This window comes from Botryllus schlosseri, chromosome 7, assembly GCF_051294905.1.
Source record: "Botryllus schlosseri isolate E-star chromosome 7, Bs_hap1, whole genome shotgun sequence".
Classification (NCBI taxonomy): Eukaryota; Metazoa; Chordata; class Ascidiacea; order Stolidobranchia; family Styelidae; genus Botryllus; species Botryllus schlosseri.
The window spans coordinates 15433032-15493979 of record NC_137242.1 but is presented as its reverse complement, the minus strand read 5'-3'; the positions used below and the strand labels follow the sequence as shown (position 1 = coordinate 15493979).

The window sequence follows — 60948 nt, the reverse complement described above, 5'->3', positions numbered from 1 at the left end:
TACACGAAAATGGCGCCACCCATGGTATGATTTCAAAAAGCTGCGTTCTAGTGTCCGACATGGGCCGAGGAATCTTGTCTGTCCCGAATTTCATCTGCAATGCTAACGAACAAAGTCTGTCGAATGATATTGTTCAATTCGGACAACTAGCCGCATCACTGACCGAAGATAGTAGAGATCACGGCAAATTTCAGAAAATTGTAATCACTTGCTTGGAGAGATCGACAGAGATCACGATGAAGAATGCCTTGGCTTTATTTTAATACTGTCATTATCGCGTGACTTCTGTCTACGCTTGCCTTAATTCTACTTTTAACCTCATGCATTCGTGCAATCATGCAGCACACTGCACCCAAGCTTGCCACTGCATTTTGTATGTAACTGTGCTTACAGGCCACGGTAACGGTTCCAAGCCTTTTTCCCCCAGTTTCTTTGTTTCATGACACTTTTGTTCTTTATACTGTGACCGCAAGTTGCTTACACTGTATTAGTAAACAAGTTGACCTGATCTGTGCTTGTCCTTCAAATAGGGTTCAAAAATCAGTAATTTTCACAGTGTTGCTTTGTTTCAATACACATTTTCGTTTTATTCTGTAGACTATCTGCACGTCGCTAACACTGTAACTGTTAAACTAGTTGAAGAGCTTTGTGCCTTCCCACATTTTGGGTTTAAAGAGACAGTTTCACTGTGTTCCTATATTTCGGTACACGTTTTTGGTTTATTCTGTATTTTCAAGTCTCCAACACAGTATCGGCAAACTACTTGAGCTGCTCTATGTTTGTCCTACAATTAGAGTTAACAAATACAGCTTTTTCACTGTTGCTTCATTTCACATGGGGATTTTGTAACTCACACGCTCACACTGTAAAGTTAACCTAGCAGGTAGCCCATCTGCCAGTAACTGTTTCTGTCTCATTATTTACGAGTTCTTTTGCCGCTGTGTTGCTTTTGCTCTCTTCGTTCCAATACAATATTTCATTTGGTTCTGTCAGAGTTGTGAATTTTCATTCGATTCTCTCGAAGTTTCAGCCGGCGATAGGTATATTTCGGATAGGATGGTGTTATACTTGTGATTCGTTGCATAGACGGAACAGTGTTGAGGATAATGAGTAGAATGCAATGTTTGTCCACGTCTGACACTTTGCGGAAGATTCAGGAAGAACTGAAGGTTTTGTTGCAAGATCGTGACTCGCCGCTGACATTGCAGGTAATAATCGATGGTTAGGGATTTGTGTAGATTTTGCCCACTTTCAGTTGCTTACTCACAAAAGCTGTTGCGGGTAGGTTAAAGATGACTTCCATGCCTACTCGACAGGGTTGTAACCAAGTCACAAGTGTATCTCACTTTTATAGTTTTGTCTCGAGTCATTTTAAATTCACCACGAGTCAAGTCAGCTAGTAGACGCTCGAGTCCAATTCATGTGTTTTGACTGAAGTCCGAGTCATTTATGTTAAGACCAATCCGGTTCAACCCAATTTTTTCAACTGTGCTCGAGTGATATAAAATGATTTAGATTCATGATAAGGTAAATTTCCTCAGTCTATTTTCCAAGTATCGGGACTGATAGTCAGAATACCAATAGTGTGACACCTAACTTAAGTTTGCAATGAAATGTCTGTCTTAGCTGTCCCTGTCTCGAGTCATATGGCTGGGTTAGAGTCATGTTCAATGACTCGAGTACAGGTCTAGTCAATACAAAAATTGACTCGTAGAGTCTTTTTAAGCATTTGAAAAAATGACTCAAGTCGAGTCGCCTAAAATCACGAGTCGAATCACCTAAAAATCATGAGTTGAGTCATTACATCCCTGCTACTGGAAGAGTTTTGTAGACAAATCTCCATGCTTTTACTCCCTGGAGTTTGAAAAGTAGAAAGCAGTTTCGGGACTAGTTGGCATTACCTACATGCAGCAGACTTGTACAACTAGAAAATTTTCAGCTTTTTCAAATTATATTAGAATTAGATTACTGGCATTTCAATCAAATTTAGTGAAATTAGACATTTAGAATTACCTAGTTGTCCAGTCCAAGTATATACTTGGATAGTAGGTAGACATCGAAAATGTTCACCATGATCAGCAATAAATGTTTCTCATGACCACGTTAAAATTTCTTAACGTCAAAATAAATTTTTTTTTTTTCGGATTAGGGTTGGGGCAAAGGGATATTAGGGTTGAAGGTGCTGATTGATTGACTCGTCCCATTTTTCATACTTCAAGAAAATGGATTAAGTCAATTTGTGCATTGAGTCGACTTCTAATCTATTCGGGATTCGAGTCATTGTGCAAGACTCGGATGGCCAATGACAGACCGTCCATTATATCGCGGAATGATATCAATCTTGGTAAAATATTGGTATATATTTCGTCTATCAGTAGGCCAACCGTACTTGGAAAATGGGGCCAGAAACTGTTGAGAGCATGGAGGGTTTTAGCAAGTGGATTGAACAAGACTTGAACTCAAAACTGAACAGTAAACACAATGGCTTGGACTCGACCCTCTGCTCACCAACTTGGACTCACACTTGATGGTGTTTTGAAAATGACTCAACTTGACTCGAGTCAAAACAAAACTATAAAAGTAAGATTGGCTTGTGACTTGGTTACAACCCTGATTCTAGCCTAGTGGACGGTAGCCTGTGGGTGGGGGTCGTATTTCTCAACTACCCGTCTGATAGACAAAATACCAATCATGTGATAACTACTATTCTTCGAAGTTACAATGGAATGCCTCTCTTAGCCGTCCTAGCCCCGACTCAAGTTCATTGACTAGATTTCAAGTTGTGTCAAGTTGCTAGAATTCAAAATCATGATCCTGTACGTTTCTACTAACCGCCCGACAAATGTATTTGTTTTTATTGTTGTTATTAATATTTTTATTATTATTGGTCACAGAGTGGTCAATGTCACAGATCCAAGAGTGAGCTCATTTCAATATTTCCTAGGATTTTCAACGTGCGTGCTTGCTTTCGCCAAAATTGCTCTGGTCATTCCTAATACTCAGTCTCACGTGTTCATTCATACTTATCGCCTCTCCAACCACGTTCGGGTAAGTCCAATTTATGATCATCCCCGCCGACGTGTATTATACTCGGTATCATTTCCAGAAACACCCAAGTCTGCGGAATTCTCCTGCTCTTCATCATAATAATCAACTTGACATTTGCGTTGCTGGAAGCGCGTAAGAAAAAGCGGGAGGTCATCACAAGATTGCAAAGTTGTGTTTCTGATTTGTCAGGTGATATGTGATCATTAATTAGCCGGCTATGACGCAGAGGTAGTGAGTAAGGCTGTTTAAAAACACCCCTTTTTTTCGAATTCTACTGGCTGCTTGATAAAATGCTTGGGTTGCCTGAAAAAAAAAAAATTCTGCACAATAAATTTGACTCAATTCCAACCTGTAGAAACATTGTTGCTATTAGAAAGAGTTTTGGATTTATTAAATGAAAATGAATATAATTTTTTTCAAATTTTACTGGCTATCCCATGGAGTTGTTAGGTTGTCTACAAAAATGATCTATAACAAATTTGGCTCAATTCTAACCGGTAGAAGCGAATTTATTGGAGTAAAAAATTTTGGATTTAGAAAAAATAGTATTTAGGGTTGGTAGTTGACTCGAGATGACTTGACTCTCGAGTCATTTTCATAAAAACCGGTTATGAAAATGACTAGTAGCCTACTTAAGTCAATTTATGTAGTGACCCGACTTGTAATCCAGTTTGTTTGTTTGTTTGTTTTATATTCATGGTCTTTGTCGACTACTATGGTAATTTACACCAGGCCGATATTCTTCATTTTTATTCCGTGACCGTAACTGCCGACTTATAGCACGGCCCACTTCTAGGCTTTTTGTAAGGCACCGCTTCCGCGGATAATATGGCGAGGAGGTGCCTTGATAAACCTCCAACACTTAGGTAGGAATTCTGAATTCGTTGTGCATGGCTGGACCAAGTCATATGACTCGAGACTTGAGTCAGGTATTTGTAACATCAAAGAATGGCAAAGTTCCACATTTTTGGTATTTCCTTCAACAGTGCTCGTAAACTTACGGCGAGAAACTATTAAGAATGAGGAAAATTAACATATTATGAATGCGATATCAACAAGCAGCGTTGTAATAAGATGACTTGAACATTACTTGAACTACTCAAGTCTTAATACTATGACTCGGAGTCGACTCGGGACCTTGTAACTTGGTCAAAACGCCGCCTCCGACCATACCCCTCACTTATTATTGTAGGTAAAGTATGCGAATGAAAAACATCCTATTTGCAATCTGTCTCCATTTCTTTCAGATGTGCAGGAGAGTTCCTTTAACCGTGACTGTCTCGCCTTGAACAGTTTCGAAAAATTGCTGAAAACTTGCGATACTGCGGCGCTATTGAGAAGTCCCTCTCATAGCGTATCCAAAGTGATAAAGTCAGAGGATGGTGGGGAAGTTGTCAGGTATATTCCGACATCGTTGCTTGTAGCTGGCGACCAGATTTTACTCTACCCGGGACAATCCGCACCCGCAAGTGCCATTTTAGCAGAGGTGAGATGGTCGGTTTTACTCTGCACTTCTTCTGGTATATCCTCATAAATGAGAGTGAGAAAGAGTCGGGGGCTGTAATGGCTCAATCCTTTGCGCCCTGACTCGGACGTGACTTGATTTTTAATAGAAAATCACTCAACTTGAATTTAGTCGAAACTACAAAAGTGAGATTGACTTGTGACTCGGAACCTTGTGACTTGGTTACAACTCTGGCCCTACCAACTCTGCCAAATGCAGCACCTAAAACTGGCTCTGGATCAGATACATGCCGGTTGTCGACTTATTCATGTTGTTCTTTACTTAGGCTACATCTATTTCTTTTATATCCTAAATCAACTAAATTCAAGACCTGAATGATTTCAGTGTGTTTGTATAGTTGATATGGTCATTAAACTATATTATTGAATGAAATCGGTTTAACACTTGTACGGACCAATATTAGGATATTAAAATCATCATTCATTTATGTAATCACTGTTTTTACGGTTTCAATGGCAATGTTTTGCTTGACACACAGGATAAAAGCTGGAGTATCAATAGAGGTAGTGTTTTCGACCCAAGCAATCTACAAATGACAGATTCGGACGAAACAGTTCAGCCAGTGGGCAGGTGATCGAAATGTTTTTATTCATGAATTATGTCACCACTGCTAGCACTATATAAAGGAATAGGTCTACATCAGTGGTTCTTAACCTTTTTCATATCGTTACCGCCAAGAAGAAAATGACGGGATGCAAAAATAATAAATTACAGCTTGCACTCAATTTATTGTGAAATAGCACAAAACGACGTCATAGTGTACACTGAAATGCCTGTTAATAAGATCAAGTCAATGGGAAGGCTGATGCTGTTTTCGTGTTATTCGGTGGTCAAATTTATACAACGGGTAGAATAATAGACGGCATCTCATGTAATTATCAATCGCAAACTTATTTCGTTTTGATGGATAGCATTGCAGAAAATCCTACTTCACATCATTGAAGAAAATTCAGTCAGAAAGTTAAATGACATCAACAAAGATTGGTTATTCATTTTGTAGGCGAGACCAAAAGGCATTTTGATGATTTCAGACTTAATTTTACAGACTAGACTAGATCACTACGCTTTTGAATACTAGCAACTATATTTCTATGATATTGTTACTACATTATAAGTGTAAAGCTAAACTTAGACGCCCGTTGTTGTCTTTCAATTGGCCAGCATGAACAACAATATATGTTCCGCACTACTGCAAAACAAATTGGACACGATACTTAGGGTTACCATATTTTGGAATTGGGAAAGGAGGACACTTTTTCAAAATTTTCAAACTTAGAATACCATAGGAATATCTTGCAAAAATGGTAATTTTTCCCCACTTTGTGGTTGGTTGACTAAAAAAGGCCAACGTTGCGGCTCAGCTCCCGAAATAGCCGCCGCAACGTTACTAGAGTGCTCATTTACTGTATCTCAGTCGAATTTTGTCCTATTTGTAACCAAAATTCTCAAAAAAGAGGACAAAATCTCAAAAATGAGGACATTTAGGCGTCCTCGGATGACATTTTCAAAAACCTCCTAAAGGAGGACGTATGGTATGGTAACCCCAACTATACTAAACTACAATAGACCCTGTTATTCATAGTCAATAATGGTTACTCTTACTACGATATCACAACAGGGATGGTGTGTTAAGTGAAACGAAATATATACAAGCACGCAAAGATATATCTTAGCCTACATTCATATTTTGGTTTGAAAATACTTCAGTGCAGCGTTATAAGTATATAGCACAGACTGTTGCACAGTACGTTGTAACAATTGAGGTTACAGGTCACTGTTTTCATATTCAATTTCATACCGTATCTTCTTTGTTACATTAGGAATTGACAACGTCTGTGCTTTAGACTGTCGTACGTTTCCAAATCCTAATTAGTGAAATAATTCGATCAGTGCATGTGATTAGCGGCCATACTCACTCATAAACGATGTTATGTCCAAAAATGAAAGATGCAGGCTGAAGGCCGACACCAAGATTTTGCGTACGGTACTAAATATTTATTTATGGAAGTCAAGGTGTGTGTAGTTTATGATATGCACAGAGCACGTTTCTAAGAATTTGAGAAAAATGATGCAGTGAAATGCATTCACTGGGTGGAGCCGGAAGAATCGCTAGTAAAATAGCAAGGCTATTTTACCAGACCACACATAGCTTGGGTTACAGCCTAATATTAACACATCCACCTCACAACATATGATAGCGATGTAATTCACTGCTTTCAATTTCGAAATAAAACTTGCGTGCCGCAGAATATACTCCTAACTTTTGTCTCGGCCCGCCAACGTATCTTTTGCTTCATATTTGACCCGCCCGGAAAAATAATTGCCCACCCCTGGGTTAGTCCATTGCCTTGGTTAGTCCCAACTTTGAATATAGCGTTTCTGTATTTTTCCTAGCTGTCAAAATTTTCATCCCAGATTTCAAGTCACAAGCACCCCAATTATTGAGGATATCAAGAATTACGTCAACGCCCAGAAAGTCAAGGAAGCGACAATTTTCGAAAGGCAAAGAGAATATATTTTGCGGTTTCTTCTGAATTTTGTAATCCCAACGGTGTTGGTGAGCCCAGATTGTCATATTGGTCATAAAATCAATTCCGTTGAATGATTTTTTGTTTAGATTTTGTCATGTATCGTAGGCGTCCTCAGAATTATGTTCGTACATGGAGGCACTGACGACAGCAACAAGTCTACTGCGAATTTCACTGTTTTCATTAATAACATTTCCATCAGATTCCCTACTATTGACCACGATACTCCGTCGTGGTACACCTACTTTCTTCAGCTACCTGCTCTTCTATGCTTTCCTTCATTTCCGTTTTATTTCCACATGCTATGCACTGTTCTTGTTACTATCGGAGAAGCAAAAACGATGGCTGTGTATCGTTCTAGAGATTTTGAGGTGGGTGTATGTTTAGGGCTGAGCAAAATTGAATACCTGAGTGATTTGACACTAAATCGAGTATTAGGCTTCGAGTTGAGTACATGATGATGTCATAACAGTATGAAAGGTATGTTAAGTTGAAATATCCTTGTTTTTATGCTACCATACCGAATATAATACCACCCCAGGGTTGTAACCAAGTCACAAGGTTCCGATTCACAAGTCAATCTCGATTTTATAGTTTTGAATCGGGTCAAATCGAGTCATTTTCAATTCACCACCGAGTCAAGTCCAAGGCAGCTAGTAGAGGGTCGAGTCCGAGTCAGCTTTCAGCTCAATACGGTCCAATCCACATTTTTCACCTCCGCTCAAGTGATATAGAATGGCTCGCATTATTAATATTGTAATTTTCGTCAGTCCTAACAGTTTCTGGGCCTATTTTCCAAATATCAGGACTGGCAGACGAAATACCAATAACGTGGTAACTACCATTCTTCGAAGTTACAATGAAATGTCTGTCTTGGCCATCCTAGTCTCGAGTCGTATGAAGTGGTTCGAGTCATACACAAGTCGAGTCAACACAAAAATTCACTCGAGTCGAGTCATTTTACGCATTTGAAAAAATGACTCGAGTCAAGTCGAGTCACCAAAAAATTGCGAGTCATTACAACACTGCTAACTAGCAATCCGACCGATTTTTTCTTATGAACTGACTGCTGGAGGTACAGAACTTCAGTATACAATTGAATACTCTATTTATATTACATAAACACGAAAGAATGGGACTGCTCGCCTTGATTATTCCAAATTTCATCCATTCGATGTCATAATTCGTGATGCGATTGTTGATATACAAAGTTCTTTTGAATACTCTACAAGTTGCGGACGAGTCCATCACGAGTGTCAGCCTAAAATATTTGGGTTCGAGTCAATTTGAATGTATTTTTCAATCCATCATGATTTTCATGCTTGTGCCATTAGTAGACTGCGTGACAGTAACATTCATCTATTTTTTTAAAGAATGCAAAGTATGTTGCTGTGCCCAACACATTGACCATGAGCTCGCAAGCCATAGCGATGGGAACAGACAACATCCAAGGGTGGAACTGGTGGAATATATTTCGAAAGTTACTGTGCGGCAGCGACGGGACGCATTTTCATCGGAATGCAGGACTGTTTTTGCCCATGGGCTCCTTAACGGTGAATATTGAACTCGGTGGTCTAGGTCTTAGAAACCTAAATAATTAGAGTGAAATGCATATTATCTAATTCTAATCAAATCTGTGAAATGTTTCAATGCTTCAATTATAGCTCTAATCTACTTTGTGAGATGTCATGGTGTTCACTTTACAGTTCACAGTTCAATCTAGTTCAACCCACTTTTTGCAACTCTGCTCTAGTGATATAGAATGGCTTGCATTCACAATGTCGTAATTTTCCTCACTATTGACAGTTTCAGGCCGCATTTTCCAAGTATCAGGACTGATAGACGAAATACCAATAATGTGGTAGTGGTAACATTACTATTCTTCCAAGTTACAATGAAATGTCTGTCTTGGTCGTCTTAGCCTCGAATCATTTCACACATTTGAAAAATAACTGGGGTCAAGTCGAGTCACCGAAAAATCGCGACTTGTGTCATTACAACCCTGGAAAAACTCTTATGCTACCGTGTATAATTCTAATTCTAGTCTAATTTGGATATATTAAATTTTTATACTTTTATGTTCATTTTCAGGTATTGTGCTGCTTAGATAAAGAAGGCATTCTATCGTGGCTGAATCCAATTACCGAAAAGGTGTTCTTTTTCAAGCACGCCAGCAGCTTGGATGCCAAGGAAAGTAAGCTGTTTGTATTGATGTTTTTCCCGTGCCATTCACAGAGGTGGTCATGTCGGTCTGTTCAAAAATAAATTTTTTCTTCAAATTTTACTGGCTACTTGATAAAATTGATAGGTTGCCTAAAAAACGATGCACACCAATCTTAGCTCAATTCCAAAGACGCGAAGTTATTGGATTGCAAAATTTTGGATTTATTTAATTAAAATTTTACTGGCTACCCACCCTATGAAATTGTTAAGGTTGTCTGAAAAAAAAATGTACGGCTCAATTCCAACCCTTAGTAGCGAAGTTATTGATGTTCAAAATTTAGGATTTCAAATCATAGTATGTATAGTGGATTAGTGGGTAGATTTGCCGCCGTAAATACTATATTTTTCAAATCGAAAATCTAGTACTCCAATAACTTCGCTTCTAGTAATTGGAAGTGAACCAACCATCGACTCCAACTCTGGCTCCGACTCCGCGGATTTTTAATTTCACCGACTCTCATTCCCAATATTTTCTTGGCAGAACTGCGACTCCAACCTCCTGCTCCGACATTCGTGTAAATCTACTCAGAAAAATTATACCTCTATCACATTTTTTAGACAGGCATGGTTCGCAGAAATTATGAAAACTGTACTCACAGAAAGATATGAAGTTTTTGATGGTTTGAAAACGTAAAAATTTGATGACTACTGCCACTGCAACGACAAACACTTTTTTGTGACATTTGGTTCTATTTTAAAGAACGTGGAGTCGGAGTCCGATCTGAGCATTTTAACAAACTCCGAGTCGGGGTCTCCACTAGTATGTGCTTCTCCAACTCCAAGGAGTGCTACAAATGTTCTGTGACTCTGAGCACATCTGATTTTAATAAATCCTTTCAAGTACAGAACGTACCGGAGCCTTCGAAGCACACATGCCAGTAGTGTTGGAAGACTCTGTGGCGGAGAAGGATGTCTCGGATTTGGAGCTGGATGAAACCCTAGTAAACATTCTATATAATAATATATATTTAATACATATTACATCATTATAGAAACATGGTAAACTCTATGCTAAAGCTGATATGAGCACTGCTCTCATTACAGGACTCAACATTGCTGCACGAAGATCAAGGATTAGTTCCAGAAACCCTGTCGCTATCGCAGGATTCTTACGATCCATCCTATGTAAGGATCTTGAAACGTTCTGTTTTATTGCTGCAACTGAATTTATGTATGATTTAGCAGGGCTGGAACCTAGTCACAAGGTTCCGAGTCACGAGTTAATCTCACTTTTATAGTTTTGACTCGAGTCAAGAGTCACCAAAAATTGTGTCTAGGGTCATTACAACCCTGCGTTTGCGTTAGTCACGAAAATGCATTTGCAATTTCTGATGTAGTCACCTCAGATACGACCATACGACCACTCCAACGAATCTAATTTTGGTACCGTAAACCGGGGTAACTTTGAACAATTTCTAACAATTCCGCTTTGTGTCTCGGAAATGCTGGGGTGTAGGGGAGGCAAGTTTTGTGTTTTTAGGGGTCATGGAGCATAGATTAGAATTACCTAATCCAAAATCTTCATGGTCATAAATAAGTAACTTATTTTTGTAAATTATCCGTGTCCAAAGTTATCACTGCATGTTGGGTAACTTCGGACTATGTAGTTTTGTGTATGCCTTTACACTCAATTGTTTATGAAACCTCGTAAATGAGGCTTATTTGGTAAGAGTTGATGAAAGCAGTGGCTAAAACTGAAACAAAATAGTATATGTCCGGCCTATTGCATGATTTTTACCTAATCCCCCCCCCCAAAAAAAAATATATATAGGTAGTTTATGAAGGCTAATGGGCCTTTATTCATCTCTTATCTCAATTTTCCCTCATGCCTTCGCCAATTAGGACTTATAAATAACGTATGGTGATAAGGGATATCCCACTGGCAGTGTCAGCAATCGACAGCAAACGTTAAACATGTTAACGTGATTTATTACCGATTTCAAATATACTACTGCTCTTTAAAAGATACACTTTCCCTTTCCTATCTCCTCTGATGGATATATTTGTCATAATTTACGATATGCCGTATTCAGCAGGCGCATCTTTAGGAGTATGTGATAAGTTTTTGAAGTAGCCTACATCCGATTATAATCTCTCAGCTCATTGCCTACCAATTTTTTCATATTTTGGCAAACTCTAATTTATTAACCTTCTCATTCCATTTTAAAAGCCATCAGGCCGGTAATAAGGAATATAGTTGACCATACACTATGACACAAATGAAGCAGCCACTTTCCAGAGCTCTAAATATCACATTTTCCACTGTCCAAAGTTACCCCGTTCTGATAAAATTTGACGGGGTAACTTTGGACATCACATTTTCTTGTATTGATCTAAGGGTGAGCCCACTGAGATTTTTGCCCTGGATTAAGACTGCTTAGAGGTATCTGCTGCCAAGTTTTCAATCTATGAATCACATGCTATCTATGTTTGGTTGTAAGAAGTTTAATGGCCATTAATTTTGATGAAATTGACCCCCGCCATTAATTTATCAATGTTGGGTCAAGTTTATATGGTAGTGAAATGAATCCACCTTCTATTGAGACTACTTGTGGTACTGTTGCCACATGGAAAAGAATTGGACATCCAGCAGCAACCCTTTTCCATCAATAACCATTTAAATCTTTTCCTGCTTAGTGTCCAAAGTTACCCTAAGTCCAAAGTTACCCCGGTTTACGGTAACTACTAACTTGAGTAGTTTCAATTCTACTACTTCCATTTGAAATAGTTTTGACATGTCTACGAAACAGCTGCTTCTACCTGTAATTGAGCAGAATTTGTAATTGTTCTAATTCCAATTAGTATCGATGCTCACTAGTTTGACAACCTCAAATCTTATTGTTGTTCTCTTCCAGGTTAGATTTGATGACGTGAATTGGAAAAATCATCACTCTTCGTTAAAAGCAATTGGGCTGAACATCCTGTTGAATCTATGCTCGTGCACGTCCGATCAGCAGTCTGGTCTGTTGGAGGCGGTCAAATCTGTGAGATCTATCGAGAGTGCTTTTCTCAATAGGGTCCAGGTAAGATAATACTCTTCTAAAGTTACATGAGCCATGTGTTTGACCACTGTAGTATTCTAAATGTGACCACCGAGAAAATATTTATGTACTCATTTCCATAGTCGGTCAATAACGAAGCACTTCTACTTTTTTGAAATACTCTGTTACAGCCCTGGGCATTGTACGGCCTGTGACATGATTCTGACGATTCTTGGAATTTGGAACATAAAACCTACTTTTGAACTTAATGTGTAGACTAAAACCAGAGGCTGTATAAACTGTGTCTGTTTATTTATGTAGGCCTACCGTGATTACGTAGCCTACATACGTTAACTGCGAAATCCAGATTCAAATAAAAGCCAATATAGCAAAGTTTTACGCTACTAGTAAAGTCAGAAGTCACTGTTTCCATATAGTTTGGATCAGTGGTTCTCAAAAATTTTCTGATTCATAGGCCCCCAGACTGTAGCTCTAAATGTTTGTGGCTTCCTGATCGAGTATTTAGGTGTTATGATATCTTATGATATCATAAGAGTATGGAGGATATGGAAAGTTCAACTAAGTAGCTTTTATGGGAGATTTATTCAGCAGGAACAAGATGAAGATCACGACAAAAGTGCCAATGAAGAAATCCTTCATTTTGTCGCCACCGATGCTAACTGCTTACCCACAGGTAGTAGTATGGGACCTGCAATTGCGATAATTCATCTACCGGTACCATTAATTGCGTAGGAATGCGGATGGCCAGGAAAGGACTGTGCGACTTAGCAGAGATTATCGGGATTTCTCAATCGGTTAAAAGGGCATATTCCACACAGGTAAGTAATGGTGCGCTGCAGGTCTGTAACCAAGTCACAGGGTTCCGAGTCACAAGTCAATCTCACTTTTATCGTTTTGACTCAAGTCAAGTCAATTCATTTTCAGCTCACCAGCGTTTTGACTCAAGTCAAGTCGAGTCATTTTCAGCTCACCAGCGAGTCAAGTCCAAGTCATTATATCCACTGTTCAAATTTCAGTTCAATCCAGTTCAACCCACTTTTTTCCACTCTGCCACTCCGCTCGAGTGATATAGAATGGCTCGCATTCATAATATAGTAATTTTGCTTAGTCTTGGGAACAGTTTCTGGCCTATTTTCCAAGTATCAGGATTTCAGGACTTATAGACGAAATACCAATCATATTGTGATTTTACTATTCTTCGAAGTTACAATAAAATGTCTGCCTCAGTCGTCCTAGTCTCGAGTCATGACTTGGTCCGAGTGATGCGCAATGACTCGAATACATGTCACGTGAATACAAATATTGACTCGAGTCATGTGTTGGCGTTCTTGGTGTTCTTGTGTTGACTCAACAAAACTACTATTTTTTTTCAGAAAATATTCACAGCTTATCGGAAGCTAATGTGCAAATCACCGCCAATAATATCACAGCATTGCTCATCGCAATCTCCAGATCCAATGAGTGTTATGAGCAGAAGAAATAAGTGGCGACATGCATTGCCTCATTTTCATGGAGTTATTTGCGAAGATTTAATTGGTTAGTTAAACGCATTTTCGTTCTCTTAGACTTGACGTCCTTTGATTTTGGGGCTTATAATTAAGCATTCCATTGTAGGGGAATTTGTTATTTTGAGACTGAAGTGCTACCTTGATCACATGAATGTCAAATTCGTTTCTATGGTTCGTCAGAGGCAATCGTCAGCCACTAATTGAGAATTGAAAAGAGCGTTGTATATTAACAATCGTATTGCCAAATATGTCACTATCAGCAATATTCAAGTCATATTTGGTGATACGGTTGTTGATGTGCAATGTTCTTTTCCATTCTGAACTAGTTGCTGACAATTTCACCTGACGAGTGTCAGGTGAAAATATCCGGGTCTGTTTCAATATGGATGTATTCAATTGTATACTGACGTTCTGTTCCTACAAGATTCTGTTTGACTTCAACTTGGAAAAGTGCACCAATGTGTAGTGACATTAGTTGCTAATTTTGTCGCTTGCCTTTTATATTATCTGCTTTACTTCTGGTTCAGTGTGTACTTCGCCTAGGCCAGTAGTTCTCAAACATGGGGGCGTGGAAGCATCTGAAGGATGGCGCGAAGCAGCGGTTAACAGAAAAAATTTCCACGTTCCATGCAATTTACCTTCTACTTTGTATATTGTCCGAATTTACAACAGCCATAACCTTTAATGCCATCAAACTATCAGTTGGGATTGCTAGCATTCTGATTTCTCTTTTTAATATTTTGTGATATCACAATAAGGGTGGCGGGAAATTTTTCACTATCAAAATGAGGGCGTGTCTAAAAAAGTTAGAGAACCACTGGCCTAGGACAATGTGGGTGTCTGATTTCAAAGACTACTCCAAGTCGTTTCGACACCTTCCTATCTTTTCAATGTATAGCAGTTTTGTGGTGTTTTGAAATGATGAAAATATTAATTAACTGAAACTGATAGTGCTTGCTTTGACCCCTCTGCTTCATTGGTAGGGGACAAGCAGCTGCTCGTATATGGAACTGGGGATATGATTATCGAACATTGCAAAGAAGTTTGGGACGGTCAACAAGTACACGTTATGACATCGGAGAACAGACGTAGAGCGTTGGACTTTTACCAACGCAGCTCTGTCGCTGGCCAATGCATCGCTTTCGCGTATTCACCCGTTATTTCCAACCACTTGATCAAGAAGAAGATTGCTTTCGTGAATCTCAGCAATATGAGCGAAAGGTACCTATTGCATACGTGTAATAATGTAGCAATGTTCTGATTGTAATTGAAATTTCTAAAGTCTTGGAGGTACAGGACTTCAACATACGATTGTTAAGTTTCTTCATATTGTCAGCCGGGGTAATCGTCGCAAACTAGTAGACAGTTGAGAAGAACATTGTACAATGTACATCAACAATCATATCGCGAAATATGACATCACCAGTATGAAATCTATTATTTATTGATTTTATTGATGAAATTGTCTTGATAATAAAGCAAAATAGCCCTGTATCCCAGTCATTAACTGAATTATATTGTTGTAATTAACACTATCAGCAGTGTCATAATTCATGTTACGATGTCACAGCAATGCATCTTGCAATTTTGAATGTAGCCTCTTCCGATTAAGATTGAAATGTATCCGGTAACTCAGGCGATACTACTTGAGTACTTTACAGACCATGCATTTTCAGTTTCAATTTCAACTTGAATAGCAATCCTGACTAATTTTACCGCCTAGAACTGATACACACAATTATATAGCTGTGAAGTGAGAGAAATATTGTAATGTACGACCAAGTTATGGTAGCGTAGGCCTACTGGTGTGCTATATTGTTGGAAAAACTACAATTTTCAATCAATTGTAAAACCATTGCATTCGTGATTTAGAAAGTCGCTGTACGAAGACTTGGGTGATGAAGATGTTCTCGATAATTTGATATTTCTGGGCATGAGCACATTGCAGCACCAAGCCAAGTACGCCGTATGCCACATGGTAGATGCGTTGGACCATGCGTGCATTAGGTTTGTCCATTTTTCGGCCGAGAATGAAGTCAGATCACGGGTAAGTCAAAAAGCTGATGTGGCAATGGGGTTTGCTACGTGTGGTAGCAGATAACTTTTGGCATTCTCTTTGACATCAGAACTGCTTTTTGTCCTTAACATGATTTGATGCGGCAACGAAATAGACCGTACTAATATCAAATGATGCAAAAGAAATTCTTTTTCGTATCAAATCTGAAATTTTGACTTGATTCAAGTCTAGTATGTTACCAAACTACCAATAATGTAGTTCCGAGTGCAATATCGTTGTAATGAAATGATAGCACTTTTGGATTTTTGGTCGGCATTCCATTTCAGGTATTCGCCGAAAAAATGGGCCTTGAAACGGGTTGGAATTGTCACATTTCATTGTCACCAACCGCCAACGAACAGTCGTCGATTGAGGCCAAGACCAGCCAGTCCCGGACCAGAAGTGGCTCCTTCAAGAGCAGGACAAGTTCGGAGACGGCCGGCCAGAATACGTCGAAACTAACAGGTTCATGTGATCTAATATAAAAATCAACAATTATTTTATCACAGTGTCAGTTTACAAGACATATCAAAGCTTCTTCAGGTGGAAGTATCAAATGAAAGTCTGAGAGGCTCTCACTACTTGAACATAATGTCCTACAGTGGTGTGGAGTGTGAACACATTTAAATCTCACAGCTCACTGCGATTGGATTACGTCATTCTTTCAATTTGACCAAAGCCAATTTACGGTACTATTTAGGCCAGTGGTTCTCAAACTTTTTCAGACACGCCCCCCTTTATGGTAGTGATAAATTTCGCGCCACCCTTATCGTCATATCACAGAATTCAACCAGAATGCTAGCATTCCAAAAGGATAGTTTGATGGCATGGAGGGTTATGCCTGTATATGAGAGAATTCTCAAATATGAAGTTCGGACTATACACAGCGTAATACCATGACTCGGACTCGACCCTCTGCTTGCTGACTTGACTCGGACTTGGCCCAGTGGTCAATTGAAAATGACTCGACTTGACTCGAGTCAAAACTATAAAGGAGAGATTGACTTGTGACTCGGAGCCTTGTAACTTGGTTACAACCCTGTTGGTATCAATGGAAAGCTACCGTCTTACTGATCACGAAAATAGAAATTTCTTTTCTGTTGATGGTCCAGGAAACCCCCGAAATCAGCCACGAACTTTGCATTGTAAGAGAGTTTTGCATTATGGTGCAACAATGCCGTCTGGAATAAGATGTCGTTGCTACGGAGTAAATGCGAAGCAGCCAGAGGGAGAGTGAACGGTCAATCGCTTGCTCAACAATGGCCCACACGCTTTTAGTTTGCGCTGTTGCTGAGCTTCGGAATCTTATTCCAGACAGCATTTTTGCTTTACAATGCCACACTCTGTTACAATGCAAGATTCGAGGTTGATTGCATTTTCGTAATCAGTACCTACCCTGGTACTTCTCGTTTGATACCAATTTTATCGAATTTCGCGCTCGGCAAACCAGTCTAAATTGTTTTGGTCATATGGAACGAATGACGTAGCCCAATCACACTGAGCCGTGAGATTTGCTTGTGTCTACACCACTGTAAGACACTATGACGCAAGTACGTAGTTTCCAATGGTAGATGCAGTCGAGGGGTAACCCTTTTAGCAGTTAATTGGAGACGACTATTTTCAAAATTGTAAGATTTATCCTTGCGAGTAACGCTAAATGACTAACTTGCAATAGGTTGAATTTTTGGAAATATATTCAGGTAACATGACACAGGGATTATTTCATGTAGTTTTTAGTACGGCACTTTGTAAAATCCAAAGTGTAAAGAGGGAGTAGTTTGCTTTGAAAACTGTTGAAGCCTAAAAACAGCTTGAGTAAGTAGTTGAAGTCGGCAAAACCTTCTTCAAAATTGCAAAAAAGTAGACGTACTTCGTTACTGAGCACCTTTGCTGTAGTTTTTTTTGCTGCAGTGTAATTGTTACGTACATTTTTTGACATATAGACCTATTTCGCAGACGGTAACGAAGATGCAAAGATTTCGTCGGCAGCCCTAATGTCTAGAACTTCTCCGAGAACGCAAAGCGAGTCTAGTACTACGGATTCGTTGTTCAACGTTCCAAACAGGGTAGGTGCAAGTTCTTATTAGTGGATTTTGCAGCCAATATACATATATTTGCTTGTTTATGCCGAGTTTGTTCTTTGTAATGCTTACAGCAACTCAGAAATGCAAATTTATCTTAGCTTTTACATTCTATTCTATCCCATTTACTGACACTTATGCCTACTGAGTTGGTTGAAGGCTCAGTAATTGCGATATTTCGCAAAGCCATTCTCGGTAGATTGTGTAGCTTCATTTTGTCCAATACGGAACATACCTTTACTCCTAAATAGTGTGACTCTTATATAAACAATGTTGACTCAACACTTCTGATTTTCAAGTTGGGTGGTAACCCCGTTCGCAACTATGAGATACGGAATTTTGGCATGGAATGGTGTATTTGTGACCCGCATGTTCAAATAAGACTTGATTCCAACCGGTAAATACATGTCTAAATGGATAAATATAGCTTCAGATTTTCCACTATACCACTAAACCACCATGGTATACCACTTTTCACCTCCAACACCTAATCACCACTAATTAAAGGATTTTAGTATTCAGCTGTTGCCAAGCATATTATATTAGGAGTTTATTGGTATTAGTCATATATTACTTATGGTCAGTTGTCTTGGTGGGATCAACTAGAACTCATTCAATACCTAATCTTGAGGTATCAAGCTTTGTAACGAAGCCAACCGCAGCATTCTGCAGTTCATAACTGAGTTATTGTTCGTTATACGTGAGTGGGCCACAATGCCCCACTTTTTTATCTTCTCTAATACCGTTGCCCGGGCACCAGTGGCAGGTTGAAGAGCTATATCTAGTGTATAAAATAGTCCTGCCCAGCTCAGTGTTGCCAACTCCGGATGGAAGAAAATCGCTAAAACTGGTATCAAAAATCGCTAGATGTCGCTAAATATTGAGAAAAAAGCGCTAAAAAATAGCGCTAAATCTACATTAATTGCTGATGGTGTTAAATTGAACCAGTATTTCAATACATTCTTCTCAGCTATATTTCACTCGTCTGGGGCCAAAGTCACTTACCTTATTTCTAGTTCATAATACGTAATAGTCATCTCTAAGTGGAACAAAACGTGCAGTGCATTTCGATAAAGCAGATCGCTTTGCGCAATGATCGCTATACGTGACCACTGACCAGGTTTGCAGGCATAACCGCTCACTATATAAGCGTGCCTTGCTCGATTTGTCCATAAATACGTGATGCGATGTACCGTGAAAATGCACTTGACTTCTTTAAACTGTGTTGGAGTACTTGAACACGACATGCGACTTGTCACACGTGTTCGTACACGACATGCGACTTGACCCGACACAACACGACTTGAACCGGGTTTGCCAGCCACTATAAGTAGAGACATTAAGAAAATAATCCGAGGACCAAACCGGGGTATGAAATGTAATTAATCTGGTGTTAAACGAAAGCTAGTGTCACACTGATTCCGAAAATACGAATTAAATTCTTCTCAAGACAATGGAACGACCTCAAAACAGCCCCAAAGTCTGAAAATCGGCATTGATCAGAACAATCGCTGGACGAAATTGGTCGTTGTTATGTTCATTGTGTTGCGGCGGTGCCATTGTTGGAGCAATGCCGGTTTTCAAACTTTGAGGGCAGTTTCGGGGTACGTGGCTCCATTGTCGTGCAAGATTTCATTTTGTATTTTCGAAATCACTGCGGCAACTATCTTTCGATCATTGCCAATTATATTACATTTCAGCGCTCAGGTCGGCAGATGTAGAACTGCCAATTATGCTACTCAGCAAGAAGAGACACTGTTTGTCCATGCGTAACCGCCAGGAGTTGCGTATCTACTACCCAAAGTCACTAAACCATGAGAAATCGTCCAAATGTATTTTCATGTAGCGAGAAATGTTGCACAACTTGATGTTATGTCAGCCAGAACTGATCTTTATTGGTTATTTTCGGAAAAAAAGCGCTAAATAATCGCTAAATACTTTTTCGAAAATCGCTAGATTTATCGCTAGGCGCTAGATCCATATTTTTTGGCGCTAAACCGGATGAAAAATCGCTAGATCTAGCGCGAAAATTGCTAAATTGGCAACACTGGCTCAGCTCTGCTGAGTTTATAATTTCAGTCTTACCAAGTCAGGCATGACAAACCCAATGATTTTCAACTTGTTGGAGTACAGTCATGTTCGCTAATTGTGATGAAAAAAGATAGTGTTGAATGTCAGTGACACTTTCCTTATATCTCCATTTCTATTGACATGGTATTTAGGTATCTCAACAAAAGTACCTAGGTGTGTAGGAATTAGCTTAATAACAGTATTGACTACAATTTGTCTTTCAAATTAGATATCATATGGCGGCAAATCTCTCCAGGCAAGGATTCGAGTATGATAGCCTATATCCAATAATAGATAAGACTCCAAATGAATTGGAATCATATTAGAATGGACAGCATTTCCCAATGTTCATTCATTACAAAAAGATAATTTGATGTAAATAATAGATATTTTCAAATGAAATAATTTACTCGGGCATGATATAAGGGGGTTTGTATGCCTAGCAAGAAACGCATTTTATGGTCTTGGATTTGATAGCTTGCAGCAAAAAGCAAGTCAGTTTGTCAAATCTGGAAGGATGTCGGATAGCAAACACTTTCTCTAGAATTTGATATAACTGTAAAAGTGGCATACTGGCAAAAAAATTTGATCAATTTTGATTTTATGATCTTTTTCAGGCGAAATTACCAAGAGGGATTGAAAATATTGTCCCACACATTGAAAACTTTGACAATGTACCGTTATTGGTCCCTCTTTTCACAGACTGTTCTCCAGAAAGTAAGTAAATAATGTGCTTTTTCAGGAGATAAACAGTATCTACTGGACCCTGTTAGTCAGTATGTGGATATGTTTGACATTCTCGCTAATTATGAATTTTTAAGGGAATAACTCTATTTTAGTAGTAGTAGTAGTAGTAGTAGTAGTAGTAGTAGTAGTGGTCATAGGCGCTGAACTCAGGTATGCTAGGTATGCCGGCGGCACACCCAGAATTTGGTTAGGTCTGTAACTGACTGGCTGGTGAATTGATCGATTTAGAAATAAGCAATGTATTTCGTAGTGCTGCTGAACACATGAGCAAAACGGCAGCAACACATTCAGGCGAGATAGCAAAACCCCGACCTTTTGAAACGCCCTTTCTGGTGCTAATATTCAGTTGCAATTCAGTTAGTCGTATTTTATCAGTGTTGGGCTCGGCAACAGCCAATTAGCGAGAAGCGTGTTTCCAATTAGCAAGAATCGTTTGTGCACAATGTAACGTGACTCGATCTCCCGCTGAGATGATTGCAAAATTAGGTCATTGATTACCGCACGCTCTGCAATCGTCGCTGGCCTGATTTATCGCGTCTCCATCAAGCCTAGTTCCGCTGGCTTGAAGAATCACACCTGCAATAGGCCCGGTGCGCATCATCGCTGGCCTGCGCACGATACCATCGTCGGCCTACACAATTGTGTCTGCAATAGGGCTGGTACACTAGCCTAACTATCGCGTCTCTGGCCTAGCATGCTTTGGCTCCTATCTCTCAATTGTGATTGAACATTGACATCGAATGTCCGCAAACATGTGCGACGAGTGCGTACCGTACATGCGTACCGGTACTTGATTTCCGCTAATACTTGAACATAACCATCTAAAGATGCATGTCAAGGTTTGACTTGAAAAAGATGAGGAACGTTTGAACCACCTGAAATCGATGCCAATATAGCACAGACTCCATAACAACTCGGCTATGCGCCCGTATTCATTGATCGAACCCGAGTATTTAGAAGAGGCAACAAGACCGAGACCTCGATACTAGAGATGTCAATTTCTACTACCGCGAAATGTGGCAATTGTAATCTCCTGCTGTGTAGGAATATGATATCTGATGCGCCGTCTGGAACTATCGCGTCTTCTATGATTGTGATGTCAGACTGGCTCAGACGTTGAACATGGATGGAATTCATGACCTTGAATAGACAGCGGCGTGATTGATCAACGCTAATACTTAAACGGAACGTCTGGCAGGCTCTTGATATCGAAACTTCTGACTTCTTTGAAATCAGAGTCACTAACGAATAGAGTTCAGAATAGACTTTCCATTTGGGAAAATAATCCCTGTAATATTAGTTTATTAGCTGTCGCCAAAGATGCGTATTCGTTTGTTCTCGAGGCAGAGTGATTGAAATCTCCAGATTGTCGGCGCGCGTGTTGGCGAATATGCTGCAGGAGATTGCGAGCTCACTAATTGACTGCACAGTCGGCCTCGCTAGTAATCTTATGGTAGCGCGATGTGTCGAGTATATACATTAGGGTTGTCCCAAAATTTAGAAAATCTTACAAATCCTCCGTTGTAATGTCTTATTCTATAGATTATTGATAAAAAAACGACACTGGGCCTAAAATAAGCTCACCGGAAGGTTGTTAAGATTTGGTGCAAAGCGTTTGAAAGTAGCTGCCGAGGAATGGGCGCGCCACCGACCATAGAGCGGCGAGAAGACTAGTAATCATGAAACCACGGCTCTTGATTGGCTAATCAGCTATGCTTCAAGGACCACGACAACAGCAGCTTGTTGATTAGGTGATCAAGGAGTCTGCTACCGGCGGCGATTCTGAAAGCGCATTGTATGTAGATTGACAGATAATGGTTTAGGTTTGATTCAGGGTATGTTGAGCTACGAAATAATACATGATGAACAAAAGCAGCTGCTTCACAAAAACGTCTAAAGCATGACCTCTTTATTGTGAAGGAAACCATCGTCGACAGGCAAATTTTTGAGAGATTTTATATAATCTTGAAATTTTCTTCACGCTCGGCGCGATTCAATACGACTTCATTTTTTGATTTTAATATAGTAGGGCCCTTTGCAAAGAAATTTGTTTCTGGTACATTTGGGCGATTCCAATATATTTCCACTGTTCCGACAATCCTGATGGGGTCAAGAAATAACAGCATGCAACAAAGTGACTAATAACAAGAGGCCCCCCCGAAGATGCCTTATCATTTACATAACTTGCCCTAAATTTCCGAAAGCATTCCCTCTGTCAACTGTACCGGTGAATCTGATCACATAGGTTGAGAAAGGTTAAATATTTGATAGTGATATGTGATACTGCTACCATTAATGACGGAATCCATCGTGAATCTGAAAAAGTTTCGCATTTCGCGCGAACACACCCAGTCTCAGTAACTATTCTTAACATTACCTCTCGCGATTTTGGTGCGTATCATAGGCCGATATAGAAAGTAGATTAGTCCGAAGTTCACCGGAAATGGACACGGACAGTTTAGCATAGGTATTGGCATCCTGTTAGTTCATTACGGCTATGCCCTTGCATGCGGCCGTACGCTACATACGTAATCGAAATGCGGCCGTGATTTGCAAAAAGTTTTCCCATCTCTGCATTAGAGGTATCAGCAGAATAAAATCAGATTATAACACATGTGAAGTCACCGTGCCTTAGGATTGAGGAGTCTTACTTACTCTGACACTGAAACAATCTCTTGAATTTGGTATTTGCTGCATTTATATTTCCGATATTTTTATCGTTTAGGTGCTGGTGAAATGATAAAAATTATGAAAAAGTATGGTGAAGTTGTGTGTTGCATTGGGAGCTCAGATTGCATCAGAAACACGTCCGTCTTTCCTGTTGCAGATGTCAGGTAGACGTATTGTTCTTACTTTTTTCAACATTCACGACTTCCTTGTCTTGGAAAGGATGAATGAATGGATGAATGAATAACAATATCTTCAGTGAATGAAGGACCAATGACCATCATTATTAAATTAGTTTTTTGACAAGCACCGATCGACTTGTTTGCAACTCCAAATTTCTTTGTTTAGTTGCATACATTCCTGTAAGACGCTCTAGGGCAGTGGTTCTCAACCGCCGGTCTGCGACGACATTCCTGCCGGTCTGCGAGGTATATTAGAATTTTATACTTCAATTTCAAGATGTAAAGTTGAAGGCTTGTCCATTGATAGAATAAATAAAACACCAAATTTTAAAATAATTCAGAAGTTCGTGAGGTATCATTAGGGCTTGAAACATGTTCGATTTGACTTAAAGTTCAAGACGTGTTATTTGACGAGCAACAAGTACAGAACAGGTACGAACTGAACAGCGCTAAACAGCGCAGTTTGCGCGATCTTTCGTTTTCAATTCATTCATTTTGTGGGACCGTAACTGGGGCACCCAAAACCACCCAATTGGAGAGGGGTCGAGCTTGAAAAGTGCCCAAAATTATTTTGCAAATGAACCTAAATCATAGCGTATCTTTCTGAAACTTTTTCCAACATTTTTCAATTTCTTTTCGCTCTTTGCGCAATTCAGTGTCACTAAATGTCTTGCTTATTAGGTGCCCTTCTCCGAGATATACGCATGATTTATAGAAATAGGCATCTCGGCATCAGCCATTACCGCGCCACAACGTACCAACCCACAACGTACCAACCCCTAATGAAGTATAGGCTAACATGGAACTCCGAACGGTGTGCCAAAAATTCGGCAGCGAGAAAACCGAATCAGTGATGAATGATCGATAATATTCGGTATTGCCGCGATTAAGCTACATAAACTCTCTGCCTACACCGAGTAGAATGAATGTGCTCACAAGTACATCTGAAAACATCCACCCAACTGTAGGGTCTGGGGGTGAATCCCCCGGAAGTTTGGCTTATCTCCCTGTGGGGGACCAATACCAACGTTTTGGGGGTGGGCTAACGAAGTGCTTTTGCGGCTCGGATTTCCGGATGGCCGGTATAGTTGCTGCAAGGTGTTTTCCTGCGGCATACATTGTATTCGTAGTTGCCGGAGTAGCGTATGCGCCTGATGGAGGTGGGCAATGAGCAACATAACACGGCACGGTGCTTGGATCGACTTGGTGCTTCGTTCAACTTTGTTCGAGTTGGCGTGGTCAGTTAAACCCACGGCCTTCGGCGCGAAAGACTGTAAACGACTCTCGGCGGTAGCACATTTATCTGAATAAGGCAATTTTACCTCGAGTAAGCAGACTGAGTACCATAAAATCACGTGGATGCTATCATTAAGATAATTAATTACGATCAAAACCCTTTAAATGTCACTCTCTAGCACCATATAATTGCAAAAATCTGTTGCCTACTTTACATTTTGGCTCCATTTCAATTTTCGAAGTGCACCGGTCCGCCAGACATTCTTTTTATTTTACCGGTCCGCGAGGTGAAAAAGGTTGAGAACCACTGCTCTAGGGTAAAGATGTCTCTTGATGCTTTTTCAATTTCATTTGACATTAACAAGGTTGGAATAAAAGATATAAATTTCAAATTTTTTGAATTTTGAATAGAATTCGGTTCTTCAACTAGCTAATATAAATTGGCACTTGGCATAAGAAAAAATTGAAGCTGTCACGTCATGAAACATCCGAACGAAAAGATATACATGGCCCTGGTTGATGATGTGATGACAGGTGAAGCAATATTGAGATGAACACCTGGAATTATATCATACGGTATCTTATAGGCTACTCTTTGTATGTATAAAGCTCTGGGGCTCTATCACACATTACAAATCCGGTAGAACTTTAAATAAGCTTTTAACGGACAGGATTAGCAGTGATGTGATCAAATTCAAATATTGGATTTTAAACACTTTTAATAATTAATTTCCTGCAATATGTTACCAAGATACTTACTTTTTATTTGACAGCATTTCCATTGAACCACTTCTTCAACCGATGCTGAAGGCACACTCGGAGCAATCATCGTTGATTGACCATGATTTGTCATCGTACAAGGTCGGTTTGATTTCAATCTCTTTACCAACCAGCCAACGTGTACATGATGATGTACTTTACGCTTATTTAAAAATAACTTGTTTTTCTGGATTACGGAGATTCACTGATTACATTGTTAGGTTGTCTAAAAAGACGGTGGAAACGTATTTAATACAGTTGGAAATTTTGGATCCGCAAAAATAGCCTGGACGGTGGGTAATGCCAGAATTACCAATGAAAAACTGAAGCAACTTCCCTGCTACGGGTTGCAATGGCGTCAATAGTTTTTGCATCGTTTTTGTACCCAACGATTTCACGCTGTTGACAGCATAGAAAATCTAAACTATTGAATAGTATATTCATATTGAAATGAACCCGAATAGTTTCCGGCTGACACTCGCCAGGAGTAATCGTCAGCAACTAGTAGAGAATTGGAAAGAACATTGTCTATCAACAATCGTATCACAAAATATGACGTCACCAGCATGAAATTTCGAATGAGAGAGCGTTCAATGTACTATTTTTATGTGGTACACGAACTCCTTCTGTTGACAGAGTTTTGGTTGGTTTATTTTGATAAAAGTCGACTCCAAGGCACACAAATGGAATTGTGAACGGCCCCGCCCAACGAGTGTCAGCCGAAAATATTCGGGTTCATTTCAATATGAATATACTATTCAATTGTATATAGAAGTTCTGTACCTCCAAGAAGCTCTTCAAAATCTAAACCGCGCACAAAAAAGCCGAAGTGGTGAGTTTTTTTTTAGTCGTTGTCCAAGGGACCGTGCAGCGAGTTGGTGAGTGCGCGCAGACTCGTGAAAAATTAGAGGGAACATTGGTTGACGGTAAAATGTGAATTTTTTAAAAATTTGTGTAATAAATTCAAAATTTTCAAACTCCTGTGCGTTCACATCTCTACCAGTTGGAATAGAGCCAAGTTTGGTGTGCAGCAATTTTTTAGGCAACCGAACAATTTAATCAGTTGATCCCCGGAAAAATGAACAACCCTATCACACAGTTTACTGAGGATTTTGCACCGTTGCTCAACCTTGTATGTAATGGGTTTTGCATGATGTCCCATTTTCATTGTTGGAAGTAAAACATGTATGGGATCGCAGTTTCTGACTTTGATCTTGACACCAAGCAGCCATAACCCATTCATGTTAGTGAGGGGCTGAATACTTTCCTAAGTACTCGACTAGGCCTACTCTTCTTGCGCTACAACGCTTAGCCGTTATTACAGTTAGTTTTGTGGCCAGAATACTCGGACTGTTACTGATACAAGCAGCAAAGATCGTTACTGGACATCTGTATTTATAAATCTAATGTACTTTCAAATAGTACTCTGAAGAATCTGCCGAGGCTGGATTTCAGGCGCTGGAAGTCGCAAGGAAACTGAACTCTTTCTCCTGTTCAGCGCTGCTGTCGGGTGATAACGGCCTGCCCAATATCATGAATATGATATTACAGGTATTATCGACAGAGCTTCCGACAATTCACGGTAATTTCACGGCTGTATATATTCAGGCTCGTCATTTCTTGTTTTTAATCCGCACCTTCTTCATATTCCTTGGGAAATGCGAGATGACATTGATTTTGCTTCAGCTTTTGACGCATTTTTTTTTGTTGCCAAGTCTGCTTACGCCGATGGATGTCTTCTGGTTTGGAATGATTGTTTTTCCGTGTCTGAGGTAAGACGTCAGTGCACAAACTTTGACCACAGGATTTCGATGGAATTTGTTGATGAAACGTTTTTTGGAATATCTCATTCTTGCCGTATTTTGTCAGACGCAATGCTTTTGTTCAAATAGATATGGTCCTTTGTAGATACACATGTCTCGGTCACTGTTGTATATAGGCCTACAGATCGATTTGTATTTTGAGAATTTAATCTACCTACTGGATAACGTAGAGCACAACATTCAAATTCGTTCCAATATACTTGTTCCAATTGAAATTCTTATAACAAAATATCACTTTCAAAATTTTCCATCAACCCCATGAAATTGTCAAGTTGTCTACAGAATCGATGCAAAACCAACCCGTAGAAGCGAAGTTATTTGAGTTTTTCATTAACAATTAGCTGGGATTTCCCACCGTCAATGCTATTTTCGCATATTCACAAGTTTTAACTGCAATAACTTCGCTTCTGCTGGTAGGAAGTGAGCAAAAATTGTTAAGAATCATTCTTTTACGCAGCTTTCATGGGGTTGTCAGTAAAATTTGAAAAATAATTTAAAATAGATTCAAAAACCTCAATTGGACCTGTGGCCACTTCTACTGGTTCAAATTGAGCCAAATATGTTGCGCATCATTTTTTGAGACAACCTACCAATCTCATGTGGATTTATTACTTTTTTTATATAGCAATGCTTCTATAGCAGGGGTTCTCAACCTGGGGGGCGCGGGAGGCTCTCAGGGTGGGCGCGAGAAATTTTTGTCAATTTTGTAAAAGTCTGTATAAAGTGGGACTAAACATATGTTTCACAACCATTCTGAAGAGAGGATTATTGTAGATTAAACTTAATTAGTGTTCTAGAATGCTTGCCAAACTCAAACTCCAGCAGTCGCGCTCAACGGAGTATAGGCTGACTTCAACTTCATTTGAGCAAATTTTTGATATTCTTTGAAGATTTAGAGAAATTCCTTAATGTGCAAGTCATCCATTACTTTCTAGCTTTGGCAGTAGCCTAAATCTCTGTGCGCTAGGTAGCTGATGTTGATAGCTGGCGAACTGCACTGCCTAAGACAGACTTAGATGCAATATAGGTTGCCCGATTTCGCCCTCAATTTCGCTATTAATCAACAGAATTTAAGTCATTGCCAAAACTGATCAAATTTAACATGGCAGGACAGAACGACGCCCTGCTCTCTGTAGTCACTACCAGCATCAGGATTAGTCTCAGTGCAACCTACCTTGAAAGTAATTGATGTCCTTTTCAATGTTTTTTGTTATTTTCAAACAAGTTTGGGGAAGTTTGTCAGCAATGTAAAAGACTAAACAACTGGAATGCGGATTCAAAATTGGCGTAAGATATATACCTCATGTATACTATTAGATCAGGGATTGGCAGCCCGTACGGCAGCATGCGACCGTAGAAGGGAATTTGTGCGGCCGTCGACGCCTAATTCAATTAGTATGTGTTGGCAGCCGTAGACATGCAAATTGCAATAACGAATTCACTCCCGAATTTTCGAGAGAATTTATTTAATCTTGAAATTTTCTTCGCGCTCCGCGCAATTCAACAAGACTTCATTTTTCGATTTTAATGCAGTAGCACCCTTCTTACTTGGAGCAGGAATGGGAATCCTCAAGAAATAACAATTCATTCGCGGCTCTGAAAAATTTTCGCGCTCTGCGCGACAATATGCGCTTCCAGCAACTATTCATAACATTGCCACTCGCGATTTCGGTGCGTACAATAGGCCGTTGTGAAAAGTAGAATAGTCCGGATATCACCGGGAATGGATATGGTCACTTTACCATAGGTATTTTGCGTCCAGACCGTTCATTGCGGCTATGCCCTGGAATGCGGCCTTGGGCTACATAGGTAATCGAAATGTGGCCATGATTAGCAAGAAGGTTGCCCACCTCTGTATTAGATGATGTGCTCTTTTTGACATGACGATAAATGTAAGGGGGGGTAATGGGGGGCGCGATTTTTTTACCATCGCCAAGGGGGGTGCGTGCCAAAAAAGGTTGAGAACCGCTGTTCTATAGGTTGGGATTGAGCCAAAATGGGTGTGCAGCGTTTTTTAGACAACATGGCAGTGCCAGTGAAATTTTTAAAAAAAGTTATTTTTGAACAGCCCTTATGTACATGCTTCATTATTTGAAGTAGTTTTAAAATAGTTTGGAAATAGTTGATACCACGTCTCAATTAGCATCAGTTTATATCAAATTATCGTTTGCATTCAGTTTGTCGTTATTTGGATCGCCGCCTGATGAAGATCTAATGACTTGGGCCAACGAAAAGTCTGTGCCACATCAAAATCCTGTTCGTAATGTCACGATAAGATATACATTGAAGAAATACTCGGTCAAATTCATTCCCAGTGTCCTGGTTTTGGTATTGTGCTATTTCGCGGCCTTGCAATCTTCTTGTATGGAATTTTCCGATGGATTGGTAAGTTGTGCTAGTAAGATAGTGTGTAGTGGTGCAATTTTAGGCATTCTATAATTTAATAATCGTCAGATTATATTTTCATCTGATCAAGACGGACACATTGTACAATGCGATAAGACACAATGTGATGTAAGGGGGAAGAGGGGCCCGGAATAACCTTATACACGGAATCGAACCCTGACCTCCCGGGTAACAGGCGCTTATCATCACCGCTACGCTAACTCGCCCGCTTATACACTTGACTATGCTTAATTTGGACACTTTGGTTCTGCTCACTTTTTGCCAAATGAAGCAGAGAAGACGCTTTGTTGGAACTGAGTGGAAAATCAATTGTTCTTTTCATGACAATGCATTAAAATACTGTCCTGTTACATAATAAATGAATTGCAGTTATGCTGTAATGCAGTAATATGTAGGCTACTGATTGCATAAAGCACATATTACCTAACCTTCAAGTTAGGTGTATTGTACAGTATTTCAATGCCCAACGACCCAACAATTACTATATACTGTATTACAGTGTAGCATAGGGTTAAAAAGAGTTCAAGTGCAGCAATTCTTCAGATACAGTACTAAGTCACGAAGAACAGACTGAAAATTTATTTCCACTTGCTTAAAGTATACCACAAAACACTATGAATTAAGAGAAAAACTCTTTTATCCAGGCAGAATATCATTTATGGAAAAAATGGACGCAATTGTATCTAAGTAAAATGCGAATATGAAGCTGACGCGGCCTTATATCAGTTCAATTGTATATATCAATTGTCAATTATCAATCATCACTCATTTTGTGCTAAAACGAACAAAGTACTGTTGGTTGTGTCACAACCTAACAATGAGAATTGCAATTGAATAGTATATTCATATTGAAATGAATCCGAATATATTCGGCTGACACGCGTCAGGGGTGATCGCCAGCAACTAGTAGAAGATTGGAGAACATTTTATATCAACAATCGTATCTCAAAATATGACGTCACCAGTATGAAATTTCTAATAGGAGAGCGTTCAATGTACTATTTTTAGATGGTACACGAACTACTTCTGTTGACACAGCCTCGGCTGGTGTATTTTGATAAAAGTCGACTCCAAGGCACACAAATGAAAGTGTGAACGGCCCCTTCCAACGACGCGAAATCTGTCGTCTCGATAATTTTTCGCACAAGCGGGATTATCCAACAGATGCTTGCCAATGGCAGATTTTATGGCCTTAGATTGCTGCGCATCAAGCTTGAGGGGATGATTCAAGGGATAAGAATTGCGATTGTGTGTCCGAATTAATCGTAGAATTATCAGAATTAATTTTTTTACATGCAACTTTCATTTTTGTTTTCTTCCATGGCATTTTGGCCAAATAAAGCAGATGTCCAGGTTATGAGGTGTCCGAATGATGCTTATTCGACTGTATATCGTTTCTGCATGAGTGTGTCGGTAGATGTATTCATTATTTTATATGAATTTATGTATTCCTCATGTCAACTGCCAATATTAGCACTTTTCGTGGTTTTGAAGGCTAATAGTATCAAGTCTGACTAGTAATCAGTTGTTAGATCTAGAGTGTGGAACGTAAAGTTGAATGTTTCCATACACATTTCTGATGCATGCATTCGATTCTGTTTGCAGACTCCTATATTCTTCCAAGGAAACCTGACCAACTACAGGTGCGTGTCAAGAGTGTTGGTATTCATATGTTATAAACTTTTTTCCTATCGAATTCTTACTGGTCAACACAACATACTTGTGCCACGACAATATTGCAATACCTTTTTATTTCCAGCAATGCATCCATTGATATCAAATGCTACCCTACATACATGTTGACAATTGAGTCGGGGGAGGTCGGCGATACGAAACACATGATTTCGTGGTCAATATGGGATTCATCAGAGGGTTTGAAGAAAAAATTTCGAGCCATACAGATGACCGTGTCTGGGTTTTTGTTGGTTTATATCTGTGAGTAAATTTTAAAACTTGTCTTATCTCTTGGAATGTCTCAACATTTATTGATCACATGCAGGTACTTAGGACGTGGGTCATAATGCTTCCTGCAGCATGAATAAAACGTTAGCAATATTCAGGGATATCTACATATGTCTAGAACAGGGGTCACCAACACGCGACCCTCGGCCTGATTTGATATTTTGGGAGAACGCTTAGTAAGGCATTCTGAAATGCTGAAATGGATTTTTCAATTTAATGATATTGTTGTTCTTCAAAATAAGCTATTCTCCTGTGCCCAACATCACTATTTCTCACTAGCTGATACGGCTTAGGCCATGGTAATAGCATTCCATGGAGGAAGAAATAGCTGATATGAACGGGCATACTGTTTTGACGTGCAATGGCCCAGACACTGCCACTTAGAAAACGACTTGAGCTTTCCCACAAGTTCAAGCTTTACGTGGAGATAGTTTTCCAGCAATACTCTGTCTAGCTAACCCCAATATCGATTCTTTAGTTGTTGAAAAGTGTTATCAGGTATTGTGCGCAGCTCATAGCTTAAAATATAACGAAAGTGATGATCATGATATTATTTGTTATTTATGTATTTCTTTAATAAAATATTATTTCTTTTGTGGTTACTATGCCCGTTTCCCTTGTTAGAGAGTACAGCGTTGCAATGACGTAAAGTTTTTAAAATGTTAAAAATTGTTGAACTGTACATATTTCATATACTGCGATATGCCCAACCGAGGTTGACAAGTTTCCGCAGAGGAAAATAATACTGAGAACTATAATTCTGATCGATAAATAAACTCTTAATGGCAATGGGCTCATAGTTCTGTTACTTGAAAATCTCATCTTTTACTACTCGAATCATTGTGCCCAGCTTTAATTGCTGATCACCACTGTTTGAATATTCCCGGGCATGGACTGAACCATCGTTATCATTCTCAGGTGTCATCTCCCTAGGATACGTGCACAGATGGAAGAAAATAACAGATGCGCTGCCATTTACAAATAAATTTTGGTGGATAATGGTGTTGTTTATGTAAGTTTGCTGTACTGGACTCTCGGTCAAACCAAGATCTCAAATGCCGCTAATTTTTGTACAGGATCGCGATTCAAATGGCAATAACTGCCATTGCACTTTATGGCACTCGTTCAGCAACCTCTCATTACAACGCGGGAGAAGAATTATTTACGGATGGCAAATCCCCATTGCATTTTGGATCATGGCAGGTACGGATTGGCATCAGATGCTATATGAAATTGAAATCCTGTTTGAGATTTCTGCTTTTAATCTATGTCCAATATCGTGACTTTGTGTCCTATGTGTTATCCAATACTGATTCAAAGTACTCCAAGTGGTTTGACTTACTTAAGAGACTATATTCTTGGACAAAACCTCTTGCCTTTTACACTTCAAAGTTTTGTTAAGTATAAAATTGTTTGGGATATGTTTGCATCAATTTTATGAGCAAAATTATCACGAGAACTAGGTAAAATCACTCCTGTGTCCCGTTAACTGAATATTTTATCACAGACTGCACCTGTTTGTAGCGTCATTAGCCACTAGGGCTGGGTGCAATAATTCTAGTCTAGAAGTCAGAGATGATTTTTCCGGTACTGAAATGAATGCTCTTTGTTACTGAGAGTTAATTTAACAACAAGAGTTGTAGTTTCGATACTATTTTCCACTGTGTAAGGCTGTAAACCTCGATTAGCAAGTATCCAAACACATGTAACACAAGTTGCGCAGTGCGTTGCGTAATACGCACGTTGGTGAAAAGTAGGGTTGCCATATTTCGAGAACTGCAAAAGACGACACTTTGTACAAGTTCTAAAGGTTGTTAGCGGACGAGGAAACGCGCAATCGGAAAATTGTTATGGTCATTCTATTGTGTGGACTGTAAACGGTCATTTTTCCAGCGCGACCGCCGACCTTGTCCTTTTTTTATCAACCTTGCCGTTACTACCGTCGAAATCCAAATTCGGCATCTTTTATGGCGTTTTTCAGTTGCCTCTGTACCTTAGTTGTATGGGGGTCAAAGCTATAAAGGAAATCGAATTGCGAGAAAGGACAATATGGCATCCTCAAAGGACAATTTTGATTTCTTGAAAAAGAAGGACAATTGGTAACCCTATGGACAGTGAGGTCGTGATCGACCCACAGTGTCACGAAGAACAATGAAATAGGTATAGCAAGAAATATCAAATAATCTTCAATGTGATGTATAACTGCCTTCATATTCCATGTGGTCTCATAAAAGGTATGAATGCGTGCATATATCTGTTGTCTGTTCGCGAAGTCAATATATTATGAATTAATCATTTTGTACATCTCTTCTAAAACAACCATTGTGATGCCCCTAATCAGTGGATAAATATCGACAAACCTTTACATTATTACGTTCTTATTGACTGACTATCTATTATTCAGATTGCAATATGGAGTATATTGACTGTCTGGACAGTGCCGTGTACAATATTCAATGAATTGTGGAAATGGCGCGAAATTAACCTGTGGAACAGGTGGCAAAAACGGGCAAGATTAAATTTCGGAACGAAATTGGGAATGAACTCGCCGTTCTAGGGATTTTTGTATATGCATTCATCAGTTACTGATCTCACTTTCGATTCTTATGGCAGTTGTGATAATTTTGCTCCGTTGATTCTGATTTGAGATGTGTATGTCCAGAGTAGGCCCTACTCAGCCTGCTGTCGTCTTGCTATTTCATATTATCACTGAATATCAAATGAATCGTTGTCAAAATGTTTGTCAAGAGTTTTGGGAGGATGCGACTTTGTAGGTAGCATATCTATTTGTTAAACGGGCTATCCAGATTAGGGTGGAGTGAAAAATGAAAAATTTTGAATTTCAAAAAAGTGTCTGGATATGTGTTGCCAAATAAATATATTCTATCATAATTTTAGGTTCGTGCACCCTCTAGTGGTCGTGCACTTTCACCGAACGAGCCGAAGATAGCTAATTTCGCCATATCTTGGTAACCGGTTACTCTAGAAAACTAGTTTTGGGCTTAAAAGATGCAGAAGCGACATGTTTTTATCTCACTTCCATGGAACTTACTCTTGAAAATGAACGGAGAAAAGCTACAAGTGAATTACTGATTTTATGGGTAAAATTGAGCACTGATGCAGTGGGTAGGATTAGGATGTCAAAAGCGTTTAGTGATTGATCTTATGGCTGAGCAACATATCCCATTAATTACAACTACTTTTCAAAACATGCTCAAACAAAGGAAGCCCCTCCAAGTATAAATAGGGCTCGGGCATCGAATAGTGACTTCTAAAACTGTATATATAACGGCGTTCATCGGTAGTGCGGCCTCTCGATATCGCTAAATTTAAAACAGTGACTGTCAAGAGAGTTCTTAAAGCTCCTCATTGGAAACACAAAAATTGGAAATCCACATTCGAAACGCAAATATCAATTCTATATTGGAAACACCAAAATTTTGTAGTAGTATCACAGGTTATCAGGCTGCCCAAAAATTACAATGCCGTTCAGTATTGAAATATTTCATCTGCTTTAGAGAGATCGGTCTTTGTCTGATGAGGCTATCTCTACGTTTGATTCCTGAAACATGGGCAGATGCTTCAGTCACCTCTGTCACATGTCTGGCTGGCTGGTTGTGGCAAGGATGACTGTGCCGTAATGGTGATGATCTTCGGTTTTCCAGCTCGCGATCTGAGAAGATCTTGATTTCAATATCTTTTATGTTTGAGTTGACAATTTGTTGGCAAGATGTAGCCTCGATGTTGATAATTGGAATTTGGAAGATTCTGATGCTTGTGTCAATGTTGCTGTTTTTAGGTTTTGTTTCATTTATATATCCTCCTTCAAAGTCGTCAATTGGAATTTGGTTCGGTGTGGTTGATCTGCGCATAGCTGTAATCTTGTTAACTGCAAGACTTCTGACGCTTTCCTCGTCACCAAGCATTCCCAGCAAATTGTGCATTTTTATTTCAAACCATGATACAAAATAGACCTACATGCAGAATTGAGCAACACAGTTCAGATTTCTCGATGGAGGATTCTGTCGCACATAGTAGCATAGGCCCAGGACCGTAACTGCCGCACCCCAAACCCCCCAATTGGGGATTCTGGGGGCGAATCCCCCCAGAAGTTGACTTTATCATCATATGGGGGCCCAAGACCGACGTTTTTTTTTGGGGGGGGGGGCTGACGAAGTGCTGTTACGGCCCTGCATAGGCCTACCGTATAAATTTGGCATGTGAGTGTCAATCATATCTTGCATGAACGATGGCAGCCCAGCCTCTAAATATTGCATAGCTGGTTCCAATTGACGACAGTCTTCGATACTTGTAGGAGGCTTCATTTGTTTGCGCAAGTTTTGAAACTAGTTGTAATTGATGGGATATGTTGCTCAGTCGTAAGATCAGTCACTACACGCTTTTGACATCCTACCCACTGCTTCAGTGCTTAATTTCACCTATAAAATCAGTAATTTGCTTGTAACTTTTTCCGTTCATTTTCAAGAGGAAGTTCTATGGAAGTGAGATAGAAACATGCTGATTCTTCATCTTTTAAGCCCAAAACTAGCTTTCTAGGGTAAGCGGTTATCAAGATATGGCGAAATTGGCTATTTTCAGCCCGTTCGGTGAAAGTGCACGACCACTAGATGGTGTGCGAACCCAAAATAATTGTAGATATTTGCACCAAATATCAAGACACTTTTTTGAAATTCAAAAATTTTTATTTTTGACTTCACCCTAATCCAGATGGGAATCGGGTATACTTAGCAAAGGCGACAAGGTAGCGTAATGGTGGCTTCTTGGCGTATCCGAAAATTATATGTCTACGGAGGGCCCCTTGTTATTAATTACTCTGTTGGATGTTGTTATTATGTAACCTCCCGTCTGCTTTTCAGTCAAAAGATATTGGAACCGCTCAAATGTAACAGACTAAACTAAAAGAAAAACCTCTTTCATGAGAACGTTGACATCTTCACGGGGTGCATAATTTTTTCAGATTGTTAACACAGGACTATTCTTCGGCACCTGCCATTAGGGCGTATATGGGAACAATTGGCATATTCATATAACAAGGTCTCGGCCAATATTATCTCATCGCCGATGTTTTTGGCAGTACACTTCGTGGAGTTTCATGGTGGACAGAACTTCATATATCCGTCATCCGGGTGTGTCACGTCGCGGCTAGGGCTGGGCAAAATGATTCGAGTACTCGAATCTGAATCGAGTATTAATTTCCATGATTCGAGTCGAGTAGTAAAATACGATTTTTTCGAGTACTGAAATCATACGCTTCTCGCTACTGAAAGTTAAAGTACCAACGAGAATTATAGTTTTTATACTATTTTTCACTGAGGAAGCCTTGAAACCTTGATTGGCCGTGTCGCAGCATACGAGACATAGTACAAAGCTACGAACATTACTGGAATAGCATATTTTCGAAGTCGTGATCATCCCACAACATTGTCAAGAAGTGTAATGAAATCGGTATGGTCGAAAAAATACAAAAGTATCTTTAATGTGACGGATAACAGGCATTTTATCCTTTGTGGTGGCATAAAAGGTACCTATTTTAATTTTGACATATTACATTCTGTTATGACGTCATAATGTGTGATACTCGAATACTCGACTCGACTCGAAGCATAATGCGTGATTCAGAATCGAATCACTCAGGTACTCGATTTTGCCCAGCCCTAGTCGCGGCATATGGCTACCGCCGAAATGCCTGTTTCTGTAAAGCACATCGACTTTACTACTGTGGGTTTGTAATCAAGACGTGTAGCAAAGCGCGAAGAAAATGTTCAAGTTTCATAATCCTACCGAAAGATAATAATCTATAATAATTTGTTTACGTACGAAAAAAATTTGGGCGCCCAATGAACTCGCCCATCGCGCGCATATAGTTTGACTGTGGTCTCTAAAGTCTTGCGAGATAATGCTCTTTGGCAACAACTAGATCTTGCGACCGAATAATTTTACGTTTTGCTGGGTCCTCTACATATATCATTTTAGCACACGCGAGGGTTCATAAAGAATAATGTAGGCTACTATGTATTGATCTATGAATATCCTTGCAAGTATCTGATATCATTGTTATGTCCGATCAGCACACAAAATATCTATCTTAGGTAGCGTTGACTCCATTCTGCACACTCCGGTCGGTATGCCGAGTATTCATCACAAGGGAATCGCTATTATTGTTCAACGATCATTCATGTGCGACAGTAACGCATGATACTATAAGGTTGCGACTAGTATAGAAGGAATATATAGAAGGAATATCGCACGCTCCGATGACGAATAAAACATATTAGGGGAGATGCTGTGTCGAGTTCACGGTATACGGTGTAAATAAACCTAAATGTTCAAATGATCGAACCTATCAAAGCATGATGGGACTAGGGCAGTCTTGAAAAGCAACAGACTGGCAAACAGTTGGTCGAAGTTGAAGCAATGCCATAAATTTCTAAACAAATAGAGGTCGATTTTTTACAAGCCATGTTCATGCCAGTTCACGTGGAGGTATGAAATGAAGTCCGAAAAGTATTCCAAGTAGTGTAAGAGTAGATTTGGTCGATGGGGTCGCATACTTTTAGGAGTTGATCGGAGGTTTTTACTTCTGAAACTACAAAATGCATCTGGGCGACTAACTCAAAATTATTAATGACACTTGGCGGGTGGATTTTCGAGAATAAGTTCAGTTACCGTGATACGGACGGCTATTTCGCCCAGCTGTCATGACAATTTCACATAAAGTGTAGACATACCCAAAAACTGCTATTTTGTTTTCAACACCCCATCTCTGCACTACATTGATACGAGCCCTATCCGATGACACCGATAGTATCACGTAGGAGTCATTTATTATAAAATAACCCGGTCTAAGGCACACTTGAGAGGCAATCTTGCTCTGACATCGATCGATTCAGAATAAAAAAGGATAAATGTACATTTGAAAAGAACAGCAGCAAAATTTCATTGTACTCCACAAAATGAAAAAGAGCTATCAGAACGAATCTGTTCCACTGCGTGCAAAGTACATGTCATTTCATGTCGAAGTTGAGCAACAATACTGGGCTTGTGGAAAAAGTAATCCTATTATGTTGCAGTCATGTACACTGTACAGCGCATGAAGCATTGATATTGCCAATCCTTTTGGCTATAGCAGATAAGTGTATTTTGCATCCCCAACGGCCGGCAAATTTGCCCGGCACTGCCTTCAAATGAGTATTAGCAAGCTCGTGTATGTAACATATTTTCGCATATGATTTAGAAAGTTGGAACGGCATATATTCTGTCGGGATTTCGAGTTATTTACGACCGTGAATTGTCTGCAAGCCGGCTTGGCTTATGACACCGTACGCTTGCGAATAGCTGTTCATCTTCTGCTTTGGACTGCCGCTGGACGACGCGTTTCTGTGCAAACCGCTGACCGCCCTGCGTCCGGCTCTAGGTGGTGTGGCTGACGCCGGTCTTTGCCCCAATCTGGAATTTCCAACGTTAAGTGTTGGATTATCTTGCCGTGTTAAAATCTGGTGGCCGTGATTGCCGTTGTACTGAGACGTGAAAGATCTCTGCCTGTGCCCGTTTGACGGCGCTGAATATTGCCGAGTGCGTCCGTACGCGCTGTCAAAGCTGCTTTGACGATACACCGGTTTACCGGCAGATTGGATGCGAGAATGGGTGCTCGACACCCGTTGATTTTGGTTCTGCGGCGGGGCTAATTTGACAGTACGACCGAACGCGACGCCATACTGCGATCTCTGCTGTGCTTTATCGGGAGCACCGTTTTGAGACGAATAATGGTGGTGTTTTTCAGGTATTGCATCGCCAGCGTTGTGATGGTGGTGGTGATGGGTTGGAGGTTTTTCGGGTGATACTTGGTGATGTTTTTTGTGGGGCACCGAATACAAGGGTTCGGCTGGCGGGTGCTCGTTGGATTGCGATTTGCTGGCAGTTTTCTTCGGTTTTGAGTTCTTTTGATTCTGAACATGTTCGTAGTCGGCTTGAAGTCCACTGTCTTGGGTATCGTCACTTTTTTGGTCGGACATATCATTTTGAATCTGCTTCTCGGTCAGAACGCTACGCCTGTACCGTCGCAGTTCCGCTTTTTTCTCCGTAATCATTTCGTAAAGACGGTTGCGGTACGCGGACACTGTGAGCTGAGTATCGTCATCTACAGGCGGTATGACATCATAATCCAAACACAATTCATCCTTTGCGTTGTGAAATCGGGCCACGTATGGATGTGTGAGGCACTCCATTGCAGACGGGCGTTTTTCCGGATCAAACACCAACAATGACTTTAAAAGATCCATCGCGTCGTCTGGGGCGTTAGGCAAGATATCTTCGATCGGTCTCTTCGGACGTGCGCCAGTCCGTTCCAAAATCGAATGCCCATACTCAGACTTGATGGAGTCAATCTCCAGTCTTGTAGGCTTTGGGATTGTGCTCATGATTCTTTCGATTTGATTCAAAGTGGAAGTGCCAGGGAAAAGAGGTTTTCCCAAGAGCAACTCTCCCAAAATGCACCCGATCGACCACATATCTACACCCTTGGTGTATCTGGGAGACGCAAGCAAAATTTCAGGGGCCCGGTACCACCTAGTCGCCACATACTCGGTCAAGGCTGGGTTGCCTTGTTCCTCATATCGTAGCTGGGTTAGGGAACGTGCCAGACCAAAGTCACAAATTTTTACAAAGCAATCGCTATCTAAGAGGATATTAGAGGGTTTGTGGTCCCTGTGAATAACATTGCCAGAATGCAAATACATTGTCGCTTTCAATAATTGATACATAATGTAACGCTTATGAATGTCTTTCAGAATATTACCCTTTTTGATCACCGCATGGAGATCAGTGTCCATGAATTCAAATACAAGGTAAATATCACGGTCGTTGTCTGCTTTTATGACGTTGAGAAGTTTGATAATGTTCGGATGCTCCCCGAAGTCTTGTAGGAACATGATTTCTCTGAAAGTTCTTTGAGCATCAGTACTGTTCCGAAATGCATCAAATATCTTTTTGAGAGCCACAGTCTGTCCACTGCGCTTATCCAGTGCTTTCCATACGATTCCATAAGCTCCTTTTCCTAGTCTTCTTTTTATCTCGTATTTCTCAGTAATATGCGGGTCAATATCATTACTCATTTTTGCCTTTGAAGTGGAGCAATTTATTCTGTTACCGAAACTGAAAAACTGCAAATTAGACGAGCTACCTTTCCAAACTGTTCCTCGGACAAGGTTCGTCGTATATATTGAAGATGATGGTTTGAATGAGTAACTGAGCCGCCAAATGCTGATTTATACCAACGCTTCCCACGATAACTCTATTTCAAGAGGCTATTGTATTCCAATACAAAGCCTGTCTGTTGCTATGGACGGATCTGAGAGTAAACAAAAAGTTACATCCGTTACATTGCTTGGAGCGCCACCACATGGGCAAACCCGGACAATCCTCTGTTCTGTGATTTCCTACATGTATTCAATGACATCATTTCATAACCAATGAAACTAACACAAGTCCTTTGTACGGCGTATTGTTTTCATCTGACTGACTCAACTACGATATGGACGTTCGTATATATTTACACCGATATGGAGAAACCGGCTTTGAAATAAACTAGCGAGCACCGTCAGTAATGGAATATGAGTATTAAATTTCAAAACTGAGGCTGTATTCCCATCGGTATCCTATTCGCTACTGCGCTTGTTGTGTTGTTACACAATACAGTTTTTAATGGTATCATTACATTATTTTTTCACACCGACAATCATAAATTATAAACATGTCGTCAACGTAGCCTTTTCTTTCTGTGCCTGTAGTTGTATTGACTGGACTGACAATGGATCCTCGCCATATTCGTCCCTCAAAAATAATCATCGATTGGTGAATATAGGTCTATTATGTAGTTCGATACGGATTTCAGTTCCTTGAAAAATATTTTCGTGTCAATCCCGAAAGCAACAAACAGAGTTATACTCGTCATAATCTCGCACACCAACAATTATTTGTCTAATAGTGTATAGGACAAATTCAGTCAGTCAGTCATCTATTGAAATTTTTATTAATTCAAAAACACCACAAGATTGGAGTTCCGTAGACTAGTTTTAAAGGGTATGTGAAACGGCAATGTGGAAAGCAGGCTACGATAATAATATGAATATATATATTGACCTTAACATCTGACCTACGGATAGCCTATCTCCGTGCTCACCGCAGCTCCAATTAACTGTTACGATGGCTGGGCGAAAGTGTTGACCTTTTCTGAACCAGGTAGGATTTCGAAAGTAATGAAAATTTATAGTCAACAGATAGCATTTTAGATATCAAATGAACCAGGCAGCAATGAGGAGGTGATTAGGCACAGGAGATTGTATGGTATGGAATGGATGGGATGGGTAATTTTCCATACTCCATACCCGCTCCAATCGTTCCATACCATACTTAACAATTTCCCATACCATTGGAAATCTTCCGTATCATATTTGTTACTTTTTCCATATACTTTCGCAACTTGATGCGTGAAAATGTTTCGGCGTTTATATTTTAATTATTATGGATCAAATTATCCAGCCCGGATACATCGACGAAGGAAATTGTAATATACAGATCGAGGTGGTCAAAGTAGTCAAGAAAGCTACTCAATTAGAAGTAGAAGTAGTGACGCAAAAATCTACTCGAGTGCGACTAGAAGTAGCCTAGTCCCTATAAAAAGCAGCCTAAAATACATGAAGAAGTAAAATTGACTGACTTCAAATCTATACTCAAGTAAGTAAGTTTGTGAAAACAATCGTAATTCCTGCGCATAGCCACAGATTGTCAAAAGCTGCAGATTGAGCTTTGCAAACGGTGCAGAGCTTGATTCATATTGATGCATCCCAGAAGGTATCAATTTTCGATAGCATAACCATCCGACCGCATCATGGGATGAAAATGATAGCATTTATTTGATAATGCAATACTAATCCTCTGTTTACTCGAATACTTCGATTTAGAAAATATCATGGTATGGCGCCCAGCTCTCCCATATTATAATGCCCGTAGTGTGGTCTAAGAGCAACACGAATAAGTGGTGTCGAATACGGTGTTCACACTTTGCGCGATTAGTAAACGTTATTAAAAAACATAGCTGATCGTAAAAATGTCATATAATGTGGCTTTATTTTCGGATAATAGAGACATTACACTACACTTCCTTTTATGCTTCAACAGGCCTGGTATCCAGACAAAAAAACTGAAACTAATTAGAACTCAAAGTATGATAGGCTGTACTGGAAATTGAAAGAGAAATATAAATAGGCCTACTACTTCTAAAAAGCGGAAAATATATTTCATGTCTTTTGTCCAAAAAGGTTCAACAAGTGGTCTGCTAAAACAGGTTGTTGGTTTGTGGTATTCATGGTGTTTTTTCGACTGCTGTGGTCATTCACACCAGGCAAATTTTATTCCGTAGCTGCCGACTTGTAGCACGGCCCACTTCTAGGCTTTTATAAGACACCCCTTACATGGATGAAATGGCGAGGAGGAGCCGAGATAAATCTCCAACACTTAGGTAGGAATTCTGAAGTCGATCTCGGTCGGACTCGAACCGGTAACCAATTGATGTTGCAGCTGTGACATTATACCACTAATACGCTATCTCGCTACATAAAATAGGTATAAAGCTAAGAAAAAGTCAGAGTCCAGTTTTCCAGATTAGGACACGCCATGGTCTGCTAGATTACGATATGATAGGTAGCCTAAATGCTAGATTGCGAAAGGGTATGTTTCAAACGCTATGATGGGCCATATTTACTGCGATGAAATATTTCATATGGGCGACCATATGCGGTGTGAACGGAACCACGCAACCCGGTAGGGGAGACCGGGGACAAATGTAACTAGGGGCAAATGTCACAATCGACCTCACCGCTTGTAGGATGGAGAAATCTGCTTGATATTTTAAGTGCGCATGTAGTAGTTATCTCTCCTATTATACCTGGAGTTACGTTGAGCTACGATGCGAAACCCCGGAATAATTTGCAAAAAACGAAATTTCTGACCCTTGAGTAAAGTTTTTCTGGTCTGGAATAATTTGTTTAGACGAATAGTACCTCAAGTAGTTACAACGTAATATATGTAGCTGGAACAATGTTACCATAGTCTACCGTGATGATGGAAAGAATAGGACTTGCATCGCCGGGAAGGTACCATGCTGAGACACTAATGGTCGAGCGTGTCAGGGGCAATCGTAACACTGTGTTACTTTTGCCCCGTTACAATATGTTATCAATTCTGAATGTCTTTGTTCATATGTTGATATTACCATTCATCTACTCCAAATAATCTTGAAACAGCCAGAAGTTCACTAAAACAGATACTACCTTGCGATACCAATTCTAACATGATCATCTGTCGAAACGGCCATACAATAGTGGTGATGTGAATCCGACGGTTCGGTTATTTTCGTGATTCAACCACCCTTTCTCATGTTGATCGACTTTTGGTGTGTCGAACTTCAATGGTCATGACTGAATCCTAGTCCTCTGACTTTGATCATGGCCCACTTATATTTTGATATTTGATGTGAACAATTTATTTTAATTTTGTACAGCACAGAAGAATGTCATTATAGCTTTGATGCCACACAATGTTGCGTCCTCGTTTTGCTATACTATCATCGGCCCATTTAACCAAGCTATGTTAGCCAGGTCGATTTCGCACCTTCGCAGGTGACCGAATGACCAACCCATTATGCACGCTGAAGAACAGAACCTTGGTATAGACGAGGCCGAATATGTGTAGGGCAGTGGATCCCAACCTTTTTCCACCAACGTACCATTTCGAGGTTTTATGCAGTGCTCGTGTACCACTTACAAAGTTACGCGCGCCAAAGACGGTCCAACAATGTTTCCACCGTTTATGACGTCATAATCACGTATTTGACTTATGCGAGGTGTAATAACAAAATCTAGGCATTATCAGCCACATAGCCTTGACGGGATGTATGGAATGATTTTTTTTCACCACCAGTCACAAGAAGGACAACATAATGAAATAACAACAAACAACAAAAGTCAATTTATTTAATGCGATGGCTGCATTTGTATATTTTCCACTATATGGTTGATGCGTGGCATACGTTTGCTCACAACGCATCGAAATTCATGCATGGGCGCAACAATAAGTCGGTTTCGTTTCTTCGACTTGATAGTCATCAGGGATGAAAATCCTTGCTCGTACTCCCACATAGAAGGGAAAATTAGCAGCTGGGGCATAGCTAGCGTCGAGTACGAGGAGGCCATGCTAAGCCAGAAGTACCCGACGGCTTTAAAGTACTCAAAATCAACCCCACCTGAACTAATAACTCCCTTCGGTCGAAAATAAAACATAATCTACCCGCGTACCACCTGGAAGACCTTCGCGTACCGCTAGTGGTACGCGTACCACAGGCTGGGAACCACTGGTGTAGGGAGATGATGGAATGAATGTGTCTCTTGAACACTTTAAGCTTGAACAAGACACGAAGGGTGGTATTGCATTCAGATGCCATAACTGCGATGGGCCGTAGCCTGGTAGCGTTCAAACGTCTCTTCCTTAGTTTCGTGCAATATTACAATTTGTGCTTCCGGTTTCGTTGTTCATTTCGTTTGTTTTTAGTTATAAATAACACTGTTACAATTGCCCCACAAGGGTGGTACAATTGCCCCTGGGTACGGGGCGATTGTAACATTTGAGCAGCGATTTTTGCGACGCAAAATTTCCATGATTGATTGTTTATTGAGTTCCAATTTAGTTTTTATATCAACTATTGAGTTGTTGGCTTCTTTATATAAAACTTTGGAAGTGAAATTTCCAAGAGAAAAACACGTAATGTTGGAAAATACAAAAAGTGTTACAATTGTCCCCGGTCTCCCCTACCTAAATTATATTCACCGTTATACCGTTATATTCAGTCCACAGTTCGCGAAACGCGACGAAAAGTCTGGGCTTTTATGAAAATTAAATATTGATACTCCGTGAAAACAACCCCGAAATTCTTTAGACTATCTTTTTGATTTGAGGATTAAACTACAACCACCTGACAAACTGAAAATAGCGAAAGTAAGTAAGTATATATAACAAAATATTACGAAGTAGAAGTAGAAGTAGCGCGAAACTAGATCTGCTGGAGTATGTACCCAAGTAGCAGAAAACTACTTACTGCTTCAAAATAAGTAGAACTAGTTCGTTACCGACTTCCTCTGATATACACACGGGATTATTTCGAAATCACAACAGAATATCATGGCATGTAAATCTAGTGTGGTAACGCACTGCTAGATCTACAAAAATACATAAAATAAAGGTATTGTCAGGGTCCCAACCTTTTCTCTCATTCCCCACAACCTGAAATCAATATTCCCACCCTTTAAAACTGCTACCTACAATAAAATTTGGTATGACTTCGTTTGGTAAAGACTTGTTATTGGTGAATGTTAAGACCCCTAGAATTCAAGAGCATGCAATAAAACAATGAGCAGTGAACTGCTAGCCGTAAACGCCCATGCTGCACCTTCGTAAAATGTATATGTAAGTAGACCAACAGAAAAATAGGAAAGGTTTTATATTTTTCCAAATGTGCCGAGGTAGCAGTAATTTACATGTGTTAATGCAAAATTATGCATGGGTCAGATAAACTTTCTGGAATTGACGAACTGATGCGTATGGTAGATATAAGCCGCTATAAGCTACACTTTCGCACGCTATACTATACTGCATTTTCGAAAAGACTATTCTATACATTATGTGGCTGTAGAAATACGAATATAGTAATAAGTAATGAATACTGTAATTACTTCATACAGGGCCGTAACAGCCCTTCGTCAGCCCCCCCCCCAAACGTTGGTCTTAGGCCCTCCATATGATGATAAACTCTTGGGCCCCCAGACCACTCTAAGGCTATACACTGTTCACCACTACTTTTAGTCTAGACTGGGGACGTTTGCTGAGTCAGCTTTTATCGCCTAGGCGCGCGAATCGCGAAAAGTTTTTATAATTCATGACTGGATCGGTCAATATGATCGGAAATTGCATATATAATGCCATCAATGTTTATCCTCTCTCTGCTCACGTAAACAGATTTAGAGGTGGAGCTGAGTGAGGTGTGCTTGAAAAGACATCTTCGTGCGTATACCCGTTGGAAGGAACGAGACAGCCCTTCGTCAGGCATCCCCAAAATAAACTTGGTTCTTGGGCTTCCATAGGGTGATAAACCGACCCCAATCCCGTTGTTCGCTTTGCCACAAAATCAGTCGAACTATTTAGCGATCTAGAGCGAAGCGGGAACATTTTCGATCATTCATGATAAAATCGGTCAATAAGATCAAGAATTCCATATATATTGCTATCAATTTCTTGTCCTCTCTGCTCACGTAATCATATTTACCTCCTGTCTGCTGTATCAAAATAACATCGCCTCAACGTAGGCTACTAAACTAAAAGACGCACACGATTTCAAATTGGTATTTCTTCACTGGCATATAATTTTTCCCTGCGGGATGGTATTTGTCTTGTGAGGTTCAGATTGCCAAGACAGGAGCATTCGGCGCCAGTCATTTAGGCTCCTATGGACAATTAAACCTATATGTATTTTGTATATATAACGAAGTTTTCGGTCAGCATTAGGGCAGTCCTTTTCGGCCATGGTTTTCTAGCTAGCTACCGATCGTTCAGGTATCTTGAAGTCGCATGTTACATGGCCTAAAACTTTATACGTCTTGGTGCATCGTGGCGTGGTAATGGCCAACGCCGATATGCCCATTTCTATAAATTTTGCGTATTTTTTCTTGGAGGATGAGTACCCCAAAATCTAGATATTCGACAACTTGAAATCGCACCCAGCGCGAAAAATTTTTGAAAAAGTTGCATAAATTTTGAAAAATACTTTATAATTTAGGCTAATTCGCAAAATAATTTAGGGCCCCCTTCGAGCTCGCCCCCCAATTGGGGGGTTTGGGGTGCGGCATTTACGGTCGTGACTTCATAGCAAGAAAACGGGTAGGCCTTCAGGTGAGCCAAGTCAAAAAGTGCTTACTGCTGCTAGCTAGCGACTCGAGCTCAAAATATATTAAAGAGTATCACGTGAAAATCACAGCAGTGATTCAAAAATGGAGTTATACTATCCTGGTCGGTTCACTGACTATACCACTCTACGTTCGCCCGAACAGGAAAATTTACAAGGCAATCTCAGTGCGGCGAAACATTGCAATATTCACTTTTTTTAACCAGCGGTGTTGCAATACCAACTAGCCTACCACGGAGTAATTTACTAAGTCGAGCATGTCCGAGAAAGAGTCACACACTGACATACAGTCGCGAAATGCGATGACCTGAACACGAATGGGATTTACCGGTCGTATAGTGTTTAGTGACCCGAAAAGATGCTTGGGGAAACGTTTTGAACACATTAGAACAAAAATATATTACATGTAACATGTTCAAAGTGTTGGGCAACAACCGACAACTAAGACAAAATATTTTTATACATACAAATAGTATGCAGAGGTCGCCAAAGCAATCATCCATGGTAATCAAATAGAAAGAGAAATAACGCCATAGATATCTCCTCGTGTACAATTAGAACTAGCAATATCAAAGACCTGTAAAAATAGTTCAAGTGGAAATAGAAAATGAAGGCTTTGAAATTACTCAAGTAAAAAGAGAAGTATTCTAGGCCAAATATAAACTATTGAGTCGAAATAGTCTATTATCATAATCCCTTGAGTAAGTATAATAGTGCATATATGGACGAAGCACTCCGAAAAAGTAGAAGTACTTCGTTACTGATCATAGCAAATTCTGATAATATGTAGGCTACTGTTACATATACCCAGGACCGTGACTTCCGCACCCCAAACACCCCAATAGGGGGGGGGGCGCTCGAAGCAAGTTGCCAAATATCTTGATTATTGGGTACTCTTCCCCCGAGAAAAAATATACGCAAGATTTATAAAAATGGGCATATCGGCGTTGGCAATTACCGCGCCTGAACGATCGGCAGAACGATCGGCAGCGTGAAGGACTGCCCTTATGTTTACCAAAAACTTCGTTTTATATGGGCTACAAAATACATATAGGTTTAATTGTCCATAGGCGCCTATAAATGACTGGCGTCGAATGTTTCTGTCTTGGCAATCTGAACCTCACCAGACAAATACCATCCCGTAGGGAAAAATTATATGCCTGCAAATAAATACCAATTTGAAATCGTGTGCGTCACCCTATGAAAATGTCCTTCGAGAAGGTCCAAATGTTCTCCTTTTTGGCAATTCATTCTCCTTTTTTACATGTAAAACCATAAAAATACTTCATAAAATCGCCCGAAATGACGACCCAGTTGCTACGCCATCGATCTGCCTATACTTTATTTTGTTGAAGCTCATTGCAACGCCACGTTATTGAATCCAGTTACCATCCCTGACTTTCCCCTCATTCCCAAAACCTTGATACCGAGGTTCCATCGCTCGAGTGTCCTGGTGCAATCGTTCGGCTTGTTCGTTACCAATTGCACCATTCGCAAGCTTCCTAAAGGAGTTCGATGCTTTCAAAAAGTTCTGTCAGGTGAACGAAATGTGTATAATATGAATTCATGATGATATATTTTTATCGTGCAGCAATGCAGCTTTTGATCTTCTCTTCGAATAGTCGATGAAAAGTCGCCAGTCATCGCCATTGTGTGTTCACCACACTTTTGAAATCAATCATCACTATCGAGAAGCGAAGGTGTCTATCTGGGTTGTAATCAAGTCATAAGGCTCCGAGTCACAAGTCAATGTCACTTTTCAGTTCAACACCGAGTCAAGTCCGATTCCAAGTCAGCGAGCCGAGGGTCAAGTCCGAGTCCTGGAATTATGACACGAGTCCGAGTCCAAGTCATCAATAATAGCAGTATCACATGTCACTATCAACAATGGCCAATACGCTTGAGGTTTACGCTGCTTCTCACCTGCTCCCAGACGGCATGGTTGCGTCACAATACCAAACTCCGTTACGATGCAACATTCGAGGCTGATTTTGAGGGGTTCCGGAACCAGACTTGGACAACTAGAAAATTGTCAGCTTTTTTGAATTAGATTAGAATTAGAACTAGAGTTACACAGTTTTTTCCAAATTAGATTAGAATTAGAATTAGAGCTACACAGTTTTTTCAAAATTAGATCAGAATTAGAATTAGAGCTACACAGCTTTTCCAAATTAGATTAGAATTAGAATTAGACCTAAACATTTTTTCAAATTAGATTAGAATTAGAATTACTAAATTCGCGAAAACTTGGAAATTGAATGAAATTGTGAATGGGAAATGAATACGGCAACAATCAGTTCATATCAAATCACAGTGCATTCCCATAACCACAAAAATGGTTACTGTCTGTACCCGGGCTTTGGAGCCGGAGCCGGAGCCCGGAGCCGGAGCCCCGGAGCCGTGTATTTTGACCGGAGCTGGAGCCGGAGCTCTATATAAAATTCAGCCGGAGCCGGAGCCGGAGCTGGAGCCAGTTATTTGAGCGGTAGCTCCGGCTCCGACGTATTTCATAAGATGCTATTATACATGCAACAACCATATCTGCCGAGTTCACCGAATTCAACAGCAAACCTTCGCCAAATCAAGAATCTTTTCCTCTTTGGCGCTAACCATGTTCCTAGGGATTTCATAGTAGAGCAGTCGTATGTTCAATGTTCAATTTTCATACATGAGAGCCGAACCTCGGTATGCGACATATGCCTGTCAATATTGTGGGTATTCGGCATACCCGCAATTTCATCGCCAAACAACTTTGTTGGCCAATTGTATACGGTTCGAAAATAATGATCACTATGTATTACGCGAAAAGGGAGAGATTACAAAAACGTGATTTCGTTGCACATTTTGATATGACGAGCACGAGCCGAGAAATTCCATCTCATCGTTGCTATTATGAATCGGATAAGCAAATACTCGTTTTTTCGTGATAGTCCTTTAGTCGGGCCGCGAAAGTGGACAGTGTTATTGCGAGTATACAATTATGCATGCTAATTGCAATTCATTACTGCGCATCATTGTTATTCACTCCAGTAAGGATTTTCGAGCTTAAATAGGGGATGACAATGACAGAAGAGTAGGCCAAAACCCCATGGTATTCTATGTTGGAGACAAACTACTGACTTGATACGCGATTTCCAATTTGTAATCATCTGTTTCGTAAACTTGTAAATGTACAAACAGTGTTTATTTCGATTATTCGATTCATTTCCACGGGAAAATATTATTCCGATAAACTTGATCGACACCGGATGGACTGGTAACGAGTGCACCAATATCGAACGTCAAACCATAGGCCATTTGGTACAAATCGAATTTCTATTTATCACGTCGTTATATCCGCCCATTTTGCCCCTACTACAGTTACAGTTCAATAATAATCGCACATTTGAAGATTGAATTGAGCAGTATGGCCTAATGGCAATGAGTACAGTGCCAGTGTTAAAACGTCGCATCAGAATTTTAATGCTGTGACACGGAGTAAAGTGCTTTTTTAGTTTATTGTAATAGACGACGATTTACTAAAAATGTGACTGGACCCTGGATCTGCCAATGCGTCGAAACTGATATCTTAGTCCAGTCATCAACATCCCAAGTGCCGCGGCCAGACTAATCATATTTTTGGTTGGCCTAGCGAGTTCACAATCTGAGCAATTCAATTTCGATAATATAACATAATTTCGATAATATAATGGGAAATTAGCTCGCGGACTACTCAAAGCCTTCTCGCGGGCCACATATGGCCTGCAGGCCGCGGGTTGCTCACCCCTGATATAGACAGACACCTTCGATAGTTTTCAGAGCCGGAGCCGGAGCTGGAGCCGGAGCAGCGGTAATAATGCTGCTCCGGAGCTGGAGCCGGAGCTGATGTATGATAGAAGAAAGCTCCGGAGCCGGAGCTGGAGCAATGCAAATTTACGGCTGCTCCGAAGCCCTGGTCTGTACAGTGTACACTAATCTTGGCTCGTTTTTTACTATACCAGGGGTCACCGCAATCGCGGTCGGCGATCTGATTTGATATTTTGAAAAAACGCGAAATAAAGCATTTTGAAATGCTAAAATTTATTTCAGTTATAAATTATTGTTGTTGTTTCAAAATAAGCTATTCGCCTGTGCACAACAACACTGTTCCACACTAGCTCAAACGGCTTCTGCGATGGCAACAGCATTCCATCGGTGGAGAGTCAGCTGTATCACTAAGCATATTGCCCTGACGTGCAATGGCTGGCCCAGACACTGCCTAGACAGAGACGATTAGAAAACGGTATAGGACTTCCCCACAAGATCAATCTTATTCGTCACAATAACTTCTATGACTGAACTTGCACGGTCTAAGTAAGGCGATGGCGGCTTGTCGCTGGATTTCCCTACGCGAGAGGGGTATTTTTGTTAACTCGCTGCAGAATGCCTCGGATAAAGAGGCATTTTCAGGAAAACAATAAAGTAGATTAGAACTAAAATTAGAGCATAGGGTCATTTCACAAATTAGATTAGAATTAGAATTAGAGCATAATAACATTTCGCATATTAGATTAGAATTAGAATTAGAGCATGGAAACATTTCACAAATTAGATTAGAATTAGATTACTGGCATTTCGCTCTAATTTAGTGAAATTTAACAACTAGAATTATCTAGTTGTCCAAGTCTGTCCGGAACCACGAGCAGAATAAAATTTATAATTTCAACACTCAGTACCACGGTAGCTTTCGGTTGATACCTGTTTTATCAAATTTAATGTTCGGCAAGCTGGTCAAAAATCACCGTCAAATTGCTTTTGAACAAGGAAAGTGTGACGTAGACCAATTTCACTGAGCCGTGACACTTGCTTGTGCTCACACCATATATGACACTATGGTTTAGCATAGGTATTTTGCGTTCAGTTATAGTCAGGCCGTGTTATTTTTGGCATGTGCCAAAACTGCCAAAAATAACTTATTTTTGGCATTTTTCGATTTTTATTTTTGGCAGTTTTGGCATCGTCCTCTAAATAGATAGTTTCAGCCTCGAATTAGTCACAAAAACGCTTTATTTGGGCTAGTTTGTCAAAAGACACCACAAAATGTGCAGCATCCACGTATAATCAGTGCCAACAAACAATAAGAAGAAGAAAAAAGCTAACGATTTCATAGGTTAATAATATCAAACGAAACCACAAAATGTGCAGTATCCATCGGAATCGGTGCCAATAAGCAAAAAATAAGAAAGAAAAGCCTAACAAACACGCTCAACAGCTGATTGTTACAGCTGTTGAATAGACTTAAATCGTTTGCACTGTAACAGTGCTTCCAAACTCAGGTCAGCTAAGTTTCTCCTAAATTCATTTCTCGCCCAGCGAATCTGGGAAATATCGGCTTCAACAGTAGCCGTTGAGGGACAGAATCTTGCCAGTCATCCACAAAAGGTTTTCAGAGCTTCAAAATCTTTGGAGGGCCGAACCGGCTTCCATGCATCATGAAAAGAGATCACTTCGACAGTGCCATCGATCTCATCGCGGAAAGAATTTTCTTCCCGATCCTTTTCCAGGACTTTCCTGTGTCGTCTCTCAACACATTCTATTTAGTAGCCCGACTATCATTTCTCCTTCAGTCTACCGATATATTTTCGGAGGACTTTTGTCACTTCAGGTGGGTTTAATATTGCCAACTCGCATGGAAGAGTCCTGGGAAGGTTAGCTTGTTTAAAAGCATTGACGCAACAAGACTGTCTGGCAAAACGAGACTACGCAGCTCAGAAATAGCCAGACAGTTTGTTGCGTCACAATATTCAACTCGATCACAATGCTAAAATCGTGGTTGATTTTGGGGGTTCCAGTTCCATGAGCAGAATATAATTTATATTTTAATAATCAATGCTGTGGCAGCTTCTCATTGATACCCGTTTTATCAAATTTAGCGCTCGACAAGCCGGTCAAAAATGTTCGCAAAATGGCCTTTGGACAAATGGAAAGTATGACGTAAACCAAATGCAGTCAGCCGTTCAATGTCGCTGTGCCCACACCATTTAGGACACCATGCTTTCACCCCTAATGGGTGGGGTGGGCTGGACCCAGATTAAAAAACCTGCCTTTCACAAACGCTCTTCTCGCTTGTAACGCGGTCCCGTTAACACAACACCATGAACGAAATACACTATTAGGCAGGCCGTGTTATTTTTGGCATATGCCAAAAATTGCTTATTTTTGGCATTTTCAAATTTTTATTTTTGGCAGTTTTGGCATCTGGCTCCTGAAATGCCAAAAATAACACGGCCTGGTTATAGTTCATTACGGCTATGCACTGGAATGCGGTAGTAGGTCACATAAGTGGTACAAATGTGACCGTGACGAGCAAAAAGGTTGCCCACCTGTGGCATAGGGTTACCAATGTTACCATGTACGTCTTCCTTTACAGCTTTTAAAGCTAAGAGAATTCAAGAGATTCGAGTGAAAATGGGCATAAATGACGCTAAATAGGAAACTCGTGGCTCGATCGAATGTGACGACCTATTTTTAGTCAACACCACTAGTTTGAAGTAAAAGGTGTTTTTGTCTTACGTAAGTGATAACCTTATTTTAGTCAACCCATCAGATTTCACAGCAAAAATAGCGAAATATGATGTTTTCAGTTTTGATCAGCTAACTTTTCTGATTTGGTAAAAGTGTCCTCCTTTCGCGATTCCAAAATATGGTAACCCTATTATAACATGATTGCGAATATTGAAAATGCCGCAATCTCAAAAACCTGATGCGTCAGCAAAAAAAGAAGGACATATTCCGTATCAGGGGGAAAATCTCCTCAAGAATCATTGAATGACATAGGCTACCTGTTTCCAATTGGCTGTTGACCAGTGTTTTGTGCTCAACAATTTCGAAGACCACCTCCATCAGCTCTGCCGGTAATAAATCTGATCGCGTGGGCTGGGAAAGAATAAAATTTAGATTGTAATAGGTGCGACTGCCAATATTATTTACGTAATTCACTCATGGAGTTGAATCAATCGAATTACTAATACTCGCTCACTCGGTGCGTATAGTAAGCTTGCGGGGGCTTCCTGCTGCTACAATTAGAAACTGTCATGCGCACAGAAAGCAGTGGTGACACAGAACATCACACGGGCTGTCCCGCGATGCGACGTTCCTCTATATAGCCAATTTACCATTGATATTTGGCGCGTCAAGGTGGTGCGTTATGACTCTTCGATGGGATGCAGCTGTACGTTATAAATGTAATCGAAACACAGCCGTGAATACGAAAAAGGTTGAACAGTCCTGCTGTAGAGCCACGGTTGTAGGAACAGCACAAGGTTCCGAGTCATAAGTCAATCTCACTTTTATAGTTTTGACTCGAGTCAAGTCGGGTCATTTTGAATTCACCACCGAGTCAAGTCTGAGTACAAGTCACGTAGTAGAGTGTCGAGTCCGAGTCCAAGTCATTGTGTTGACTGTTCAGTTCCGAGTTAATGTCACTTTTTATAACTCTGCCGGTGATATCGATTGCTTCGCATTCACAATATACTAATTTCCCTCACTTTTAACAGTTTTTGATAGCATTTTCAAGTACCAGTACTGACGATATACAAAGTCATAATAGTGTGATGACTAGGGTGATTTGTTTTGACCTAAAAAACGGAAGATTTTGACATGAAAAATTAAATTTTGACATTTTTGGACAATAAAAAGTCTTAATTTTGATCGAATTTGACTCAACTAGGTGTTTTCCCACATAATGTTAGAATTGTACTACTTATCTTCATTTCTGGTTGGAACTGTCGGCCCTACGAAGTAGTTTGGCCTGAACAAAACTTTTCTGCTTCAAAACCTGACAAATTTTTACGTGAAAAAACAATGTTTTAACGAAATCCGACCCTATGAAGAATTTCAGTATAGTTACATTACGCATTATGGTAGAAATAATTTAAAAAAATTGTATTACAACGAAAGATACTTTTCTACATTCTCGGGTAGAAAATGTGTATCCTTACTAAGTAGCTTGCCAAGAATGTGGAAAGAACGTCAAACAGCAGCAGTCGTTGGCTGACAATATTGAAGTTGTGCGTACACTGCTGGTGACAAACCGTGTTGCTTCATTTTGGCAATGGTGTCTACATCACAATTTTTCATCATGCACTTCTTGATATAAGAACCATGCAATGCCCACGTAGCCTAGCTTCAGTTGGGATATTGCGGTACGTTGAGAATAACACCATGTCAACCTATTTGTTTCATTTGAATGTTTATGATTCACAATGAGCGGACAATGGGCCGTCGACAACGGTAGGCCTATGAAGTAGGCCACAAGCTGTAAAATGTCAAATGATAAGTTCGCCGACAGTGCAAAATCTACGATACACACGAAATGCAGGTTGCAAAAAAAATTTAAACTTTGTAAACACTTTTGACATTTTTTGGCCTAACCCCACAATTTTGACCTAATGTTGACTTTTTTTGACATGTCAGAAAATATCGCACTAGTAATGACTTTACTATTCTTCGAAATTACAATCAAATGTCGGTCTTGGTAGACCCAGTCTCGAGTCATATGACTTGGTCCGAGTCATGCGCAATGACTCGAGTACAGGTCGAGTCAATACACAAATTAACTCGAGTCGAGTGGAGTCCATTTTTATTTTTAAGAAATGACTCGAGTCAAGTCGAGTCGCCAAAAATCGCGTCTCGAGTTTGACTGGTATACTCTAGAGCCCGACCGATATTGAATTTCTTGGTCGATACCGATATCTCACACCTTGACCGAGAACCCGAATACATTCAGCCGATATTCAAAATAAGTTGGATATAGGGGAGATGTGGTACCGATGGATCAAAAATTGGAAAATGATCGCTGGCCCCAAAATGTTCAGCCGAAAACAGCAGATCTTTTGCTTGCTCAGCACTTTGATACAAGCTCTACCTATCGCGCACATATACATGAATATCCGTCTTTTCAAAAAATATTTATGGACGTTTAAAATTTGTTGCTCGAACGTGTCATCGGTCCCCACCCGGTGGGTCCAATGACACACGACCCGGGGACCTATGACACATATACCCTAAAAAACTCAGATGTGACAACTTTTCCTGCTCAGTATTATAATCTAAGCTACAGCAAGCCAAAGAAGAATTTTCGGTCGCAACCGTCAAAAAATAGATTAAATATTGACTCAAATGTTGTCATAAAATCACGTTTCGATTTAGGCTCGGACTTATAAATTTGAGGGTACATACATATTGCCCGAAAATCGACAGTGTGACTTCCAAATACCTCGTTATAGCGATAAAACATCATATGCAATTATTACATAAAGATTTTCTGTACGTAGTCATGTTTCATTTGTTTCATGATTAGTATGCTTGATTATTTTGCTTGATTTGGCTATTGTATCATCGGTCCCCACCCTACTAATTTTGTACATGAATCGAAAAAAATTCCACTCAAGGAAAGTATTGAAAAAATAATAGGTTCCATTATATAGCCTGATACAAGCCCTAGACTTCACAATAAAAATGATTGCTGGTTTGTTCGTGTTGAAGGTTACAAAGAAAAATGTATATGTCGATCTAAATTTACTTTACACCCCCCAAAACAAAAAACATCTGTGAGAGACCCCATAGTTCGCGCACGTCGAATTTTTTTGTATGTGAGGAAAGATGTTGCCAGCATGCAATTGCAGACAAGTTCACGGAGTGTAATCATGGAATTATCATAGAGAATTTTCAAAGTATTCTCGGTCCCAGTGATCCATCGGTACCACATCTCCCCTACATAAGCACATTTTCAAAGCTTCAGAACATTTATTTGAACATCTTTACTGCCATTGTTATACTTGAACATGAAATAAACTAGAAAGGCTACATCTGGACACCTGTTAAGTGTAAGCTATGTAACATATATCAATATTCTCAGTCTAGCGGTCAAAGATGATAGTTTCGTGACTTCCTACCGCAATGTTGTGACGTCACGAAAATTGCGATAATTTTTCAGCTTCAATGGCCGATACCGATAATTCTTTCAAAGTGTAATATCGTCTCGATATTATCGGCGAACCGATAATAGGTCGGGCTCCAGTATATTCCATCAATAGACATCTGGTTAGAATAACAGGCTTCCTGACACGCATTTGCGATGAATAAGCATGATATCTCAAGAGTTACTCTCCATCATGGGGACTTGTAAGTACGAAATTATACCCTTGAGCTTCATCTCGCCTTGCGTAGAGATGGTATAGTTTATGCTATTTGATTAGTGGTAATCTACTATTTTCTCTGAAAGAGCGGCATGTTCTGCACAGCACATAGATAAACTTAAAATCATCACTCCGTCCTCGGTTTTCTAATATTTTCATTTGAAATTATGGCTCGGTGGATTGTACCAAGTTTTCGTAGTGTTTTACCATATCATCTCCAAATTTGTAGCTGAGAGTTGGATTTGTTGAGGATGTTGGATTGAAGAACTCTGACATGTGCTTTAAGAATCGATGATATTATGTTGGCAACCAATGTATTGTGATTTATGAAAACCGTTGCTTGTCATTGCAATTTGCAGTTTCACAACGACATTCCGCCGCCCAGTATCACCAGATACTGAGTCACATATGATATGGCATTTTCAAATTTTCATCATATTCCTCGAATCGATTTTCTAGACCGCTGAAAACATGTTGAGTTGCTCTACTTTTGCCTTTTCGGACAGCCAGTAGGATTTGCGTCACACAAATTGAAATTATACGATATATAGAGTCTATATCTAAAATCGAAATTAATAAATATTTATTAATTATTTAATTTTATCTGTAAGCAAGAAAATAATCGGATTAATTCAATTTGGGCAATCACAATTTACCAAAATACTATTTTAAATCTTCGCAATTGGAATTGTGTCAGTTAAATTCAAATAAGTCGGTATATATATTATATAGTCTGTATCTACAAAAAAGCCTATAGTTCATACAGTGCTCAGTCTACATTCAGAATGTCGAAGGTATTGCGATCAGACATGGGGTGATTACTTCACGAATGTAATCGATTGCGATTACGATTACTTGTGAATCCCGCGATTACGATTACGATTACAGCAAAATCGGGAAGTAGTCGATTACGATCACGATTACATTTCAAAAGTAATCACGATTACTCACGATTACATTTGTTTTGCTTCTTAGAACTAATTTCAGAAGAGATATTGGAATACAATATCAGGCTTGCGATAAAAAGTTCTAATGAGATCTCAACTTTCCTTATAAATCATACGTTATTTAATTGTTACGTCATTACACCCATTGCCCAACTCTATACAGGACTATTCGTCGCACCCAACGATTTGCATTCTTGCCAGGTCCGTAACTGCCACACCCCAAACTCCCCAATAGGACCAGGAGCGAGCTCTAAGGCAGGGGCGGGCAACTTCTCCGGTCGGCGGGTCGGATATGGGAAAATGAAGCACTTGGCGGGCCGGATTACAGAATATATACATTATACATTATACGTCAATCGCGTATTTATCCACCTATACAAGGAATCCATTGTATTTGACGTAAACTTCAAGTTTAAAGCATAGAGTCTAAAAGCAGTATTTATTGAATTTATTTACAACAGCTATTGAAGTCAATCAGAGATCTGTGGTCGTTCAATATTGTCAACTATTTTTTTGAACTCTGGTTGCATGTCATATGCGGAAATCCTTAGAAAATACTGCACGTGAACATCAGTTATATTGGAACGCGGCCTTCCTCGTTAATGTTCGTGGCAGGGTTGGGATCAAGTCACTACCTTCGAGTCACAAGTCATCTCGCGTCATTGCACATTTTGACTCGAGTCAAGTCAAGTCACGTCACTTGATTTTCAAAGGTTACTCGGGTCAAGTCAAGTCACTCGATTTTTGAAGGTGACTCTAGTCAAGTCAAGTCAAGTCAAGTCACGAGTCAGGTCACTAGTCAAGTCAAGTTGAAATTTCAAAGTACTAGACATGATTCAAAGTCATTACATTTTGCTAACTGTTTTACATACAGATGAAGTACCCATTTATTTGGAATCGACGAACGAATAAACAGTTTGTTCATGGTGTTTGTCGACTACTACGGTCATTTACACCAGGCCAATATTCTTCATATTTATTCCTCAACTGCCGACTTATAGCACGGCCCACTTCTAGGCCTTTTGTAAGACACCGCTTACGCGGATTAAGTGGCGAGGAGTAACGGAATGAAGAGTTGATTTTACTGGTAAAAGACGGTGTATCTCTCACACATACGCCGAACTGCTCAACTACGCAAGTATAGCGGTGTAGCCTCAGTCTTTAAATATCAGCCAAAATACAGGATAACATACGAAACCTCAGAAAGTTTAAAAATGATATAGTTCAATATCCTACCCACCTACGTATCTACGATATACAATTATAAACGTGTGAGCGATATTCGTTTGATTTAAATTATATACAAGAGGGTTGGTTGAGGTGAGCAAGTTTACGACAACGTAAGCTGTTGTATTATCTCCTATCACTGCGTTTGCGATCAATTTATTTGTGATATAACAATGGAGGCTCGGCCAATTTACACGAGATACAGCGATTTAGTCGACATCAATTACTTGATGATTTTAAATTGACTCGTAACTTTTGCTTCGAGTCACGAGTCAATCTGCATTTCTGAAGCGTCGAGTCAAGTCGAGTCATTTTGCCAAGGTGACTCGAGTCAACTCAAGTCAATTCATACGAAAAAGGTGACTCGAGTCATCCCAACACTGGTTCATGGTAGAAAATGTAAGTAGACCCGAACCGAGCAAGTAGTTTAATGTCCATCTTTCTCAGGTTCGCAAACTTGTATTCATTCTGTGACGCATAAAATATGTCAATACATACATTCACAATGAAATTTCACTTTCAGAGTAACAACTCTCGGCGAGCCGTACAAAATCCCTTCGCGGGCCGGATGTTGCCCGCCCCTGCTCTAAGGGGACTCAAAAGTATTTCGTAAATCAACATAAATTATTATAGAGTATTTTCAAGAGAGTTAATTAACTTGAAAGTTTTCTTCGAGCTTCGGGATTTAATGTCTCTAAATCGCTTGATTTTGAAATGCATAGGGGAGATGTGGTACCGATGGATCACTGGGACCGAAAATACTTAAA

General features: G+C 39.9%; 2 protein-coding genes across 5 annotated transcripts; one reads left to right on the top strand and one right to left on the bottom strand.

Annotated features, from left to right (window-relative positions):
• The first annotated feature begins 1074 nt into the window (after positions 1-1074).
• Positions 1075-34560, top strand: LOC145442455 (transmembrane protein 94-like). Of its 4 annotated transcripts, none has more exons than XM_080320369.1 (30): positions 1075-1208; positions 2945-3048; positions 3107-3237; positions 4296-4534; positions 5052-5143; positions 6989-7130; positions 7191-7472; positions 8475-8654; positions 9193-9295; positions 10171-10265; positions 10369-10449; positions 12180-12347; positions 12918-12999; positions 13059-13144; positions 13700-13862; positions 14818-15055; positions 15707-15881; positions 16178-16355; positions 17847-17956; positions 20659-20758; positions 23514-23622; positions 25647-25734; positions 27055-27183; positions 27241-27404; positions 29633-29840; positions 31467-31504; positions 31621-31796; positions 32742-32835; positions 32900-33026; positions 34228-34560. In XM_080320369.1, exons 1-30 carry the CDS (start codon positions 1107-1109, stop codon positions 34378-34380), a joined length of 4137 nt encoding a protein of 1378 aa, XP_080176495.1. In that variant the 5' UTR covers positions 1075-1106; the 3' UTR covers positions 34381-34560. The 4 variants fall into 4 exon arrangements, with proteins under 4 accessions (XP_080176495.1, XP_080176494.1, XP_080176493.1 ...); XM_080320368.1 differs by having other exon boundaries at positions 12918-13002; XM_080320367.1 differs by having other exon boundaries at positions 12915-12999.
• Positions 34561-38649: 4089 nt separating this feature from the next.
• Positions 38650-41187, bottom strand: LOC145442456 (extracellular signal-regulated kinase 2-like). The gene has a single exon (XM_080320371.1). The coding sequence runs from the start codon at positions 40952-40954 to the stop codon at positions 39116-39118; it is 1839 nt and encodes a 612-aa protein (XP_080176497.1). The 5' UTR covers positions 40955-41187; the 3' UTR covers positions 38650-39115.
• Between the last annotated feature and the right edge of the window lie 19761 nt (positions 41188-60948).

What these genes read in the sequence shown, in the direction of transcription:
- LOC145442456 (XM_080320371.1), bottom strand. Translation starts at nt 40,954, where the DNA reads ATGAGTAATGATATTGACCCGCATATTACTGAGAAATACGAGATAAAA.
- LOC145442455 (XM_080320366.1), top strand. Translation starts at nt 1,107, where the DNA reads ATGAGTAGAATGCAATGTTTGTCCACGTCTGACACTTTGCGGAAGATT. An exon ending in AAAGGGCATATTCCACACAG is followed by an intron (nt 13,145 to 13,699) that starts GTAAGTAATGGT and finishes ATTTTTTTTCAG; the next exon opens with AAAATATTCACAGCTTATCG. An exon ending in TGGATAATGGTGTTGTTTAT is followed by an intron (nt 32,836 to 32,899) that starts GTAAGTTTGCTG and finishes ATTTTTGTACAG; the next exon opens with GATCGCGATTCAAATGGCAA.